We start from the raw sequence: 71,095 nt of genomic DNA on the forward strand, positions 1-71,095 counted from the left end.
CCATCACGGACCTGTCACACACTGAAGGTGTAATAGGTTTGCCACAGCGCAAACATGTCTATACTAGCTATAATTTCCCCCACTCTTCCCTACCAGCAAGTCAAGGAAATTTGGACAAAGTTTGAGGATATTTTTTAATGAAAGTAAAGAACAGTAATGTTACGAGTAAAGTAAGAATCCCAGGTTTCAATAGGCAATGTGATATTAATGGTTCAAGAAAGGAGTGTATATATTTGGCGAATCACTTTTATCTGACTGAATGGAAGCTGATAATTGCTGGTCTTGGCAAGAAATTTTGAGTCATCACCATCCATGACCTAGTCAAGACCGAGTAAAAATGCATCCAACACCGATACAAGACTGAGACACTCAATATGTGGTCTCGAGACCGGACTTGAGTACTATAACACTGTCGTAATGATAGCTCAAACCCTAACAGAACTTCATTGGTATGTATGCAAATGTTCTGGGAATGTTCCCAGTTTGGTGTGCTGTTTGTTATTATCAATACACATCATTGGTTGTTAGGCCTATACCGGATCCTAAACAGGCCCACCCTGATGCAGGAGAGATGTTCCTGTGCCGCAGAAATGGAAAACTTGTAGAATATTCATGGTTTAAAAATTGCTTCTGAAGTTTGTAATTTCCACTTAAAAATTTCAGACCTGATTTGGCCTAACGAAAAATGTGCAACTATGGGGCAAAACAGATGGGGTTGGCTTATATTGTTGATAACATATAAGTGCACAAGGAGCACTTGTCTCTCAAATACATCATTATAGTTGTTGGTTAGCTAGCTAGCTAACACATGTCTACCATATTAGCATACAGTAGATGTGACATCAGTCAAAATACGTCAAAACAAGACATGGTATCAAGAACAAGATCAAACGAGCTGAAACAAGCCACTTACAATTCTTCACCTGGCAGTTTCTTGTCATTGTTGCTAGCTATCTGGCCATCCAGAACCATAACAACACACAGCCCTTTGCCCCTTTGAAGCGTGCTCATCGTTTTTGTGACGTTGTCAGCTAACCCGTCTATATTGCTGTAGTAGGTTGAGGGAACGTTATTGGAGCAATCGTGTCATAACGTCACACTATATCTTTATGAGAACATTGTGGGAATATTGCCCGCTTGTTATGGGTGTTTTTAATAACATCTCCATCAACATTAGCAGAACATTCCCGTAATGTTTTCCCAGAACCATTTCTATTGTTCTCACATTTTTTTTTTGCAGCAGTATGTTCTAAAACCATAACTGATACAATATTACATTACCTGGAAACATAATGAGAACGTTTGGATGTTTGTTACAGAGGTCGGGCACAACATTTTGGTGAATGTTAGGAGAATATTCCGAGCGTATTTCCTTTAAAACATTTCTTTGAATGTTTTTGGGATGTTATCAACCTAATATGAGATACAACCCCTAACTAGAACTTAATGGGAATCTTACGTAATGTTCTGGGAATGTTCCCGATTTGCTGGGCTACCACTTGCTGGACTGTGTTTTGTTATTGTCTGGAGAATACATTGACAAACTCATGAAAACTCATAAATAAGACCTTGGGTTATTCTCTATGATATTGAAAAATAAAGACTTTGAGAGTGTGAATGACAATCTACATCCTGCCTAATGACTGATTGAATAAGCCATATAGTTTAATTGATCGAGAGTCATTTCGAGAGAGTTTACGGTCAAATGTATCACACATCCTTGTTTGCTAAATGTCCTTGATTAATTCGTTGGAACAATCATCCTATTGAGAAACTAATAATGATGTTATTGAACAGTGTAAATGACCCAAATGCAGATGAATGCAAACTAGTCAATGTGCTCATACTCAATCAGAGGCATGCCTTCACAATGAGCCTACATGACCGACTTGGTAACATGAAAGGCCAATAACATGATGGAGAGGCAATTTACTGCTGCTCTCCATCTCTCTCCACAACCTTTTCCAAGAGGTGTATAATGTATTTGTGTGCCTACCGCTGCAGTAAATAACACCGAGGCAGAATCACAGACCTGTCATCACACCTGTACTCTACACAAAATGCCGCCCAACCATCAAACAGAGGCCACCGGGTTGATGTATGAATTTAAAGAGGGCCGCCGACACCGGCGTTGCGGTGTCATTGTACAGTATTGAACCCATTATTTCCTCAAAAAGGAAATGCCTAAATGGTCTGAAAACATTAACGCAATAATGATGAATGAATGTCAAGATGATAGGCTAGAATAGTATCAGAATGCAGAATGACTTTTGCTGTAGGAATTAGGACATTTTTAAGATAGAACATCATGTGAACATAATGTGCACTGATTATTAGGGTTATGGTTGCTAAGTTAAGGGGGGGTCTCTATCAAATGTCTAGAGTAATTCCCTTACTTTTAGGAACATTGTCAGATTCCTTGTCAGAGAAGGAAGAGGATGGGCAATAATGAGTAATGACTTCAATTAGATTATTTTATTTTAAACACCAACACTTTTTTGAACAAGTCTGGAAACTCTATTGAGTGGGGACGATATACATTTTACTGACACTATTAAAGTTGAATTAACACAGGCGCTTTTTGCTGTGTAGAAACACATAGCAACACAATGTGTTCATTTCTCCGGTCCTGGTCCTGTCCCAAAGCCATCCCTTCAGCTTTTTAGTATCTAAGAATAGCTAGACACGGGAGATGAGCTGCAGCTGCTCCTCCTGAATCTCATTTACCTGCTACCGTAGCCCAGCTCTGAGACTACATCGGTAATTAATAGGTTTTTTCGTCTTCTGAAGAAACTCCCCTCAGCCATTTCCCCAGCAGGCGCTGGGACAGGCAAGACAGACAACAGATTTTCTCCGGAGACACCCCTGCTAAGCAGCCAACTTTGAGAGAGACTACTGAAAAATTGAGAAGCCGCAAAGAAAATTAAAAGCACCCATCCTCACCGAAGCCACCATGTTGTTTTATTCATTGATTGATGTGGGGTTTTGTTGGCTGCACCTTCCAGTCACAGGCCAACATAACACACAATAGGGCTGGGAATTGTAACAATGCAGTTAAAGAAATATGAATAAGAATAAGAAATGAAAGTAACACGGAATTAAAGAGCAGCAGTAAAATAACAATAGCGAGACTATATACAGGGGGGTACCGGAACAGAGTCAATGTGCAGGGGCACCGGTTAGTTGAGGTAATATGTACATGTAAGTAGAGTTATTAAAGTGACTATGCATAGATGATAACAACAGAGAGTAGCAGCGGTGTAAAGGGGGGCAATGCAAAAAGTCTGGGTAACCATTTGATTAGATGTTCAGGAGTCTTATGGCTTGGAGTTAGAAGCTGTTTAGAAGCCTCTTGGACCTAGATTTGGTTCTCCGGTACCGCTTGCCGTGCGGTAGCAAAGAGAACGGTCTATGACTGGGGTGGCTGGAGTCTTTGACAATTTTTAGGGCCTTCCTCTGACACCGCCTGGTATAGAGGTCCTGGATGGCAGGAAGCTTGGCCCCAGTGATATACTGGGCCGTACGCACTACACTCTGTAGTGCCTTGCGGTCGGAGGCCGAGCAGTTGCCATACCAGGCAGTGATGCAACCAGTCAGGATGCTCTCGATGGTACAGCTGTAGAACCTTTTGAGGATCTGAGGACCAATGCCAAATCTTTTCAGTCTCTTGAGGTGGAATAGGTTTTGTTGTGCCCTCTTCATGACTGTCTTGGTGTGCTTGGACCATGTTAGTTTGTTGGGGATGTGGACACCAAGGAACTTGAAGCTCTCAACCTGCTCCCCTACAGCCCTGTCGATGCAAATGCGGGCATGCTCGGGTCCTCTTTTTCCTGTAGTCCACATCATCTCCTTTGTCTTGATCACGTTGAGGGAGAAGTGGTTGTCCTGGCACCACACGGTTTCTGGGATAATGGTGTTAAATACTTATTTTCCACGATAATTTGCAAATAAATTCATTAAAAATCCTACAATGTGATTTTCTGGATTGTTTTCTTCTCATTTTGTCTGTCATAGTTGAAGTGTACCTATGATGAAAATTACAGGCCTCTCTCATCTTTTTAAGTGGGAGAACTTGCACAATTGGTGGCTGACTAAATACTTTTTTTGCCCCACTGTATATATCTTATACCATGTGTGGTTTGATCTAACATGAAAAATGAAGTCCCACCCCCTTCTCAGAAGTGTGAAAATGCTGTAAGCTATATTATGTTATTTACCTCATTTGTCCATGTCATCTCATAACATTCTGTATCTATATGTGTGGAAGCTGATCTTAAGCGGAGATGGTGAATTACTGGGAATTAAAGGAGGTCTATTCCAATTTCATATAATAAAGAGAAACAAAACAGACTATGCATGCACTGCTCCACATTCTGAATCTCCTCCACGCCGGCCTCTTCAGGGCTTCGAGAATGTCTCAGAGTGTTCAATTAAAAACCAAAAGTCATTAAAAATGTAGCCACCTTGAGACTGTTCAGTAGTGAACTGCTTTGGATTCGCTGGGCGTTTCAGGGTACACCCAGTGCCGCAGATAACACTTGAATTGTCTACATTTGAAATGAAGATTTAGAGGTGCCATGAAACAAAACAATCCTGTGTGAATATTACGCTGAGGAAAATTGAGGCGAGAGATCAAAATGCTGGAGACACTGCCAAAGAAACAACGACACAATTGACTTCAAACAGCTGCATATGGGTCAATGCTGACAACTGAAAGGACTGAAAGGGCAAATTGAATCTAATGAAAGTACATGATATAATTGTTGTGGTGAGTTGAGAAATATTAGATTCCCTTGGTAAAGGTTCCATTTTGATTAACATTTCCCCTAGAATAATCATCTATTTTGATAAAACTGTATTTATTTATTTCTTTTTACATTAAAACCACTTAAAAGGGGCAAGATTGGAAGAAATTATGTTGTGTTTTTAATATCGCTGGAGTCAAATGTACCTTGCAATAATGCATCCTGTGAAAAATGTGCATACTTAAAAACAGGTACTGGGACTGCTTTGTATGCAAAACAGTAGTGAAGCTGTCCATCTTTGTAAATCCTTTAAACAGGTTATTAATCAATCAATAATGAACTAGATAGAAGCTTTGCAGGTAACTGAATATCTGATATTAATTGCTGTGAATAGTCCATGATAATTCAATGTATCAACTAAACCATTAATAATGCCTTGGAGCAATTTACATTTAATGAGGTGCTGCATCATAAACCAGAAAGACACTCAACGGCACAAACTAATAAAGTTATTCAAATTAATCAGGTATTACAGATATCTCCAAGAGTTTAAACAATACCAAAGGGCATACTACTTTGGTGTAATTTACATACATATGTCAAGAGGTATTTGAAATACATTACAGTTAATGAACTCATCAACCAAACTATTTAGGTCCTGTCATAGTAGCTAATTAATTTCTCCTTACTGCGATGGAACTGACGTTGATGCCATCTCATGGTAACTGTGTTTTCATAATTGCACAGGCTCTCACCCTGCAAAGCAAATAGAGCCAGTAGTTAACCAAGATAAGAGGAAGCAGAGGCCTGTTACAATGATAAACTGGGAGACACACAAGGTTGCAAACCCAGCTCTAATGCACAACGTGAGCATTATGGAAATGTTCACAATATGTCCTGTAACAAGGAAATGGGCCTATGTGTACAATGGTCCATTGAATAAATAGTAGCCTTGAAATATAACTAGTGGCCCTGAAATATAAGCAAGTCAAAATAATGTGTGGAGCGAGGCTTGCTGTCACTTCACCCTGGCAGAGCTGTTCCACATTGGAAACAGGGTCTTGGTAATAGGGGTATTTCTCTTTGTCCAAATCAAGATGATGAGGGGTGTCATTACCAGCAGACAGTGCACTGAGGTGCACACACCTCAATAACTGGGCAACTAATGGGGCTAGACATCCGCATGGTGATCCACAGCAAATGGGGGCAAGACATTATTGCCAGGAATACCGTGTGCAAGTCAAATACAGAATGTTAACCATTCAAATACAGAATGTTAATCATTCTCATTTTCATGGTAACAGCATTGAAGAACATACTGCAAGTGCCTAGGGGATTGTAATTGCATAACAGCTCATCAGGCAACCTGGTGGGCTGCACCGAAATGGAAAATATTTTATTCTCCATCCAAGCTGCAACCCTTTACATACGGTATACCTGTACTTGTGAGAATGTACAGTCTACCGCATGTCAACATAAATTAATTTTGTTAAAGGAAAACACAATGACATCATGTTTTGCCACAACTTAGCTCCTAAAGGGAAATAGATTATATTCCGGTATTGTCAGTAGTTAACATGTTCATTTGCCGAATCCCCTGGAATTTAACATTCTCTCTCTTTGGCTCTGAAGATGTATGGTCTGCAGTGAAACAACCTTGTATGTGCAATTTTGTGGGAAGAAGCACTTTATTTAAAAAGAAAACGGGACAGGCTAACCATCAGAGAGGGAGGGAGAGACTCAGCCTTCTCTCCTCGCCATCCTCTCTCCTCCCCTCTCCTCCTTTCCTCTTTCGCTCTCCTCTCCTATTCTCCCTTTCTTAGTCAGCCCCTCCTCGGTGGGTCCACACAGCAACAGCAGAGAGAGACTGGCCAAACCCATGGCTGATTTACAAACCTCAGTTTAATTACTCGGTTAAAGATAGAGCTCTATACACCAGAGAGTTTAGGGCTGACACTGACATTGACACTCATTTTCCTTCATCACAAGTACAGTCCAACAAAGATTTCTGGTTTTGCAAATTGCACATCAATCGTGGTGAAGCAGATTCGTTTGTTTGATTCTGCCGAGAAATATTACTATCCCTGACACCAAAACACCAGCCACAATTAGAATAAAAGTACTCAGTACCATGGCTCAGAATAACCACAAAATAATAATAATGGGGAATTAAATTTGACCCAGTCTTAACCTACTGTATATTGATGAAGGTAATCCCAGTCCCTGCTCAGTAGTCCAGGTAATAGTGCTGTAAATAAGGCTAGTATATGTACTAACCTGTGCTGAGAGGCTTATACAAACCAATGTACATGACAGAGGGCAGCCAATTAAAAAGAAGCCCATGCATTCCACAGCAAAGTCCTCAAGAGTTTTGCTTTCAGCATTCATCCAGCCTGGTGTTACAAACACCATGCTTCAACCAACTGAGCTATTGGAATCACGTCTAAATGTGTTCTTGTGTGAATTATTTGGAAACCCAGAATACCAGGTTTCATAGAATTCAGACCATAGTCATTGAGTTTGGTCTATTGTTAAGATAGACAAGTAGCCTCAGTTCTATCAGCAATACAGCACAGCACTCTAGTGGTCACAAGGGGAATGTGTGTGTGTGTGTGTGTGTTTGTGTGTGTGTGTGTGTGAGTGTGAGAGAGAGAGAGAGAGAGAGAGAGAGAGAGAGAGAGAGAGAGAGAGAGAGAGAGAGAGAGAGAGAGAGGGAGAGAGAGAGAGAGAGGGGGTGAGAGAGAGAGAGAGGGTAAGAGAGAGAGAGAGAGAGGGTAAGAGAGAGAGAGAGAGAGAGAGGGTAAGAGAGAGAGAGAGAGAGAGAGAGAGAGAGAGAGAGAGAGAGAGAGAGAGAGAGAGAGAGATTCTATTGCTGTGTTTTTCAATAATGTGATGTGAAGGTATACTCCATTTCCACCCCATACATTTCCATGAATTAATCTTTGACGTTAGACTCCAGATGTTAGGACAGCAATTTCAATTAAACATATTGTTAAGCACCATATTACATTTTGAATCTGTGTTTTACAGATAATATTAAATCAATCACACATCACATAATATTCAGGCAGGTGTCATTCAAAGATATGCAAAGAAAGAACACATAATATCCATTCATACAGTATCGAAGAGACTTGATGAGGCTATACATAGAAGAAACACATTTGAATACATTTGAAATGCAGTGTAGTGATGGGAGGGAAGGAAGTGACTTCTGCAATTAGGAGATAATTACTCACAGTTAAGATGACATTTTGACACTGCAAGCTTTTATCTGCATATGTGTGTGTGTGTGTGTGTGTGTGTGTGTGTGTGTGTGTGTGTGTGTGTGTGTGTGTGTGTGTGTGTGTGTGTGTGTGTGTGTGTGTGTGTGTGTGTGTGTGTGTGTGTGTGTGTGTGTGTGTGTGTGTGTGTGTGTGTGTGTGTGTGTGTAAGAGAGAGCCCTGTGTGTCCCTGAGCTCTACTGTATGTGTGGGTAGAAGGGTGTTTGTAATCTCAATCTATATGTAATGTGTGAGGTCGGTGACCCATCAAGGCTCCTATTAACCCGAACAGAGCTCATTTTGCTCCATGCCAAAACAAGGATGCCATGACCCCTCCATAGCCTTTGCTTATTGAATGAAAGAGTTACATCAGAGGGCCAAGTCACTTCTCTTGGTTACTGGGACAACTATTAGGTGTAAGGCTGTGCTTATTTAGCCAGCAGCCTGCATATAAGTGAGAAAGATTATTATGCCGGCTAGGGCACTAGCCAAATGATGAGGTGACAACCAGGTTTTAGCAATAGGGTAATTTTCAGGTTCTCTATTAATATAATGGCAACAAACAACTTCCAGTTAATGTGAAAATTTGATATGTATTGTTTACCATCAATATTACAGTACTTCATTAAATTGACCGGGAGGAGAGAAAGGACCTCATGATGTACTTAGATTGCACCAACAAAAATGTCTGCCGGAAAAACTTCCAACGCTGGCTGACGGCTGAATAAATACTAGCAAAAAGTAACTTGCATTAGTGAGCAGTCCATGTTATGCAGTAGGCCTATCAAAACATGTCAGTTTAAAATAGGAAGTAGAACTCCGTTAAATATTTCATGACTTTTTATGAGTGCAGTAAAATGAATAGCCAACTCCTCTCTTCAATTAAATGATTCCTGACTCTGTCAGTAGGCCTAGTGCAGTACATTTTTGAATGTGAATAGCTGCTATAAAATGTCCAGCTATAGCAATTAAGAAAGACAATCACACTTTAATTACCCTGGTCTTAAATATCCTCACTATTAAAATGGAGTCATTCAATGGATGTAATACGTCAATCATGGTTATATAATCCCTGTCTCATTAGAAACCAGCTTTAAAATCAAATGAATATGAGAAAATGCAGTTGAGAATGGGAACAAAAGAGGGCTAGGTATGTGCTGAAATGTAGGAGTTAACACTGGGGATGAAATATATTTTTAATTAAATCCTGCCAGAGTCAGACAATCACCTTATCTCCCCTATGTGGGGGCGCATAAAGAGACTAAACGCCATACACAGTTTTACAAGAACATAAAACAGATATTAAAATGGTAGTGCTTTACGTCCAGAGTTATTCATGAACAATGCATGAGCTTGTTCTTTCTTTTTAATTTGCATGATCGGCTACTCCCATGCTTTTCTCTCGCTGTCTTTCTGGCACAAAACTAAAATCTATAATGTCCTAATTGGAATGGTTATGTACAGTATCTGTGCAGTGTGGAATGATGAATCGTTTTTTTACAGCAAGTCTACTGCATGAGTGCATGAATACAAATGGCTTTGCATTTTGTTAGAAGAAACATTTGAACGTAAAGGTAGACTCAGCGATATGACATAGCCGCAGAAAGTAAAGAGCAAAGTGGATTAATTTCCACAACAACTAAGAATGTTGATACGCGAGGCTCAACTTCTCCGCTGTTTTGATCCCGTGGCTACCACGCTGTGACAGCGTGAAGCAAACCCGTACACATTCAGATACTGCGCGTGACCGTACGAGAGAAAAGTCATACATCTCATCATCTGTGGCGCTGTTCATGGCAACCCCATTTTGCCGAGTCTACCTTTAAAAAGTCTGTAATCAGTTTCACTGCATCTGTTTCATTTGCCATTCAGTACCATTCATTCAGTGTTACATATGAATCAGCCTGGACTCATAGATTAGACGTAACATAGTAAATGTAGATCCAGACCCTCAAATTATTACAAAAGATTACTTAATACAAAAACCAAAGGAGGATGGTAGGTAGGTTAGTTGGTTGGTTGGTCTGGGTGGATGGGTGGACGTACAACACGAACGTCTAGCAACCCAAAGTTTGCGTATTCAAATCTCATCATGGACAATTTTAGCTACTTAGCAACTTTCCACTTTTTAGCTACTTTGCAACTACTTAGCATGTTAGCTAACCCTTCCCCTAACTCTAACCCTAACCTTAACCCTTTTAGCTAACCCTAACCTTAACCAAGCAACAATAAAAAAGAAATTCGCAACATATCAAACGTTTTGCCAATTCGTAACATATTGTATGAATTGCATTTTTTTCCCTCTCCGGCAATCGAGGTCTCCAGGCTGCTCATTATTGCGCACACCTGTCATCATTGTTGCGCGCATAAGTGCCTCATCAGACTCATCTGGACTCCATCACCTCCCTGATTACCTTCCCGATATATGTCACTATATATGCCTGATTACCTTCCCTATATATGTCACCTTCCCTATATACAGTGCCTTGCAGGTGCCAGGCTTCAAACATAAAGATATAAAACTGTATTTTTTTGTGAATAATCAACAACAAGTGGGACACAATCATGAAGTGGAACGACATTTATTGGATATTTCAAACTTTTTTAACAAATCAAAAACTGAAAAATTGGGCGTGCAAAATTAGTTTTGTATCTTTATGTTTGAAGCCTGAAATGTGGCAAAAGGTCGCAAAGTTCAAGGGGGCCGAATACTTTCGCAAGGCACTGTATGTCACTCTTTCCCTTGGTGTTATTGTTTCTGTTCCAGTGATCGTGTCTGTACTCTACCTGTGTGTTTTGGTCTATGTTCATTTAGTTATTAAATACACTCCTTGAACTTGCTTCCTGACTCCCAGCGTACACGTTACAGAATAACGCCTCACCAAAGGGAAGCATCAGGGAGTGTTTTTATTTTTTTTGTTAGTGTAAGTGACCGGCTCTTCAGGCTCCCGCGCCTCAGCCTGGCCAGTCAGACTCCCGCGCCTCAGCCTGGCTCGTCAGGCTCCCGCAGATCAGCCTGGCTCGTCAGGCTCCCGCGCCTCAGCTTGCTCGACAGGCTCCCGCACCTCAGCAGAAGTGACCGGCCCGCTCCTGGTCTCCTGGTCAACGTCCTGATTATGGAGCCATGCATCAGGGAGGGGGTACGGTCAGGTATCCTTCCTCTCCGGCAATCGAGGTCACCAGGCTGCTCATTATTACGCACACCTGTACCTTGTGGCAACAAACACTCACACGGAAACAAACACCCACAAACCAAAAGTGAAACCCAGGCTACCTAAGTATGATTCTCAATCAGAGACAACTAAAGACACCTGCCTCTTATTGAGAACCATACGAGACCGAAACAGAAACCAAACATAGAAAAACAAACATAGACTGTCCACCCCAACTCACGCCCTGACCATACTAAATACAGACAAAACAAAGGAAATAAAGGTCAGAGCGTGACAGAGAAGGGGTTGTGTGAATCTTCATCACACCTTGGAATGGAGATTGGAGATCTAAACACAGCAGGGCTAGACTCATTCTGTTCTTGAAAACCAGCCCAAATGTTGTAGGCTATAAAGTAGGCAAACATCTTAATTATGGAGAGGATTTGTTTTTAAATGGCATTGTCATGTAGCAACAGCTAATCATTAATATGCATCAACAGCAAGCAGAGCTACTACACACCCAATTTTTGCCACATCCATATGGTCTACAAGGAGACAGCTGTTCCTTCAGTCAGAAAGAGATGAGTGAAGAGAGGGGCCTGCCTATGTTAGTCAAATGAAAGGGAACGTAGCCCTGGTGACAAAAATGCAAGCTTTGCAAATTTTTTCAGCTGGATGCGATGCAGAGTCTGCCAGTGCAGCGCCAGAATGATGCACAAAGAGTCATCTCTATGAACATGACACAAAATGTCAAATAGACCAGGCTCAGCGGAATTGTTAAGCGCTCTCCTGAGGGATGCTCAGACTGAGGACGAAGATAACATGAAAGGAGAGTTCTTCGTGGAGGTTTCACCTTATCAAGCACCCCTCAGTCGGGTGTCCTTGAGTCCCACTACCTGGGGTTTCACTTTCAGATAGCAGGCCTTAGCAGAAAAAAAGCACCTTGTTGTTTGAAAGGGAAAGGGTCCGTCTCTGATGTAAATAAATAAAAACATAGGGTACAAAGGTGTATGGTGTGAGATTATCAGCATGGCTACCAAATTCTCCAAGTAGAAGTATTTCATCAAAGTTCCCTAAGAATAAGAAATCAGAAAGGTCACACACAAACAGGCTTGGTACAATTTCTACAATTTCCATTTCAGGTTTATATTTCTTTTTGTCTGTTTAAGACAGTCTTAGAAAGTTAGCTGGATAACTTTATATGCTATGTTGTCATATTTGATGACAGACCTTGACAAGAGGGATGGTTCCCTCCCTTGTGTTATGTAGTCTACACAACTGCATAAATGTGCAAGGTGCACAAGACCTAGATGAAACACTATATATGCAAACGTATGTAGACACCCCTTCAAATTACTGGATTCGACTATTTCATCCACACCCATTGATGACAGGTGTTTAATCTCCATAGACAAACATTGGCAGTAGAATGTCCTTACTGAAGTGCTCAGTGACTTTCAACGTGGCACCGTCATAGGATGCCACCTTTCCAACAAGTCAATTGATCAAATTTCTGCCCTGCTAGAGCTGCCCTTGTCAAGAACAAGCTCACAGAACTGGAGTGGGACCACCGAGTATGCGCTTAAAAATAATCTGTCCTCGGTTGCAACACTGACTACCGAGTTCCAAACTGCCTCTGGAAGCAAGATCAACACAAGAGCTGTTCATGAAATGGGTTTCCATGGCAGAGCATCCGCACACAAGCCTACGATCACAATGCGCAATGCCAAGTATCTGGAATAATGAATCATGATTCATCATCTGGCAGTCTGATGGACTAATCTTGTTTTGTCGGATGGCAGGAGAACGCTACCTGCCCCAATCCGTAGTGCCAAATGTAAAGTTGGATGGAGAAGGAATAATGGTCTTGGGCTGTTTTTCATGGTTCATGCTGTGCTGCTGGATACTCCTGATATCCATCCAAATCCGATGCATTCTGAAAACTGAGTGCAAGTAGGTCTATGTCCGGCTTATTTTATGAAACATTTATAACAATGGCCACATCCCAACAGTACAACAGATTTTGCTATCAACTCAATTAATCAAATCAGACTCACCTAAATTAAAAACTCAGTTTTAGTTTCTTCTCTTTTATTTTGCAGTGAGGTAGGCCTAGGATGCGGTCCAAAGACTTAAAAGACACACCCTCGTCCACTTAACCTCCCTCGCCTTATGCCCTTGGGGGAATCCCTGTCGCCATCGTGGAGGGCAGTCCAAATTATTAGCCAAACAAGGGAAGTTTGCAACGTAATAAGCCCATCAGCCCTCGTTTTTAAGTTGGCTTTGTGAGTGTATAATTATGTTCACTTCGAGTGTACAATTATGTTCACTCCGTGGCCTGAAACTCCCCATAATTCAATTTGCGACGATTGTACATCCGCTAAGAAAAGTCTGTGAAAACTTAAAAACAACCTCAATGGAGTAGTCAACATGCAAGTGTAAGTAAAAACAAATGCAAATAAGTTTGAAAATGTGCTACTAGTGCACATGACAGCACAAACACGTCTTGCAAATAGTAAATATGTTTTTGTTTGGTTATCTTTTGGAAATTGTAGAAATAAAACATTTTCCTTCTTCAGAAGATCCAGCTAGGCAGGCTAACATTAGTTAGCTAATTAATTTGCTAGCTATCAAATAGTAGGCGTATATATTAATAATTATATATTTAAGTGTCCACTTAATTTGAGAGCTGAGGGAATATGGTGTCTTTTAAGTGTTTGGACCGCACCCTAGGCTACTTTTCCTTTCCCCACCACAAGAGTAGCATTCGAGATTACCTTCTTAACATTGTGGCAGAGTGTAGTGTGGCCTAAACAGAAAACAATATGCTATGCTGGTTTAATATAAATATGCCTACTTTAACACACAAAATGAACTATTTTTCTAACTTTCAGTGGGAAAACAGGTAAACCCACAGTTGCACCTGGTTTTCTATAGTATTTCCCGCCCTTTGAATTCAGGTAATTATCATTGTTTCCACTCCTTGTACTCTGTCATATGCCAAAGAGTAATTTCAACTTTCAATATGCAGTCTGTGGAAACAGACTGATACCCAGACTATAGTTCATACTCCGAAGATGGAATATGCCATTGCCATACCTTTAGTTTAGACACATCCAAAATAAGTTTTTATCACAATCATGATTGTGTTCACAAATGTAAAAACCAATGCGCACAGGCTCAATGTGGCTGATCGCAGATCTGCCCATAGCGACAGGACCTGCCGCGTCATTTCATTCTTCAGTGGCAGTGCGCATGTGCGAAATTTAAAGAGAGACGTTTGAGGAACTTAAACTGCAGACGATATCTATGCTTATAATTAACAGCCTTCAATAAAGTTTACTATTGAGGTTCACGGCAAACGGATCCCAATAGGCACACGGTGTGAAATATTTTACCACTATTTAGAAAATCTATAGGTATCTGACTTTTTTTTACGAACAACAGCAGCAGCTGTAGCAGAATACTGTCGGATGTTTTAGTGCGGCCTCGGCATATCCTAGGTCTGCTTGCCGATATCAAATGCCACAGCAGCGGGGCGAAACTTTGGCTCTTCAGCCTGCATTAGCCCAATAGAAGGTTATCTAACCCAAAACATGTCTGAGATTCTGGTTGTTGTAAAAGAGAGCTTGGTCAAAATGTTCTTGCGCTTTTATTATGCTCTATTTTGACTTTATGCGAGCGATATATGCTTGAGAATACTCTTTGAAAATTATGTTTATTTTGCAATAGAATAATCATGTGGCGTAATGTTTACTTTTCTCAATGTGCTGCTTACATGTCTTTTTTGTTGTTTCAGGACAGAAAGAAAACCATGTCAACTCAGCCTCTCATCAGATCAAAGCAGACCGAGAAATCAATCAATGGAATATCCACACAGGTTGTTTGCACAGAATTCAGTAACTACATATTTATAGTTCTCACACAGTATGGAAAAATTGGCACTTTAGTATCAGTCACACCTGACTCCAGATCCGGTGATATCAGCACTTCCATGTTCACCACTAAAGTATTGCTGGGAAAAGAAGAGGTAAGCAGCTAGACACCACTGGAATTTTTCATAATATTAGTAGCATTGTATTACTGTAATTTGACGACTATGAGTATGTATGTGGCTGGCTACATTGTTCCTCACACACGGACTTGTTTTATTTCTCCCTGCAGGCTTTGACACACGTCTGTGCCAAAAACTTGGCAACATTTGTGTCACAAGAGGCAGGCAACAGGCCTGTTCTACTGGGGTTGGCACTGAAGGACAGTTCCATAGAAGCAATAAAGGCCATGAAAGATGTAATAAAAAGTTGTCAAGTCTGGTAACTACTGGTACAGGGAACAAGCAACAGAATAGCCTACCTGGAAAGACAATTTAAGAAAAGAAAAATACACTTAACACATTTTTTTCCTCAATGTTTTTCCATCCTTTAATTATGCATTTTGTTGTCTGTTGTTACTTCTAAGCATGATGTGGTAATAAATGCCATATAAATTGGAAGTTTATGCGTTATAAATGCCTATAGAATTTGCGGGATTGAGTGGGAGCCAATGGTCACAAACTGATTCTGTTTGAGATAACCATCTCGATTTTAAAGCCACACTCTGAATACTGTTAGTGCACAACTAACACAAATATAAATAAAGGAGCAAATGCATCTCATTCCCGTGAAATTCACATACAAAATAGCATTTGATTGATTGCTATGATATAAAAGTTTGGGGTCACTTAGAAATGTCCTTGTTTTAAGAAAATAATAATGTGTCCATTAAAATAACATAACATTGATCAGAAATACGGTATAGACATTGTTAATGTTGTAAATTACTATTGTAGCAGGAAACGTCAGATTCTTTTATGGTGTACAGAGGCCCATTATCAGCAACCATCACTCCTGTGTTCCAATGGCACGTTGTGTTAGCTAATCCAAGTTTATCATTTTAATAGGCTAATTGATCATTAGAAAACCTTTTTGCAACTATGTTAGTACAGCTGAAAACTGTTGTGCTTATCAAACACGCAATAAAACTCACCTTTAGAGCAAGAGGACAAGTACATTAGAGTGTCTAGTTTGAGAAACAGACACCTCACAAGTCTTCAACTGGCAAGCTTCATTAAATAGTACCCGCAAACACCAGTCCCGTTTCGGGAAGGCTACCCGAAACCTTTGACCCAAGTTAAACCATTTACATTTTTTATTTTATTTTTATTTCACCTTTATTTAACCAGGTAGGCTAGTTGAGAATAAGTTCTCATTTGCAACTGCGACCTGGCCAAGATAAAGCATAGCAGTGTGAACAGACAACACAGAGTTACACATGGAGTAAACAATTAACAAGTCAATAACACAGTAGGAAAAAAAGGGAGTCTATATACATTGTGTGCAAAAGGCATGAGGAGGTAGGCGAATAATTACAATTTTGCAGATTAACACTGGAGTGATAAATGATCAGATGGTCATGTACAGATAGAGATATTGGTGTGCAAAAGAGAAGAAAAGTAAATAAATAAAAACAGTATGGGGATGAGGTAGGTAAAAATGGGTGGGCTATTTACCGATAGACTATGTACAGTGGCAGCGATCGGTTAGCTGCTCAGATAGCAGATGTTTGAAGTTGGTGAGGGAGATAAAAGTCTCCAACTTCAGCGATTTTTGCAATTCGTTCCTGTCACAGGCAGCAGAGAACTGGAACGAAAGGCGGCCAAATGAGGTGTTGGCTTTAGGGATGATCAGTGAGATACACCTGCTAGAGCGCGTGCTACGGGTGAGTGTTGCCATCGTGACCAGTGAACTGAGATAAGGCGGAGCTTTACCTAGCATGGATTTGTAGATGACCTGGAGCCAGTGGGTCTGGCGACGAATATGTAGTGAGGGCCAGCCGACTAAATGCAATGCTACCAAATACTAATTGAGTGTATGTGAACTTCTGACCCACTGGGAATGTGATAAATGAAATAAAATCTGAAATTAATCATTCTCTCTACTATTATTCTGATATTTCACATTCTTAAAATTACGTGGTAATCCTAACTGACCTAAAACGGAATTGTTACTAGGATTAAATGTCAGGACTTGTGAAAAACTGAGTTTAAAGGTATTTGGCTAAGGTGTATGTAAACTTCCGACTTCAACTATATGTAAATAAGTCATTTATATTTATTTTTAATACATTTGCTAAAATTTCTAAACTGTTTTTGATTTGTCGTTGTGGGGTATTGTCTAGATTGCTGAGGATTTTAAAAAATGTAATCCAATTTAGAATAGGGCTGTAACCTAACAAAATGTGGAAAAAGTCAAGGGGTCTGAATACTTTCCAAAGGCACTGTAAAAAAAAAAAGAAGATGTTTTTAAATGTAATCTTTATTTAACTAGGCAACCTAGTTAAGAATATTTTTTTTCCCACAATGACAGCCAAACCCGGGCTACGCTGGGCCAATTGTGCACCACCCTATGGGACTCCCAATCACGGCTGGATGTGATACAACCTGGATTCAAACCAGAGACTGTAGTGTTGCCTTTTGCACTGAGATGTGGTGCCTTCGACCCCTGTGCCACGCGGGAGGCTCATTTACACTGATGTCCCCAATTCTGATCTTTTGCCCAATTATTGGCAAAATAAGCCAATAAAAAAATAGTTTTTCCCCACAAAAGGCTTTATTACAGACAGAAATAGTCCTCAGCAACTCCCTCACCCCTCAGACGATCATGCAGGTGAAGAAGCCGAATATGAAGGTCCTGGGCTGGCATGGTTACACGTAGTCTGCGGTTGTGAGCCCGGCTGGACATACTGCCAAATTCTCTAAAATGACGTTGTAGGCAGCTTATAGTCGAGAAATTAACATTCAATTCTCTGGCAACATCTCTGGTGGACATTCCTGCTGTCAACATGCCAATTGCACACTCCCTGAACTTGAGACATCTGTTGCATTGTGTTGAGTGCACATTTTAAAGTGGCCTTTTATTGTCCCCAGCACAAGGTGCACCTGTGTAATGACCATATTGTTTAATCAGCTTCTTGATTTGTCACACTTTGACAATGGAGAAATGCTCAATAACAGGGTTGTGCCCAAAATTGAAGAGAAATAAGCTTTTTGTTGGTATGGAGCATTTTTGGGATGTCTTTTTTCAGACCTTTAAACATGGTACCCAACACTACATGTTGCGTTTATATATGTTTTCAATGTAAAGTGTTGTTTCATGAGCTGAAATGTAAAAAAATCCCAGAGAATTTGGTATGTCCAACTGGCCTCAAAACCACAGACCACGTGTAACCACATAGTTCTCACTTATTAGATACACACACGACTAGATGGACATGCAAAGGGTGTATATGCCACTCGGCCTATGGTTATGTCACATGACGATGACCGCTTCTACGTCCATGTTCCACCTGAATGTTTACCTGGGGTGTATTCATTAGTCTGACAACGGAAACCGTTTACCGTTTAAGAACCAAACGGAAGCAAACAGAGCGAACGGAACGAAACTGGGAGGGACCTATCTGAATTTGTCCAATTGAAACTCGTTTTCGTTGCAAAACCTTTTCCTTTGGCTTAAAACGGTTTCTGTTGCGACGAAACGTTTTGGAACAGCGCAATGAATAAATCACTGATGTTGCAGTTTATTGAGAAGGGACAAAGATGATATATTTGATATGATCTGTGTCGCTTTTATTAGAAGATGAATTAAAACATAGGCCCATATCCTCCTTTATTCGAATAACCTACACTGACTGAGTCACCGCCTCTGTGGACTTCGAACTCGTATTACACCTGTCTTCACAACAAGGAAGTATTGAGTTCTTCGTTCTTACCTTTTGAAAGGAAGCCATTTCTCATAGCAAGCTCATTGGTAATGGTATTCGATAACATCAGCTAACTCGTCTTTATTTCTATTAATTATTCCAGTCCGAAAGTATTTTTGAGAAACGGCACGATTTTCACCCCCTCCGTTCCATTTGAAGTCTATTTCGCTCAATGTGGATGTACCAGTAACGTTAGGTCAAGGCCATCGAGTCTACAGACCGCTAAGGTAAAGTATTTTACCTATGTAGCCTACATATAACTAAATAATAACAAATATTTGTTTGGACAAAATGTGTGTAGGCTATGACTTTCCCATGCAACAGGTTTCCCAGACAGATTATTAAGGCCGTGGATGTTTTTCTTTTAAATAATTCACATAGGCCTATCACAGGGATCATCAACTACTGTAGATTCAGCCGCGGGACGATTTTTTTTCTTGAGCGGGTGGTCATGGGCGGGTGTTGTGCCGAAAATCTACCCTCTGCCAGAACACCGGAACATAATTACAAATAATTTGTAGATAGCAAATTGACCACAAGAAGACTAAAACATAATAATTTCAACCCTTGTCCACATTTGTATACGATCAAATATATATCTCTATTATGCGTGGGAACATTTTGGAACAGAGTTCCCAAATTAAAATCACTTGGATCTATCTGATCGACAAGTGTTTTATGGTATTTTATACTGTAGTTGTGATCTTATAGTTTTTGTTTTGTTATTAAGAAGTTCGCAGCTCATAGAACCTACGCTTTTTCATAAACCAGCAGCCATGATTCAGTCATGCAAATGTTTCGGAAATTTAAAATGTTTTCCAATATGTATGTAGCCTAGACAGTGGTGTAAAAATACTTTAAAGTGCAATTTAAGTAGTGTTTTGGGGGGGTACCTTCTGGTTTCCTTAATAGAAGGAATTTGAAATGATTTATACTTTTACTCAAGTAGTATTTGACTGGGTGACTTTTACTTGAGTCATTTTCTATTTAGGTATATTTACTTTGACTCAAGTATGATAATCGCATACTTTTTCCACAACTGAGCCTAGAGCAGGGTTCCCCAACTTGCGACCTGCTGGCCAAATTATTTATTCATTATTATTATTATTATTATTTATTTCTTTCTTTATTTCTATCTGCTTACACTGAACAAAAATATAAATGCAACATGCAGCAATTTCAGTTTATATAAGGAAATCAGTCAGTTGAAATAAATTAATTAGACCCTAATCTATTGGTCACAGATACCTTTAAAAAATGGGAGGGGCATGGATCAGAAAACCATGCAGTGTGACACATCTCCTTTGCATAGAGTTGATTGTCGCCTGTGGAATGTTGTCCCACTCCTCTTCAATGGCTGTGCAAAATTGCTGGATATTGGCAGGAACTGGAACACGCTGTCGTGCACATCCATCCAGAGCATCCAAACATGCTCAATGGGTGACATGTCTGATGAGTATGCAGGCCATAGAAGAACTGGGGATATTTTCAGCTTCCAGGAGTTGTGTACAGATCTTTGCGACATGGGGCCGTGAATTATCATGCTGAAACATGAGGTGATGGCGGTGGATGAATGGCACAACAATGGGCCTGAGGATCTTGTCACGGTATCTCTTTGCATTCAAATTGCCATCAATTAAAATGCAATTGTGTTTGTTGTCCGTACCAAAACCCCACCGCCACCATGGGGCACTCTGTTCACAACATTGACACCAGCAAACCACTCACCCAAACAACGCCATACACGCCGTTTGCCATATGCCCTGTACAGAAACCGGGATTCCTCAGTGAAAAGCACACTTCTCCGGCATGCCAGTGGCCATCAAAGGTGAGCATTTGCCAACTGCAATCAGGTCAAGACCCTGGTGAGGACGACGAGCATGCAGGTGATCTTCCCTGAGACGGTTTCTGACAGTTGGTGCAGAAATTCTTCAGTTATGTGAAACCCACAATTTCACCAGCTGTCCTGACAAATCCACAGGTGAAGAAGCAGGGTACGGAGGTCCTGGGCTGGTGTTGTTACACGTGTTCTGCGTTTTTGAGGCCAAATTCTCAAAGACAATGTTGGAGTTGGCTTATGGTAGAGAAATGAACATTACATTGTCTGGCAACAGCACTAGTGGACATTTCTGCAGTCAGCTGGCCAACTACCCGCTCCCTCAACTTGAGACATCTGGCATTGTTTTGTGTGACAACTACATTTTGTGGCTATTTATTGTCCCCAGCACAAGATGCACTTATGTAATGATCTTGCTGTTTAATCAGCTTCTTGATATGCCACACCTTTCAGGTGGATGGATTATTTTGGCAAAGGAGAAATGCTCACTAACATGGATGTAAACAAATGTGCACACAATTTTAGAGAAATAACCTTTTTGTGTGTATTGAACATTTTTGGGGATTGTTTATTTCAGCTCGTTAAACATGGGGCCAACACTTTACATGTTGCGTTTATATTTTTTGTTACTCATTCAAGGTTTTTATTTAATTTTTTACATTTTAGAATAATATTGACGACATTAAAACTATGAAATAACACATGGAATCATATAGTAACCAAAAAAGTGTTTAACAAATCAAAATATATTTCAGATTCTTCAAAGTAGCATTCTTTGCATTGATGATAGCTTTGCAAACTCTTGGCATTGTTTCAACCAGCTTCATTAGGTAGTCACTTGGAATGCATTTATTTTTCTTTACATTTTTTAAAAATTCATTTTTTTTTATTTCAATTTGACCCCCTTTTTCTCCCAATTTTGTGGTATCCAATTGTTAGTAGCTACTATCTTGTCTCTTCGCTACAAATCCCGTACGGGCTCGGGAGAGACGAAGGTCGAAAGTCATGCGTCCTCCGAAACACAACCCAACCAAGCCCCACTGCTTCTTAACACAGCGCGGATCCAACCCGAAAGCCAGCCGCACCAATGTGTCGGAGGAAACACCTTGCACCTGGCGACCATGGTTAGCGTGCACTGCGACCGGCCCGCCACAGGAGTCGCTGGTGCGCGATGAGACAAAGATATCCCTACCGGCCAAACCCTCCCTAACCCGGACAAAGCTAGGCCAATTGTGCGTCGCCCCACGGACCTCCCGGTCGCGGCCGGTTGCGACAGAGCACCCTTAACCACTACGCCACCCGGGAGGCCCACTTTGAATGCATTTCAATTAACAGGTGTGCCTGTGAATCAGGCCTCCGTGTATATATATATACAGACCCTGGTATACAGTACATTCGGAAAGTATTCAGACACCTTGACCTTTTCCAACAAAAATTTGTTACAGCCTTATTCTAAAATGAATGTGTTTTTTTTCATCAATCTACACACAATATCCCATAATGACAAAGCATTAGAAATCACATTTACATAAGTATTCAGACTGTTTTCTCAGTGCTTTGTTTAAGCAGTTTTGGCAGCAATTACAGCAAGTCTTCTTGGGTATGACACTACAAGCTTAGCACACCTGTATTTGGGGAGTTTCTCCCATTCTTCTCTGCAGATCCTCTCAAGCTCTGTCAGGTTGGATAGGGATGTCGCTGGACAGCTATTTTAAGGTATCTCCAGAGATGTTAGATGGGGTTCAAGTCTGGGCTCTGGCTGGGCCACTCAAGGATATTCGGAGACTTGTCCCGAAGCCACTCCTGCGTTGTCTTGGCTGTGTACTTAGGGCTGTTGTCCTGTAGGAAGGTAAAACCTTCACCTCAGTCTGAGGTCCTGAGTGCTCTGGAGCAGATTTTCATCAAGGGTCTCATTGCAATTTGCTCTGTTCATCTTTCCCTCGATCCTGGTGCCAGGTTTCCTCCAGACTTGATGCTTGGCATTCAGGCCAAAGAGTTCAATCTTGGTTTCATCAAATCAGAGAATCTTGTTTCTCATGGTCTGAGAGTCTTTTGTTGCCTTTTGGCAAACACCAAGCGGGCTGTCATGTACCTTTTACTGAGGAGTGGCTTCCGTCTGGCTACTCTACCATAAAGGCCTGGTTGGTGGAGTGCTGCAGAGATGGTTGTCCTTCTGGAAGGTTCTTGGTCACCTCCCTGACCAAGGCCTTTCTCCCCTGATTGCTCAGTTTGGCCGGCGGCCAGCTCTTCTTCAATTTAAGAATGATGGCCACTGTGTTCTTAGGGACCTTCAATGCTGCAGAAATATTTTGGTACCTTTCCCTAGATCTGTGCCTCAACACAATCCTGTCTCAGCACTCTACGGAACATTCTTTCGACCTCATGGCTTGGTTATTGCTCTGACATGCACTGTCAACTGTGGGACCTTATATAGACAGGTGTGCCTTTTTTTTCCAAATCATGTCCAATCAATTGAATTTACCACAGGTGGACTCCAATCAAGTTGTAGAAACATTTAATGGATGATTAATGGAATCGGGATGCACTTGAGTTCAATTTCTAGTCTCATAGGAAAGAATACTGAATACTCACTTAAAAAAGGTATTTCAGTTTTTAATTTAATACATTTGCAAACATTAAAAAAAAGTTTTTGCTTTGTCCTTATTGGGTTTTGTGTGTAGATTTATTTAATTTAATCCATTGTAGAATACGGCTATAATGTAACAAAATGTGGAAAAAGGAGAGGGTCTGAATACTTTGTGTGTGTGTATATATATATATATATTTAGTTAGTTAGTTAGTTATATATATGTTATTTATTTTTTGGGACATAAGACTGTAAAAACACCCCGCAAATCAGATCCAAGTGATGTACAGTTGAAGTCGGAAGTTTACATACACCTTAGCCAAGTACATTTAAATTGTTTTTCACAATTCCTGACAATTAATCCAAGTGAAAATTCCCTGTCGTAGGTTAGTTCGGATCACCACTTTATTTTAAGAAATGTGAAATGTCAGAATCATAGTAGAGAGAATGATTTTATTTTATTTAAGCTTTTATTTCTTTCATCACATTCCTAGTGGGTCAGACGTTTACATACACTCAGTTAGTGTTTGGTAGCATTGCCTTTAAATTGTTTAACTTGGGTCAAATGTTTTGGGTAGCCTTCCATAAGCTTCCCACAGTAAGTTGGGTGAATTTTGGCCCATTCCTCCTGACAGAGCTGGTGTAACTGAGTCAGGTTTGTAGGCCTCCTTGCTCGCACATGCTTTTTCAGTTTTGCCCACAAAGATTCTATAGGATTGAGGTCAGGGCTTTGTGATGGCCACTCCAATACCTTGATTTTGTTGTCCTTAAGCCATTTTGCCAGAACTTTGGAAGTATGTTTCGGGTCATTATCCATTTGGAAGACCCATTTGCAACCAAGCTTTAACTTCCTGACTGATGTTGAGAGATGTTGCTTCAATATATCCATATAATTTCCCCTTCCCCATGATGCCATCTATTTTGTGAAGTGCACCAGTCCCTCCTGCAGCAAAGCACCCCACATGATGCCGCCACCCCCGTGCTTCACGGTTGGGATGGTGTTCTTCAGATGGTGTTCTTGCAAGTCTCCCCCTTCTTCCTCCAAACATAACGATGGTCATTATGGCCAAACAGTTATATTTTTCTTTCATCAGACCAGAGGACAGTTCTCCAAAAAGTAATATCTTTGTCCCCATGTGTAGTTGCAAACCGTAGTCTGGATTTTTTTATGGTGGTTTTGGAGCAGTGGCTTCTTCCTTGCTGAGCGGCCTTTCAGGTTATGTCGATATAGGACTCCTTTTAATGTGGATATAGATACTTTTGTACCTGTTTCCTCCAGCATCTTCACAAGGTCCATTGCTGTTGTTCTGGGCTTGATTTGCACTTTTCGCATCAAAGTACGTTCATCTCTAGGAGACAGAACGCTTCTCCTTCCTGCGTGGTCCAATGGTGTTTATATTTGCGTACTAATGCTTGTAAGGATGAACATGGTTCTTTCAGGCGTTTGGAAAATGCTATCAAGGATGAACCAGACTTGTGGAGGTCTACGATTGTTTTTTCTGAGGTCTTGGCTGATTTCTTTTGATTTCCCATGATGTCATGCAAAGAGGCACCGAGTTTGAAAGTAGGCCTTGAAATAGATCCACAGGTACACCTCCAATTGACCTCCAATCCATAGGTACACCTCCAAATGATGTAAATTAGCCTGTCAGAAGCTTCTAAAGCCATGACATCATTTTCTGGAATTTTCCAAGGCACAGTCAACTTAGTGTATGTAAACTTGACCCACTGGAATTGTGATACTCTGAATTATAAGTGAAATAATCTGTCTGTAATCATTTGTTGGGAAAATTACTTGTGTCATGCACAAAGTAGATGTCCTAACCAACTTGCCAAAACTATCTTTTGTTAACAAGAAATTTGTGGAGTGGTTGAAACACTTAGGTTGGAGTCATTAAAACTAGTTTATGTAAACTTCCGACTTCAACTGTATGTGATCATTTTCAAATGTTAGCAAGGTTTGAAATGATTTATGTTTTAGTCAAATATTGTATCTGTTTGGGCTTCTTGTGGTCAATTTGAAGTCTAGAAATGATTTGTCATTATATTCCGGCCCGCTGACTATCCACTCAACAACAAAAAACGTCCCACTAGTTGTCCATCCCTGGCCTAAAAGCTTCCTCATTTACCCAAACAACATTTTTTATTGTTTCAGATGAACAGCTCAGCAAAGGAGATGGCGATGGACTCGGAGGTCCCCCAAAATGAGTCTCTGATACGTTTGGCATCTCCAGTTCTTAACAAGTCAGACATATCCAACATGACAATAATTCAAACAGGGAATGGGACTATTGTGGCACACGATATCTTCTTGAATACGACTGCTGCTCAAGCTCTGTCTGGGATCTTCGTCTGGTCAGCGCTGCTCCTCACTTGCCACCAGGTAGGTTACATTATATCAGTTGTCTGCCTCTGTACTTGTTTTGATGTGAATTTAGTGAACAAAAAGCATGGCTCCAGGCATTGTCAGTATCATTCAGCTTCTAGGCAAACAAATGCAAATATGTAATGGGAGCTAGGAAGGTGTTGTGGGTTGTCTACACCTTTACGAGAGGGCAAAGGCTCCAGCCAGACAATACATTTTGTTTTTCACTTCTACATTTGATCCAGTATCTGTTGTTGACCAGACCTACTTTCTCCATCATTGAGAGGCACGACTGAGTGTGAAAGTTAATTGGCTCCTATCTGTAAAGTGACGGTTTGGACATAGTGTGTCAGTGTTTCTTAATTGTTACTAGGTGATCCATTAGTGTTGCTGTTTGCGGGCGCTTCCGATAACCGTGACTACCACTGATAACGACACAATGCAAACAGAGCCGTCATCGATCAAATGGCTGGGCAGAGCAGTTGTATAACTTTAGCCAAGCATAATAAGGCCTAACCATGATTATATTCACATTCAGTATAGGCTTACTGAAGGGTGTTTTTTCTTCAGTTATTGCTATTTACTCTGTCCCTTGCTGTAATTCAGTAGAGACAATGGTGATCCTTATCATCAGACTGGGGTTTCATCAACTCTAGAGAGGGTGTACATTTTGAATGGCATGCATTATCAGCAGAGATGTGCAGGTGTTGTCGAGGTCACATTTCCAGCTCCGCAATAAAAGGAGAGGATCACGTTTTGCGAAGGGCAATCAGCAGAGGCCCCATGTGTTTTATGCTGCTCAGCATTGGGGAGCGAGCCGTCTCTTCTCATATTGTGCTGATGAACCGATAAACCTGAGTGCTGCTGAGAATGGGTCCATCCAACCTTTAGCGGCTGTATAGACAGGAAGCCCCCAGGGAGTCTCACTGTGTTGGCTCTGGTTGGAGATTTAGATGATCACGATATTTCTAGATAGGAATATGATGGTGTTATTGTCCCCAGGGTTCATGTGCTGACCTTTTCTATACGCTGGTTGCAACATTTCTGATACGTTTCACATTATCATCAGCTCATACTTTATTACTGAAAATACGTCAAGCAGAAGTAGGCATACCTCTGGTATAGCGAGGATACCCTTTTTTTTTTACTAGATTTAACATGTCTTTATAAAATTGAAATTGTTCATAAAAGGAGTTATACCATTTTTAAATTAGATTTGTTTTTTTCACGACGCGCAAAAATAAAGTGTCAATTTGGCATTCTATGGAGTCTCCCGTTCTGTCCATCTGTTTAGTTCTGGAGTACTTTGTTTTCCCATCCACTCCCCATCGAAGCAGGCCAGCCATTAACATATGTGGCCCGTGAGATAGTTGCAGGGTTGCATGAGGCAAGCATGGAGGGAGATTAAAAACAGCCTCCCCGACAGGATTGGTTTTATTTAGTATTCTGGTGTATCATCAGATTTTCCTCCATAAGACTGTCTCTGGAGAGTTCTCCTCCTCTCCCAATCTGCATACTAACACTGTATGCTGGTCGATGCTGACCTTAGATGTCCCAGTCTGCTCACTGTGGTCCAAAGCACCAGGTGTTACAGTGCTATGGAGTGTTACTGATGTTCTCTGACACACTACACTGTTCAGACCTCCCACTTCCCGGGGCAGCTTGTCAGGGAGAGAGGAGGGTCATAATATCACACTATAGTCAGTGTGATGTGTGGTCTTCTCATTCTGTCTGGGTGTTCTGTATAGAGCTGTCGTGCTCAGTGCGCGCCCCTCTCACTTTCTCACGGACACTGCTTGGTATGAACGCGAGACACTCCACACACTTTCTCATTCCAACATGGACGTTTGGTGTGTCACAGCTGTCAGTGCCAGGGGCGGGCTGGGGAGTGTTATGAGATAGAGTTATACGCCTTTCACAGACCAACTGAAATTAGCTGGGCGATGGACTTGGGCTACTGCTCAACTAAGACAGAAGGGTATTGAGTCTGAGTCAGGCTAGAGCAGAGTCATTACCCAGGGCACAGTCTGTCTGTCTGCCTGTCAGCTCAGCATTATGGAGCCTGGAGGACCGCGGTCTTTCCACCCACCATCCATTCAGGGGAAATGGAGGACATCAGTCTGCAGCCTGCTTCACGTCACTTCTCAGGAGAGCCACATGCATCACGCCCTGGCACTGGCCAGCCTCTAATGTGCCACCTCTAATGTCCATTTAATCATGTTGCATGAGTCTGTGTGAGTGGACCTGAAGTCAAGAAATGCCAGGCTGCACCACTTGCAAAGGATCAGACTGCAATGCTCAACTCTGACCATTGCGGGTGTCCTGTACACGATGGATCACTAGATTATGAGCTTTTAGTTTCCTTTGGCATTTGCCCCTGAAAATATGTAGTTGATTATGTGCTTCACAAACTGAATGATGTAATGGATGCTCTGAACTTTCCTTCACCCCATGGCCTTGGACTCCAATTCTGAAAAAAATGTTGGTTCCTAGAATTGGGAATCATGCCACGCCATTTAGCATTCACATTCTGCATTATGTTTGAAAATGATTCGGTGAAGTTGAGGAGTTCAATCAAATTCGACCGTCTGAGACACAAGTTTTGAAGCAGTGCACACCCCTCTACTTCTTTCTGTTCTCCCTCCCAAGTGTAAAAAAAAAAAAAAGTCTGTGTAACACATCTCTAGGAGAGTTGATCCTATAACTCAGACGTTCACTTTTCAGTCAAGCGTTTTGTCTTGATCAGCAGAAATTCATTCCGCTCACCTTGTTACCCCAATTATGCAGTGTTATCTTTCTGGGTTTTCATTTTTACCCTCCTTTATCTTCTTCTTACCTCTCGACCCCAAATCTACAGACACTGTCCTTTTTTATATATATATATATTTTAGTCAATGCTGTAATGCTGTCCTTCTAAAGCCTGTTGGGCCCTGTGTGATAGCCAAATCGTGCTTTGAGAGGGTTCCAAGGAAGTGCCGTTTATTCATAAGAACCCATCTCTTTGAAGCACTGGCCCCCTAAAACTGCTCGTCAGGTTTAGCTCAATTATTCATAACGGTTGGTCTAGGGGCTGAAACTGGGATTTCAATACCTCAATGCATTTTTGCCTAGTAAGTAATCTTGTTTATTTTACTAACTATTTTTGTTTTGATTCTGTGTTTTCAAGATCTACACACACCTGAGGTCCTACACAGTCCCTAACGAGCAGCGCTACATCATTCGCATTCTTTTCATCGTGCCAATCTATGCGTTCGACTCCTGGCTCAGCCTGCTCTTCATCAGCAACGACCAGTACTATGTCTACTTTGACTCCGTCCGAGACTGTTATGAAGGTACGGTAAACCAACCACCCCACCCTTCTCCTCCCCTTCGCTGTTTCCTCATATCTCAGCCAGCGCCCTGACAGCGGTTTACTCTATAAGCACCTGTACAGTCTGCAGTAGTCCGACACCGGGCGGGTTCTGTCTGGCCAGTAATGACATTTAGACTGACGGTAGACCTATTATGAGTTCTGAAAAAAACAACATTTTATGGCTAGAAGGATTGCAGCTAAAACGTACTGGTCCAACCTGTTTTTCCTCACCTGTCAATTCTTCCCTATGGGCAGAGAGGCTCTATTGTTCGTGGTGTTCTGTTTCCAGGGCGTGTCGACTTTCAGACCTGTCTTTTTTCATCCTTAGTCTTAGTGGTTTTTGTATTCTATTCTTTGCAAAAGGTGGAAAAGGGATGTACTTTAGTTGAGATCATTCTAAACTAGTTAAGAGTTGTTTAAAAAAAAAAATCAAACACAAAGGAAGTGTTCATTTTACTCATAGCTATTCTTCACATTTTAAATTATTGATGTCTCATAAATTGTACTCTGAAAATCCTTTCTTTTAATAGTCATTATGTACCGAAGCAATAAGAAAAGACTGTAGTACTTTAACAATGTCAGAGGTGAATCACATGCAGAATTGTTTAAGTGTAATTTGATATATGGACAAAACTATTAGTATTTCACATACATTATTGACCAGATGAATTTAGTGTTTGAGACAAGTTTATGATTGGTGGCGGAGATTGCTCTTTAACCTGGTTTCAGACGCTGTTTTTAACTGTTGCATTGCATCGAGTCAGCATGGCCAGGGCTAAAGCACTGTGTGAAACTCTGTGCCCCTGATACTTGAGAGTGTAACCTGCATTCACTTTTTTTTAAACCCCTCCTGAAATAGCATCCAAGGCTTAGGAAGGATTTGGAGGACAGAGAACCATCCTAAACCTCTTAGCGGTGGGGAGAAAACATTGATTGGTGAAAAATACGATTATGTTTCAAGCGAAACCCTCCTCACCAAAAAATCCACAGCTTCTAAATTAGGATGTGAGATCTCTACAGTGCTATCATCACAATCTGGCCCACAATATTACAAATATTACAAATTCTTCCAAATCCATGTTTATCATGAATGATTTATATAGACAGAACATGAATATTTACTGAGATTAGCTGGAATCGGTAGCCCTTTACACTCGTACCCGTATACGGGTCGAAATGGCAGATTTGGCCACTAATAAACGGCTAAATTGGAAGGCATTGGCTGTACAGTAACACGCTGTACATGCACTTCAGTGCTGTATGGGTCCTGACTGACATCCGCGCTCGAGCAGCGCACGTGACAAGCTGTCACTCCCATCCCTCCCCCTAATTGGATGACTTTAGCCGTTTTTTTTGCTGTTGTCTGAGTGAGGGAAGTGCTGTCAATGAAGAGAACTCTATGTATTTTGAAAGTTGGGAAGTTGAGGATTATAATAAATGGCGCTTTGGTGTCATACAAGCGAGCCAAACGCCTGCGAGTCCAAATGTGCACTTCGCATTTCCATGTCATAAAACTCATGTCACATACAGTGTCGACGTTTATGATCACCACGTTTAATGTACAGTTACGTGATGACACACCCAGGGTTATTGTGAACAGAATGAGCCTATGTTTGTCTACTGTGAAGACAACGCACCTGAATGCGCACGACTTCTTTCTATGTGCCCCAAAATGACCATCCGTTTCCCTGTAATTGCATTGTGACAGCCTGAAACTGTAAGATCGTATTTTAGGATTTAGCTAGTCATGTTGGCAATAGGACAAGCTTTCAAATGATGCCCACCTGACCCAGATTGCGATTTGCAATGGTCTATTTTTAGAATTGCGTAAACGACAACAGTAATTGAGTGATGACAGGGTTGTGTTCCAAACAAAACAACTAAAAGTATGCTTGCTCTAATTCCTCAACGGACCAGCTAGGAGACCAGCTAGGAGATCGGAAAGCACCTTTACAGTGGAAGACTCTTCTTTGAGTCATAAAAATGCATTGAAATGACTTGTGCACACGTTGGCGAGGTGTGTAGCCACTTGGACCTCTCACTCAAACCCTTGTCTTTTTTTCCCTTCCTTATGTTGCTCCTACCCGACATTTTCCAGGAATATTCTCATCGTGTTACTGAATGTAATCTAGAGTGTTTTCAGATTTCGGAATCAACAGATGCGGTGAAAAGTACAGTAAATGTCAAGTGCACATCAAATCAACAGTGTGATGTTTTGGATTCAGTGTTGTCAGGTGAACTGTTGTTTCCTCACCTTTTGGCGTAAATAATTTCCCCTTTTATCTCTAAACTGTTCCCTTTCAGTTGCTACCATGGTTATGCATTTCATATTTCTTCTGAAAGAAATGTAGCCCTATCCATGTAGCCCTATCCATGTAGCCCTATCCATGTAGCCCTATCCATGTAGCCCTATCCATGTGGCCCTATCCATGTGGCCCTATCCATGTGGCCCTATCCATGTGGCCCTATCCATGTGGCCCTATCCATGTGGCCCTATCCATGTGGCCCTATCCATGTAGCCCTATCCATGTAGCCCTATCCATGTGGCCCTATCCATGTGGCCCTATCCATGTGGCCCTATCCATGTGGCCCTATCCATGTGGCCCTATCCATGTGGCCCTATCCATGTGGCCCTATCCATGTGGCCCTATCCATGTAGCCCTATCCATGTAGCCCTATCCATGTAGCCCTATCCATGTAGCCCTATCCATGTAGCCCTATCCATGTGGCCCTATCCATGTGGCCCTATCCATGTGGCCCTATCCATGTGGCCCTATCCATGTGGCCCTATCCATGTAGGCTAATTCCCACCTGTGTAAAGAGTTGATGGTAAAACAGCCACACCCGTTTGTGATATTACAACATCATTGCACGCGCTGTAGAGCACAATATCTACTGCAAAAATGTTTTACCATGCTGCACGACGCTCCTCAGCTCAGTAACAATAACCATGGTGGTGGGGCGGCCAGTGGTGCTGTCCCCCCTACGGATTCCATCTTCAAACGGGCTGACCCGTGACGTCGAATTGTTGTTTTTGAAAATGACCCCCACTTGCACAACCTAGTGTCCGTGTTGTAAACAACATTCCATCATAATGTACAGGAATGTATGTGGGTGACTTTGTCCCTTCTCTCCATGACAGCATTTGTGATTTACAACTTCCTAAGCCTGTCCTTTGAGTACCTCGGGGGAGAGAGTGCCATCATGTCCGAGATCCGAGGGAAGTCCATTGAGTGAGTGCTCCTCCCAGTCCCATCCCCCATACCATGGTCTCATACTACACGTTATGCAGGTAGCTTTCTAAAAACCCACCCAGAATGTTGGGGATTTTCAGTTAGTATTGCAAGCATTGCAGTCACCCAGGGTCAGTCTGTCATTTCCTCGAATTAACTTCTTGATCTTGTTTTAAGGTAGTCTGACTTCAAGGATAATGCTGTCTTGTATTTTGGACACGAGAATAATGTCTTTAAATCTGGTACACATTCACAGCCAGCATACATTTGTGACCACACATTTTCTATCATTCCCAGGTCGAGCTGTATGTATGGTACCTGCTGCTTAGGTGGAATAAGCTACTCTATTGGCTTTTTAAGATTCTGTAAACAGGTGAGTTTCCATCTCCCTCCCTGCTTGGGTGATGAAAGCACTCTGAAAATATGGAAATAGGAAATTGTGATTTGTTATTTTAATGTCACCTCGTTTTTAACTTTTTTTTAAACCAAGATCGCTCCTCTATTGCGAAATGACAGCCATTATAATTGGCTGTCCACTTTTTAGAGGATAAGGTTGACTGGTTAAAAAGGAAAATGAAAGCACTCTGAGAACAGGTAAAAGCAGCTCTGTAATAAGCACAGAGAAATAACATGAGCTGTCAGCTTGAGACTGTCCCCATAGTGTCTTGGGGATGCAGTCTGTGCTCTGAGTCTTACCCTGATGGCAATTGGATCTGAAAGGTATGTCCTCTGAACAGCGAATAGACGTCGAGAAATGGGAGCTGATTAACACTCTGCATGTTCTGGCTGGACCCCTATGTTGGCTGGTTTCAAAGCACAACCTTGCTGTTCTCTTCCCTCTGGTAGCAGAGTTGAAAGGGATATAAATATATCTGCTCTGGCTCTGTGAGCTGACAAGTTGGAGGGAATGGGATCAATAACTGCATTTAGAGATTACTCTGGGTTTCAAGAGGAGGACCTCTAATCCAAAAGCACCAGCCTGTCCTAAAGTTGCTATATCATTTCCCATTTAAAGGTCTGCAGGTAGCCCCAGTAAGGAAAACTACTGACCCTTGAAACTCAATAACATGTCCCTTAGTGTACTTTAACATTACTTCAGACAGTACATTGTTTTGGCATAATGTCAATACATGTTTTTTTTATTTCACCTTTTATTTAACCAGGTAGGCAAGTTGAGAACAAGTCCTCATTTACAATTGCGACCTGGCCAAGATAAAGCAAAGCAGTTGGACACATACAACAACACAGAGTTACACATGGAGTAAAACAAACATACAGTAGAAAAATGGGTCGCTATACAATGTGAGCAAATGAGGTGAGATATACATGAGGTAAAGGCAAAAATAAAAAAAGGCCATTGTGGCGAAGTAAATCCAATATAGCAAGTAAAACAATGGAATGGTAAATTTGCAGTGGAAGAATGTGCAAGGTGGAGAGAAATAATGGGGTGCAAAATAAATAAATACAGTAGGGGGAGAGGTAGTTGATTGGGCTAAATTATAGATGGGCTATGTACAGGTGCAGTAATCTGTGAGCTGCTCTGACAGCTGGTGCTTAAAGCTACTGGGGGAGATACAGTGGGGCAAAAAAGTATTTAGTCAGCCACCAATTGTGCAAGTTCTCCTACTTAAAAAGATGAGAGGCCTGTAACTTTCATCATAGGTACACTTCAACTATGACAGACAAAATGAGGGGGAAAAATCCAGAAAATCACATTGTAGGATTTTTAATGAATTTATTTGCCAATTATGGTGGAAAATAAGTATTTTGTCAATAACAAAAGTTTCTCCTCTAGAACAGTGATGTTTTTGGGCTGATGCTGGGCAACACGGACTTTCAACTCCCTCCAAAGATTTTCTATGGGGTTGGGATCTGGAGACTGGCGAGGCCACTCCAGGACCTTGAAATGCTTCTTATGAAGCCACTCCTTCGCACACCCGGGCGGTGTGTTTGGGATCATTGTCATGCTGAAAGACCCAGCCACGTTTAATCTTCAATGCCCTTGCTGATGGAAGGGCATTGAAAATCTCACTCAAAATCTCACGATACATGGCCCCATTCATTCTTTCCTTTACACGGATCAGTCGTCGTAGAAAAACAGCCCCAAAACCTGATGTTTCCACCCCCATGCTTCATAGAAGGTATGGTGTTCTTTGGATGCAACTCAGCATTCTTCCAAACATGTCCTCCAAACACAACAAGTTGAGTTTTTACCAAAAAGTTATATTTTGGTTTCATCTGACCATACAGTGCCTTGCGAAACTATTCGGCCCCCTTGAACTTTGCGTCCTTTTGCCACATTTCAGGCTTCAAACATAAAGATATAAAACTGTATTTTTTTGTGAAGAATCAACAACAAGTGGGACACAACCATGAAGTGGAACGACATTTATTGGATATTTCAAACTTTTTTTAACAAATCAAAAACTGAAAAATTGGGCGTGCAAAATTATTCAGCCCCTTTACTTTCAGTGCAGCAAACTCTCTCCAGAAGTTCAGTGAGGATCTCTGAATGATCCAATGTTGACCTAAATGACTAATGATGATAAATACAATCCACCTGTGTGTAATCAAGTCTCCGTATAAATGCACCTGCACTGTGATAGTCTCAGAGGTCCGTTAAAAGCGCAGAGAGCATCATGAAGAACAAGGAACACACCAGGCAGGTCTGAGATACTGTTGTGAAGTAGTTTAAAGCCGGATTTGGATACAAAAAGATTTCCCAAGCTTTAAACATCCCAAGGAGCACTGTGCAAGCGATAATATTGAAATGGAAGGAGTATCAGACCACTGCAAATCTACCAAGACCTGGCCGTCCCTCTAAACTTTCAGCTCATACAAGGAGAAGACTGATCAGAGATGCAGCCAAGAGGCCCATGATCACTCTGGATGAACTGCAGAGATCTACAGCTGAGGTGGGAGACTCTGTCGATAGGACAACAATCTATTGCACAAATCTGGCCTTTATCGAAGAGTGGCAAGAAGAAAGCCATTTCTTAAAGATATCCATAAAAAGTGTCGTTAAATTTTGCCACAAGCCACCTGGGAGACACACCAAACATGTGGAAGAAGGTGCTCTGGTCAGATGAAACCAAAATTGAACTTTTTGGCAACAATGCAAAACGTTATGTTTGGCGTAAAAGCAACACAGCCCATCACCCTGAACACACCATCCCCACTGTCAAACATGGTGGTGGCAGCATCATGGTTTGGGCCTGCTTTTCTTCAGCAGGGACAGGGAAGATGGTTAAAATTGATGGGAAGATGGATGGAGCCAAATACAAGACCATTCTGGAAGAAAACCTGATGGGGTCTGCAAAAGACCTGAGACTGGGACGGAGATTTGTCTTCCAACAAGACAATGATCCAAAACATAAAGCAAAAATGGAATGGTTAAAAAATAAACATATCCAGGTGTTAGTATGGCCAAGTCAAAGTCCAGACCTGAATCCAATCGAGAATCTGTGGAAAGAACTGAAAACTGCTGTTCACAAATGCTCTCCATCCATCCTCACTGAGCTCGAGCTGTTTTGCAAGGAGGAATGGGAAAAAATTTCAGTCTCTCGATGTGCAAAACTGATAGAGACATACCCCAAGCGACTTACAACTGTAATCGCAGCAAAAGTTGGCGCTACAAAGTATTAACTTAAGGGGGCTGAATAATTTTGCACGCCCAATTCTTCAGTTTTTGATTTGTTAAAAAAGTTTGAAATATCCAATAAATGTCGTTCCACTTCATGATTGTGTCCCACTTGTTGTTGATTCTTCACAAAAAAATACAGTTTTATATCTTTATGTTTGGAGCCTGAAATGTGGCAAAAGGTCGCAAAGTTCAAGGGGGCCGAATACTTTCGCAAGGCACTGTATGACATTCTCCCAATCTTCTTCTGGATCATCCAAATGCTCTCTAGCAAACTTCAGACGGGCCTGGACATGTACTGACTTAAGCAGGGGGACACGTCTGGCACTGCAGGATTTGAGTCCCTGGCGGCGTAGTGTGTTACTGATGGTAGGCTTTGTTACTTTGGTCCCAGCTCTCTGCAGGTCATTCACTAGGTCCCCCTGTGTGGTTCTGGGATTTTTGCTCACCGTTCTTGTGATCATTTTGACCCCACGGGGTGAGATCTTGCGTGGAGCCCCAGATCGAGGGAGATTATCAGTGGTCTTGTATGTCTTCCATTTCCTAATAATTGCTCCCACAGTTGATTTCTTCAAACCAAGCTGCTTACCTATTGCAGATTCAGTCTTCCCAGCCTAGTGCAGGTCTACAATTTTATTTCTGGTGTCCTTTGACAGCTCTTTGGTCTTGGCCATAGAGGAGTTTGGAGTGTGACTGTTTGAGGTTGTGGAAAGGTGTCTTTTATACTGATAACAAGTTCAAACAGGTGCCATTAATACAGGTAACGAGTGGAGGACAGAGGAGCCTTTTAAATAAGTTTTTAGAGGTCTGTGAGAGCCAGAAATCTTGCTTGTTTGTAGGTGACCAAATACTTATTTTCCACCATAATTTGCAAATAAATTAATTAAAAATCCTACAATGTGATTTTCTGGAATATTGTTCCTCATTTTGTCTGTCATAGTTGAAGTGTACCTTTGATGAAAATTACAGGCCTCTCTCATCTTTTTAAGTGGGAGAACTTGCACAATTGGTGGCTGACTAAATACTTTTTTGCCCCACTAAGTGTTTCCAGTTTCAGAGATTGTTGTAGTTAGTTCCAGTCATTGGCAGCAGAGAACTGGAAGGAGAGGTGGCCAAAGGAAGAATTTGTTTTGGGGGTGACCAGAGAGATATACCTGCTGGAGCGTGTGCTACAGATGGGTGCTGCTATGGTGACCAGCGAGCTGAGATAAGGGGGACTTTACCTAGCAGGGTCTTGTAGCCAGTGGGTTTGGCGACGAGTATGAAGCGAGGGCCAGCCAACGAGAGCGTACAGGTCGCAGTGGTGGGTAGTATATGGGGCTTTGGTGACAAAACGGATGGCACTGCGATAGACTCCATCCAATTTATTGAGTAGGGTATTGGAGGCTATTTTGTAAATGACATCACAGAAGTCGAGGATCGGTAGGATGGTCAGTTTTACGATGGTATGTTTGGCAGCATGAGTGAAGGATGCTTTGTTGCGATATAGGAAGCCGATTCTAGATTAATTTTGGATTGGAGATGTTTAATGTGAGTCTGGAAGGAGAGTTTACAGTCTAACCAGACACCTAGGTATTTGTAGCTGTCCACATATTCTAAGTCAGAACCGTCCAGAGTAGTGATGTTGGACGGGCGGGCAGGTGCAGGCAGCGATCGGTTGAAGAGCATGCATTTAGTTTTACTTGTATTTAAGAGCAATTGGAGGCCATGGAAGGAGAGTTGTATGGCATTGAAGCTCGCCTGGAGGGTTGTTAACAGTGTCCAAAGAAGGGCCAGAAGTATACAGAATGGTGTCATCTGTGTAGAGGTGGATCAGAGACTCACCAGCAGCAAGACAACATCATTGATGTATACAGAGAAGAGAGTCTGTCCAAGAATTTAACCCTGTGGCACCCCCATAGAGACTGCCAGAGGTCCAGATAACAGGCCCTCCGATTTGACACACTGAGCTCTATCAGAGAAGTAGTTGGTAAACCAGGCGAGCAATAATTTGAGAAACCAAGGCTGTCGAGTCTGCCGATGAGGATGTAGTGATTGACAGTCGAAAGCCTTGGCCAGGTCAATGAATACGGCTAGGACCTTGAGCGTTGCTGAGGTGCACCAATGACCAGCTCTGAAACCAGATTGCATAGCGGAGAAGGTATGCTGGGATTCAAAATGGTCGGTGATCTGTTTGTTAACTTGGCTTTCGAAGACCTTAGAAAAGCAGGGTTGGATAGATATAGGTCTGTAGCAGTTTGAGTCAAGAGTGCTTCCCCCCTTTGAAGAGGGGGATGACCGCAGCTGCTTTCCAATCTTTGGGAATCTCAGACAACATGAGAGGTTGAACAGGCTAGTAATAGGGTTGCAACAATTTCGGCAGATCAATTTTAGAAAGAGAGGGTCCAGATTGTCTTGCCCGGCTGATTTGTAGGGGCCAGATTTTGCAGCTCTTTCAGAACATCAGCTGACTGGATTTGGGAGAAGGAAGGATAAATGGGGAAGGCTTGGGCGAGTTGCTGTGGGGGGGTACAGTGCTGTTGACCGGGGTAGGGGTAGCCAGGTGGAAAGCATGGCCAGCTGTAGAAAAATGCTTTTTGAAAATTTCAATTATAGTGGATTTATCGGTGGTGACAGTGTTTCCTATCCTCAGTGCAGTGGGCAGCTGGGAGGAGGTGTTCTTATTCTCCATGGACTTTACAGTGTCCCAGAACTTTTTTGAGTTTGTGTTGCAGGAAGCAAATTTCTGCTTGAAAAAGCTAGCCTTGGCTTTTCTAACTGCCTATGTATATTGGTTTCTAACTTCCCTGAAAAGTTGCATATCACGGGAGCTGTTCGATGCTAATGCAGAACGCCATAGGATGTTTTTGTTGGTTAAGGGCAGTCAGGTCTGGAGAGAACCAAGGGCTATATCTGTTCCTGGTTCTAAATTTCTTGAATGGGGCATGCTTATTTAAGATGGTGAGGAAGGCTTTTTTTTTAATAACCAGGCATCCTCTACTGACGGGATGAGGTCAATATCCTTCTAGGATACCCCGGCCAGGTCGATTAGAAAGGCCTGCTCGCTGAAGTGTTTCAGGGAGCGTTTGACAGTGATGAGTGGAGGTCTTTTGACCGCTGACCCATTACGGATGCAGGCAATGAGGCAGTGATCGCTGAGATCTTGGTTGAAAACAGCAGAGGTGTGTTTAGAGGGCATGTTGGTTCGGATGATATCTATGAGGGTGCCCGTGTTTACGGCTTTGGGGTGATACCCGGTAGGATCATTGATCATTTCTGTGAGATTGAGGGCATCAAGCTTAGATTGTAGGATGGCTGGGGTGTTAAGCATGTTCCAGTTTAGGTCACCTAGCAGCACGAGCATATATATATATTTTGCATATATATTTTGCACATGCATAAGCAGCACATGGATATTTGAGATATTTTTAACATGGTATATTAACAAAATACATAGCAAATTGATAGACACACAATTTCCACAAAATGTTAATTCATTTCATAGATTACTCCGTGTTTGAAGATGTACAGTTGGCTACCTTTCAAACCCTATAACCAGCATGAAGTAGCTGTCACCTGCATTGTTCCTGGTTTTGTGTCTGTGTTCAATGCATGTCCCATCCTGTATTGATGTCATGCAGGCAACTCTTCAGTTCTGTGTCGTCAAACCCATCATGGCCATCATCACCATCCTCCTGCAGGCCTTTGGCAAATATCATGATGGAGACTTTAAGTGAGCACAACCTTTTCATTCCATTTCACCCATTCAACTTCCCTTCGCATGCTCGCACTACTCATTGTGTGGTTTTGCTGTTTACATTTCACATCAAAGTATTAGACATTGATATTTACAATACGAGTATTGAGTAATACACACATTTGGATGGAAATTCAGAAAGTGAATGTACATAGATCCCCACTAACATGTCTGTATTGATCCTGTTCCCTTCTGCAGTGTGAATGGAGGATACCTCTACATCACCATCATCTACAACATCTCTGTCAGCCTGGCCCTGTACGCTCTCTTCCTCTTCTTCTTCGCTACCAGTGACCTGCTGAGGCCTTATGAACCTGTGCTCAAATTCCTGACCATCAAATCTGTCATCTTCTTGTCCTTCTGGCAGGGTGCGTTGGTCCCTTGACTTAATATCAACAGATTCAAACCCTGATGGGGTTGGAAAAGTCTACAAAATACATTGTAATTGATACATTAGACTGGAGTAGCACATGCAGGTGTTGTCTTTTGTCATTTAGGTATGGTGCTGGCCATCCTGGAGCGCTGTGGGGTCATCCCTAACGCCCTGTTTATCGACGGCCAGGAGGTGGGGGCCGGCACAGTGGCAGCAGGCTGGCAGAACTTCATCACCTGCATCGAGATGTTTTTCGCTGCTATCGCCCTGCGTTACGCTTTCACCTGCACCGTGTACCGGGAGAAGGAGAATGAACTGCCAGGGACACACGGTAACTGCACTTCTACACCATAGAGAGGGGAGGTACAGTTGAAGTCGGACGTTTACATGCACTTAGGTTGGAATCATTAAAACTCGTTTTTCAACCACCCCACAAATTTCTTGTTAACAAACTATAGTTTTGGCAAGTTGGTTAGGACATCTACTTTGTGCATGACACAAGTAATTTTTCCAACAATTGTTTAGACAGATTATTTCACTTCTAATATATTGTATCAATTCCAGTGGGTCAGAAGTTGTCGTGGTAATTTCCTGTATTACTAAGTGAAAGGAGAGTTTACAAACCACACACAAGTCAGAGTTATACTTTAAACTCCATCTTTTAATAATATGATAGTAGCCCTTTGACTCTCAGATAAATTCAGTGTCTATAAATGAATTCTGAGAGTGCTTACAAAATGGCAACTGAGATCTTTTACAGCAAAGATCCACCCCTCCCAACTTGCAATGATGAACCACATGTCTTAGGAAAACTGCACAAAGGAAGACTTTTACTTGAGAGAGAAGTATCCCATAGCCAGACAGCATTAGCTGTAAATTATCGTTCAGCTTGGTCTCCTAAACAAAGTTCTTATCTCGTTCTTGGTACAACATACTACCAGAACATTACCTCATCCAATGACATATATCAATTGTCAATTCTAGATACTCCCATCTCAAATACAACCCCTCCTGGACAAGCTCACGGAGAGGAGAGTGAGCCTCTAGGTCAAGATAAGGGCAACATCAGAGGGGACATACAATGGTTCCAGACACCGCCATACTCTTCCCCCAAATGGGAAAAGTAGGGAGTGACTAGCACACAGACATTGTGGAGCCAAGAGATAATTGTTTCCCCCTCGATCATCCCTTCACATGGTTTAAAAGATACGTTCACATATGAAGACAAGCCCGACCTCTCCCCTCTCTGGGCCCCAAGTGACTTTCCCACATAAGCATATTTATGACAGTAGATAAAAACATCTTATTTATCAATGTTACCGAACTAATTCTGATTCTGCTACGACAAAGTTTACATATACTAAGTTGACTGTGCCTTTAAACAGCTTGGAAAATTCCAGAAAATGATGGCTTTAGAAGCTTCTGATAGGCTAATTGGCATAATTTGAGTCAATTGGAGGTGTACCTGTGGATGTATTTTAAGGCCTTACCTTCAAACTCAGTGCCTCTTTGCATGATATCATGAGAAAATCAAAAGAAATCAGCCAAGACATCAGAAAATAAATTGTAGACCTCCACAAGTCTGGATCATCCTTGAGAGCAATTTCCAAACGCCTGACGGTACCACTTTCATATGTACAAGCAATAGTATTGAAGTTTAAACACCATGGGACCATGCAGCTGACCATGCAACTGAAAAATGTGTGCGAGCAAGGAGGCCTACAAACCTGACTCGGTTACACCAGCTCTGTCAGGAGGAATGGGCCAAAATTCACCCAACTTATTGTGGGAAGCTTGTGGAAGGCTACCCAGAACGTTAGACCCAAGTTAAACAATTTAAAGACAATGCTACCAAATACTAATTGAGTGTATGTAAACTTCTGACCCACTGGGAATGTGATGAAAGAAATAAAAGCTGAAATCAATCATTATCTCTACTATTATTCTGACATTTCACATTCTTAAAATGAAGTGGGATCCTATCTGACCTAAGACAGGGAGTTCTTACTAGGATTAAATATCAGGAATTGAGAAAAACAGAGTTTAAATGTGTTTGGCTAAGGCTTTTGTAGACTTCCGACTTCAACTGTATCTGTTGGAGCTGATGAGATGGTCATTAGGAGGGCTGGGAATTGCCAGATACGATATTATCAACCTACTTGGGGGCCGATACTGTATGCATTGCAATTCTCATGATTCTGTATGTATTGCGACGCTATACTGTGATTTCTTCGCAATTCGATGTTCCAAACATATGGCTCACACTGTCTGCTGCAGAATTTCCCGTAAGTATTCAATTGGGTTGTGATATAGTCACCCCACACACTTTTAAACCCTTTATGCTCCTTTGAGACCCCTTTTTCAAAGTCCGAGCCATGGTAGACAAAATAATGGGATGATAATTAATAAGTTATCTCAGGAACCACACCTGTGTGGAAGCAACTGCTTTCAATATACTTTGTATCCCCCATTTACTCAAGTGTTTCATGTATTTTAGAAGTTACCTGTAGGTGACAATGCAGTTTTCAGTCCCATTCCCTGGCTGTAAACAGGGAATGGGAAACGCATCAGAGAGAAGTGGCCAGAGTGAACAGTGTGAACCAGGCAGGCCTGAGGTCAGCAGAGGAATGGTCTTCAGGGTGTTCATCATTACTCACTGCTCATAGGAAAGTTGCTAGCCCAGCACACTATAGAAAGAGCATTTCATAGCCTCGATACGCTTAATCGCAGGAACTAGCGGTACCACTCTGACGTCAATACCTTTCACATGAGCAAAAGACAAATGGAGACCAAGGGAAAAGCCTTCTGCGGAGATATCAATCATCTCACCTTGTTCCCTCCTGCAACAGCAGTCCTGCTGAGGCCTTGGGATATAGGAGACAAACGTGCAGAAAGAAAAGGAATTGCTAAATGTTGTTTAAGTGTGAAATGTTTCCATGTCCATTACATTTGACCGGTAAAAGTATTCTTTCTCCATCTTGCCAAGTGATCAAAATGAATTGAGGATTTCTCCCATGTTCGGCATCCATGCTCGTGCACAAAATGTATTATTCATTTTCTATAGTTGATATTAATTTAAAACTAATGATAACATAGCTTCAGAAAGTTAAGCAGCAAATTAGTTTTTTATTGTGGTCTAAACTTGTAAATGTAATGCAGCTGAAGCCAGATTATTCTCTGAGGAGTTTCCAAAAGTATGGGTTTGAAAGTAAATTGTCCCTCTCAAAGGGATGCATGGTGTTGGGGCTACATTTTGTATATGCCCCACGGAGTTGTTCTTTCTTACCAAAGCACCAATTCAAAGGTCATAATTCAGTGCTATAGTATGTGACTGGACTGCATAAACATTACCTGAACCAGAAGGATTCCCATTAAGACTAGTTTTGCCTTTTGATATAGCTGCTGAGAGTTGTAGAGTCACAGCCCCGTCCAACCCTCACTGGGCAGGGAAGTGTCAGAAGGTCATCCATGTGTGAAGGTGTTTTCAGTGTCTGTGGAGGTTTGGGAGGCTTATATAACTCCAGGCTGTCCTCCAACCTTGACTGAGGCCAGCCACAGCCCTTGTTGCAAAACAGGCCAGCTGTGAGGAGAAGCTCAGGAGAGCATGCCTAACCACGACTCTGACCCTGAAGCACAGCGGAACCCTCCGCCGTGCCGGCTTCCCTCCAGAGACCTGGCCTAGACTGCACTGTCCCTGACCCTGAAACAGAAGGCTGCGTTGGTTCTGTCTGCACCGGACTGCTCCCAGGACGTTGGATGAGACACTGGTATTATAGGGTCAAGTATCAGCCTGGCCCACAGCTGGAGGAGCTCAGCCGGGGAAGTGACTGGGAAGGTAGACGGAGGAGAGGAAGCATCTTCCTCACTCCCACTGAATTGCTGCAGACTCCCTGTCATCTCTCTAGGCTCTCATCCATCAACACTGAGAATAGAGGAACACGAACAAGAGGTCCTCATGTGGTGGGACACTGGGCACAAGGACTGAGCACAGACTAAAAACCAATGAATTTGCGTTAGTGAGATTCGTATCGACTGTAATTCTGGACTAGGGAGTTTTTTCTAATGAGTCTGTTAGCACCTTGTCTTCAAAAACGGATTAATTTAGTTTTCATAAGCGTAACTACTCTATTTCTCATGTTGTATCTTGTATTTTCTGTGGTTTGATATTCAGATCAAAGTTATGTCCTATAAACAACATGTCAAAATGTGTCTTGTGTTCTTCTAGACAACATCGCCCCCATGCAGAGCATCTCCAGTGGTCTGAAGGAGACGATGAACCCTGGGGACATGGTCCAGGATGCCATCCACAACTTCTCTCCAGCCTACCAGCAGTACACCCAGCAGTCCACCCAGGAGGTGGTACAGCCCAGCCAGAACAACGGCAAGGCAGGCACAGGCGGCAGCAGCAAGAGCTCCAAGAAATCTGACAAAGTCCTGCTGATTATCTCTGATGACGAATTCTAAGGAGTCGCCCACCACCACGAGTATCCATGTCTTTGTTTCCTCACCACACCCAGGACAATACTGGCACCGCATATCCCACTGTCAGACCTGGCATCTGTCCATGTGGTTCATTTTCATCTTCTTTCATTTCCTTTTTAAGATGAACTCTTTACTTTAGTCCTGGTTTTAAAGTAACTGTCCAGTGTTTCCAGATTTCTATGAAATATGATCTATATATATAATTAATTACAACATTTGTGAAAGTTTTCCTTCCAAAAATGTTTAATTATGCAGTTTTTGTGTGTTGGAATGGTGTCAGCGTACACCAACAATAGAATGGTGAGGTAAAAATACTAATGCGAGTAGATAGTCGATTGGCCAGCTAAGGAGGATGACATCATCATCTATGAGGAAATGGCAAGCATGTTTTAAGCAGTCTGTTTGAAATACAAGTTTGAAGTGTTTTTCTCCAATTGATGTGTTCATCAGAACATTATCTGGGTACAAGTTAACAGATTATGAACTTTTAAAAGTTAGATTTTCACTGGACAGTTCATTTAATGAGTAATTCCTGCAGGTAAGATCAAGAAGGGGACAGAATGAAGATTTGAATAACCTTATGTGATGAGATTATTTTTGTTTCTGCCTTGCTAATCATGATACGATGGGGAAAAAGCCTGTCTGCTGAACCATTTCAGACAAGGCAGGTAGTGATGCAATTTTTATTTTGGTAATTTTCCAGATCCTGATTCGGCCTCTATCGTAGCAGTGACTGAGCTCTTCTCTGGCCGCTGAAGTATGTTCTCCGCTCTCTCTGATTCATGTGAGTTTCAAATAGGAGCTGATTAATGTACGACTTCAGGAGGGAACCCAGGAATCGTGCCCGTTGTCATGGCTGGCTCTGACACTTCAAGGACCATCTCTTGCATTTGCGTGTTTGAAGTATTTGCTCAGCAGTCCTCTGTTGGGTCTCCCGACGAACTGAATTATTTTTTCAAAGACACAACTGACTTTGGAGCAGGAACTTCAAACTCTAGACTTTGGCGCTTTGAAATCCTTTGTATCTAACATGCCACAGACAAATTGGAGGATAAGGTTGACTCCCACCAATTTGGAGGGTTGTGGTATTCTCATTAATTTTCTCAGCATGGATTAGAGTGTATAATTCAGCAGAGCTCTACAATGTTAACCCCCACAAAAAAACATTTGCAGTATTGTAAATGGTTTGAGTAGAAACTTTCATAGTTTCTGAGGTTCGTATTATTGTTCCTTTCAACTCACTGAAGACAACATTTGTACAGCAATTGTTTGATTGGTTTAAATGTTGAATTATGTAGTGTAATTTGGTCTCAATGTTCTAAATTTTAAGACATGTCTGCTGTTATGTTTAGCTTAATGACAAAGTTTGATAAGTTGAAATATTGTAAATAAGCTATGTAGTATTAACAATGTGTTTTCAGTGATTTCTGCAGATCAATTTGATATTTAAGTTGGTTACATGTCATTAGAAAATATATAATATATTTTGTTTCTGTTTGTGACAAATTGTGATAGAGGGACACCATCTACCCTATCATTTTGAACTGCATTTAAGACAGGGAAATTAAGTGCTGTGTAATCACTTTTTTCATACCATGTGCCAATTATTGCTGACTTTACTAGGAAAACAGAAACAGATGTAGAGCTGGGTATAATGTGATCACTGAGATGTAGTGTAACTATAGTGTCTATTACTGAATTCTGGTTTATTTGGTTGCTTGTCACATTTTGCACTCATGTAAAATAAACAATGAAAGAGATGTTTCGGGACTTTAGCCACTACGTAAGTATTTTATAAACCTTCCGTTTTGGGCTGGATGTGTCAATGTGTAGTTCATATATGCAAGAAAAAGGGAATGTCCGCAACTCGGGTCAATCTGACGAAGATCCAACTCTGATTGAAACTTTGTCTTTATTGTGCATCTGATTAAATCACCATGGGAGCATACCAGAGTTGCACACATTCCTTTTGTCTTCGATATGTTCTTCTGTCCTGTACCTGGTAAGTTGGATGTGCATATATACACTGCTCAAAAAAATAAAGGGAACACTTAAACAACACAATGTAACTCCAAGTCAATCACACTTCTGTGAAATCAAACTGTCCACTTAGGAAGCAACACTGATTGACAAATTGCACATGCTGTTGTGCAAATGGACTAGACAACAGGTGGAAATTATAGGCAATTAGCAAGACACCCCCCAATAAAGAAGTGGTTCTGCAGGTGATAACCACAGACCACTTCTCAGTTCCTATGCTTCCTGGCTGATGTTTTGGTCACTTTTGAATGCTGGTGGTGTTTTCTCTCTAGTGGTAGCATGAGACAAAGTCTACAACCCACACAAGTGGCTCAGGTAGTGCAGCTCATCCAGGATGGAACATCAATGCGAGCTGTGGCAAGAAGGTTTGCTGTGTCTGTCAGCGTAGTGTCCAGAGCATGGAGGCGCTCCCAGGAGACAGGCCAATACATCAGGAGACGTGGAGGAGGCCATAGGAGGGCAACAACCCAGCAGCAGGACCGCTACCTCTGCCTTTGTGCAAGGAGGAGCACTGCCAGAGCCCTGCAAAATGACCTCCAGCAGGCCACAGATGTGCATGTGTCTGCTCAAACGGTCAGAAACAGACTCCATGAGGTGGTATGAGGGCCCGACGTCCACAGGTGGGGGTTGTGCTTACAGCACAAGATTGGCAAATTCGCCCCTGGCGCCCTGTGCTCTTCACAGATGAAAGCAGGTTCGCACTGAGCACATGTGACAGACGTGACAGAGTCTGGAGACGCCGTGGAGAACATTCTGCTGCCTGCAACATCCTCCAGCATGACCGGTTTGGTGGTGGGTCAGTCATGGTGTGGGGTGGCATTTCTTTGGGGGGCCGCACAGCCCTCCATGTGCTCGCCAGAGGTAGCCTGACTGCCATTAGGTACCGAGATGAGATCCTCAGACCCCTTGTGAGACCATATGCTGGTGTGGTTGGCCCTGAGTTCCTCCTAATGCAAGACAATGCTAGACTTCATATGGCTGGAGTGTGTCAGCAGTTCCTGCAAGAGGAAGGCATTGATGCTATGGACTGGCCCGCCCGTTCCCCAGATCTGAATCCAATTGAGCACATCTGGGACATCATTTCTCGTTCCATTCACCAACGCCACGTTGCACCACAGACTGTCCAGGAGTTGGCGGATGCTTTAGTCCAGGTCTGGGAGGAGATCCCTCAGGAGACCATATGCCACCTCATCAGGAGCATGCCCAGGCGTTGTAGGGAGGTCATACAGGCCCGTGGAGGCCACACACACTACTGAGCCTCATTTTGACTTGTTTTAAGGACATTACATCAAAGTTGGATCAGCCTGTAGTGTGGTTTTCCACTTTAATTTTGAGTGTGACTCCAAATCCAGACCACCATGGGTTGATAAATTTGATTTCCATTGATCATTTGTGTGTGATTTTGTTGTCAGCACATAAAACTATGTGAAGAAAAAAGTATTTAATAAGAAGATTTCATTCATTCAGATCTAGGATGTGTTATTTTAGTGTTCCCTTTATTTCTTTGAGCAGTGTATATTTGTTTCTATAGTTTATATACAGTTGAAGTTGGAAGTCTACATACACTTAGGTTGGAGTCATTAAAACATTTTTTCAACCACTCCACAAATTTCTTGTTAACAAACTATAGTTTTGGCAAGTCGGTTAGGACATCTACTTTGTCCATGACACAAGTCATTTTTCCAACAATTGTTTACAGACTGATTATTTCACTTATAATTCCCTGTATCATAATTCCAGTGGGTCAGAAATGTACATACACTAAGTTGACTGCCTTTAAACAGCTTGGAAAATTCCATAAAATGATGTCATGGCTTTAGAAGATTCTGATAGGCTAATTGACATCATTTGAGTCTATTAGAGGTGTACCTGTGGCTGTATTTCAAGGCCTACCTTCAAACTCAGTGCCTCTTTGCTTGACATCATGGGAAAATCAAAAGAAATCAGCCAAGACCTCAGAAAAAAAATTGTAGACCTCCACAAGTCTGGTTCATCCTCGGTAGCAATTTCCAAACACCTGAAAGAACCACGTTCATCTGTACAAGCAATAGTACGCAAGTATAAACACCATGGGACCATGGCCCAGCATTCTGTCTCCTAGAGATGAACGTACTTTGGTGCGAATTGTGCAAATCAATCCGAGAACAACAGTAATGGACCTTGTGAAGATGCTAGAGGAAACAGGTACAAAAGTATCTATATCCACAGTAAAACGAGTCCTATACCTACATAACCTGAAAGGCCGCTCAACAAGGAAGAAGCCACTGCTCCAAAACCACCATAAAAAAAGACAGACTACGGTTTGCAACTGCACATGGGGACAAAGATAGTACTTTTTGGAGAAATGTCCTCTGGTCTGATGAAACAAAAATGGCCATAAATGGCCATTGCCATAAAGACCAGCGTTATGTTTTGGAGGAAAAGGGGGGTGGCTTGCAAGCTGAAGAACACCATCCCAACCATGAAGCACAGGGGTGGCAGCATCATGTTGTGGGGTGCTTTGCTGCAGGAGGGACTGGTGCACTTCACAAATAGATGACATCATGAGGTAGTAAAATTATGTGGATATATTGAAGCAACATCTGAAGATATCAGTCAGGAAACTAAAGCTTGGTCGCAAATGGGTCTTCCAAATGGGCAATGACCCCAAGTATACTTCCAAAGATGTGGAAAAATGGCTTAAGGACAACAAAGTCAGGGTATTGGAGTGGCCTTCACAAAGCCCTGACCTCAATTCTATAGAAATTTTGTGGGCAGAACTGAAAAAGCATGTGCAAGCAAGGAGGCCTACAAACCTGACTCAGTTACACCAGATCTGTTAGAAGGATTGGGCCAAAATTCACCCAATTTATTGTGGGAAGCTTGTGGAAGGCTACCCGAAATGTGTGACCCAAGTTAAACAATTTAAAGGTTATGCTACCATATACTAATTGAGTGTATGTACATTTCTGACCCACTGTGAATGTGAAAAAAGTTTAAATAAAACATTCTCTCTACTATTATTCTGACATTTCACATTCTTAAAACAAAGTGGTTATCCTAACTAACCTAAAACAGGGAGTTTTTACTCGGGTAAATGTCAGGAATTGTGAAAAAACTGAGTTTAAATGTATTTGGCTAAGGTGTATGTAAACTTCCGACTTCAACTGTATGCACAATGTAACAAAAGTATAAACACAACATGTAACAATTTCAAAGATTTTACTCCGTTACAGTTCATATAAGGAAATCTGTCAATTTAAATAAACAAAATTAGGCCCTAATCCATGGATTTCACATGACTGGGCAGGGCTGCAAGCCATGGGGAGCCAGGCCAAGCCAATCAAAATGACTTTTTCCCCCACGAAAGGGCTTAATTACAGACAGAAATACTCCTCAGCACCCCCACCCCCGGATGTGAAGGTCCTGGGCTGGCGTGGTTACACGTGGATGTGAGGCCAGTTGGGCACACTGCCAAATTCTATAAAACGACAAGGGGGCAGCTTATGGTGAATACATAAACATTCAATTCTCAGTCAGCATGCCAATTGCACACTCAAAACTTGAGACATCTGTGGCATTGTGTTGTTTGCAAAACTGCAGATTTTAAAGTGCTATTTTATTGTCCCTAGCACAAGGTGCACCTGTGTAATGATAATGCTGTTTAATCAGCTTCTTGATATTATCCACAGCTGTCAGGTGGATGGATTATCTTTTTTTATACCAAAAAAATATAATGTTTACATAAGTATTCAGACCCTTTATTCAGTGCTTTGTTGAAGCAACTTTTGATGCGGTTACAGCCTCGAGTCCTCTTAGGTATGATGCTACAAGCTTGGGATACCTGTATTTGGAGTGTTTCACACATTCTTCTCTGCAGAAATTTTAAAAAATACATTTTTCTCTGCAGATCCTCTCAAGCTCTGGTTGGATGGAGAGAATCGCTGCACAGCTATTTTCAGGTCTCTCCAGAGATGTTCAATCGGGTTCAAGTCCGGGCTCTGGCTGGGCCACTCAAGGACATTCAGAGACTTGTCCCAAAGCCACTCTTGCGTTGTCTTGGCTGTGTACTTAGGGTTGTTGTCCTGTTGGAAGGTAAACCTTCACCCCAGTCTGAGGTCCTGAGCACTCTGGAGCAGGTTTTCATCAAGGATCTCATTGTAATTTGCTCTGTTCATCTTTCCCTCGATCCTGGTGCCAGGTTTCCTCCAGACGTGACGCTTAGCATTCAGGGCAAAGAGTTCAATCTTGGTTTCATCAAACCAGAGAATCTCGGTTTTCATGGTCTGAGAGTCCTTTAGGTGGCTTTTGGCAAACACCAAGCGGGCTGTCATGTGCCTTTTACTGAGGAGTGGCTTCCATCTGGCCACTCTACCATAATTGGTGGTGATTGGTGGAGTGCTGCAGAGATGGTTGTCCTTCTGGATTAACTCTCGGGTTCTTGATCACCTCCCAGACTAAGGTCCTTCTCCCCCAATTGCTCAGTTTGGCCGGGTGGCCAGCTCGAGGAAGAGTCTTGGTGGTTCCAAATTTCTTCCATTTAAGAATGATGGAGGCCACTGTGTTCTTGGGGACCTTCCATGCTGTAGACACTTTTTGGTACCCTTCCCCAGATCTTTGCCTCAACACAATCCTGTTCCAACAATTCCTTCGGCCTCATGGCTTGGTTTTTGCTCTGACATGTTGGGACCTTGAATAGACAGGTGTGTGCCTTTCCAAATCATATCTAATCAATTGAATGGTGGACTCCATTCAAGTTGTAGAAACATCTCAAGGATGATCAATGGAAACAGGATGCACCTGAGCTCAATTTCAAGTCTCCATAGCAAAGAGTCTGAATACTCACGTAATGTATTTCAGTTGTTTTTTTATATACATTTGCAAACATTTCAAAATAACTTTTTTGCTTTGTCATTTGACGGGGTATTTTGTGTAGGTTTATGTTTTTATTTTTTAATCCATTTTAGAATAAGGCTGTAACGTAACAAAATGTGGAAAAGTGAAGAGGTCTGAATACTTTCCAAATGCACTGTTTTTGTTGAGTGTATGAGCAGAATTACTGGCTTACCCTTAATTAGGTAACACCTCCAAAACAAAGGTCATGTGGTTTGGTAAGAAGAATGACCCACTCCCCACAGGTGTGATTACAACCTCTGAGGGTTTAAAGCTTGAGGTAGTCACCTCATACACGTACTTGGGAGAATGGCTAGACGGTATACTGTCCTTCTCTCAGCACCTCACTGTAGACTAAAGGGTGATTTCTAATTTAACCAGTCAATTGTTTTTTTATTATTAAAAATCAGGAAATCTAATCTATAGTATGGCCCTTTGGGGGAAGGATTATTGACATTTATATCTAAAAGCGTAATTGAGAAATAATACCAACTCCATAAAGCAAATATTTGTGTCAGATGAAGCTTTACTGCTTACTCTGAAGTATGGGTAGTATTTTGATTTTTCTTACATTATTTTATTAATATTGAAAAATATAAAGATGAATATAGAAAACATGCAAATATTTATATATATCGTTGAGCATAATATACTTTATGGGCATATCAATTTTCCAGAGTGGGATCTCTGCTAGTTTTAAAGTCATGGCCCTTTTTCTACCGAGAAATTGGTACAGTAGGCAATGTAACCAATCACAGCCCTCCTTTTACTTGTATCATCGCACATCCTGAAAATCACCAACAGAAGGTGACCATTTTTTGTCCATTTTCACATTCACTCATTTGGTAAACGCTTACAACACTTACTGAATTTGAGCGAAACGTGTTGAATATTTGTAACCAGGATTTGACAGTGACTTCTACATTGGATACTTACAGTATTGACATTTTCTGAAATTACAATGAAAAATTTATAAAAAAAATGAAAATCCTATGTGGAGTACCTTTAAAGGAGGCCTGGGTAAGGCCAAACTGCTATTAATATGCCGACATTGATTCATTATTTCTCTATTACGCTTTGATACAAAAATCAATATTTGTCAACAATCCTCCCACACAGAACCTTTCTATGTATTAAAGTTTGTGAAAATCCCCCAAAATCTGGGCCTTTTTTTGTCCTGGTTTCATGAGGAATCACCCTACAGTGTTTGAAATCATTCAAGGAGTTAAACAGACCAAAGAAAATGAGAAAAAAAAAGCTTTATTTAAAAGTACAAAAACAGACATCTATTTACAGGAATAATTTACCTCCTTGTTGTCAATCGAAACAGAAACAAAATTTATTGTATTTGTACAGGAGGGTAATTTCATTAAATGCAACAAGTAAATAAATGAATGTAAATCAAATAATTTAGATGTTGAAAATACAATTTACAGAAAATCAATCAAATAAATATTGAAGTTCAAATAAAATACATACTAGTTAGCAGAGTATTGAAAGGTCACAATTGGTACGGTTTCTCTTCAAAGTGCTGCCTCATTATTTTATTTACACTCATCATCAGCTAGAAAGCAGTATAATAGAACTATCATCATGCCTCATTAACTACCACAAACTAGACAAATGACCATATAATTTAGTGTCGTTGTGGCTGTGCATTAAAACTTGAGATCCCATTCACTGTGAAAGTCCACACGATAACTTTTTTGTTTATAGTTAACATACAATTGTGTGATACAAAGTGGAACATGGTGAGTTTATTTTATTTATTTTACCTTTATTTAACTAGGCAAGTCAGTTAAGAACAAATTCTTATTTTCAATGATGGCCTAGGAACAGTGGGTTAACTGCCTGTTCAGGGGCAGAACGACAGATTTGTACCTTGTCAGCTTGGGGGGTTTGAACTTGCAACCTTCCGGTTACTAGTCCTACGCTTTAACCACTAGGCTACCCTGCCGTGAAAGCATAAGATCCATTGTATTACAACTGTTATTCTTTCACCCACCACCACCTTGTTTACTCATTTGAATGTTGACGTACACAAAGTACTACTTGGGAGCAGCATACTTTATATGTCATGGAACTGTTTTACCAATTTATAAGTACATCTGCTTGAACATAGGACATTTAACATGTATGTTCTGTGTCCGTTTATGGCAAATAGCTTGTAGGACTGACAGAGCAAATATAGGAAAGATGTGTAGGCTTACATAAAACATAATGTAGATATAAATCAGGTGAAGAATATACAATCATTTAACCGCGGCAGCCTAAAAGGCAACATATAGCAAAACGTACAAGATAAACATTTTAAAAAGTGCCCACTTGCTTTCTGAACTATCTATCCAATTTCCTTACCGTTGCATTATAATGGCTCATATCAGAAAAGATGCAATCAACCATGGCAGAAATACATCTTATCTACATTGCCCTCTAGTTGCTAGCGGTTCCATTAGTGCCCTGTGCATATGAATTTGCCGTAGTCAATGTTCAATCCAACTCTAGGAGCAAGGTTCTTTATTTCTAGATCGAGGGTACTGAGGGATAACACAGCCACCTGCTGTGCAGGAAGAGCATAACTACTCGTGCTTCCATACTCCATCTTGTAGATATGTATGAATCTTTAGTGAGTTTCAATACAACTAGGGAGGGAAATGCAGCTTGGGGCACATAGAAATGCATCTACTTTGTTAGATGTTTATTTTGACACAAAAGTATATGTTTGCACTCAAATTTGAGTCAGACAGTATTGTGGCTTTGTTTAGAACAGAATTGAATTACATTTAAAGCAATAACTAACGGATAAAAGTTGTAGAAATTGATATGCAATTGGACTGCAAAAGTCTCCAAAACAATTTGATTAATAACAATGTGCTTATTCACAGCATTTATAAAAGACTACCAGCAGAGGTCACTGTAAAGCTCAGAAAAGGGTGCTAAATAATTCAAGTGTTTTCACCTCAACTGTAATTTCATAACTTGCATTCGGCTGTATATTCTCCTCCAAATTGTAATACTTGTATCTGTTTCATACTTGTACATGTTTCAAAGTCTTTGAGTTTAGCAATGTGATACAAACGTAACTTCCTCATAATAGCATGTGGGCATATGGCAATTAGCTACCAAAGTAAGTCTTTCCTATCAAAATATACCCAATCCACCTACTCTAAAACAGGCATGACTGTAAACACAGACAGCCTACTTTGCAGACTAGCCGAGGATAGTTTGCAGGTAATATTTATGAACTGACCTTAAAAAGACACAAATACAACTATAAATAAAGCCAGCAGAATAGATTCCTTATGATGTAATCGATGCTATAGATAATAATTGAACTATCCTGCTGAGATCAAGGCCAGAAAATAAGAATCATTTTACGTCAGGGGACAGATTACAAGATCACACCACTCCCACGTATTTAATATCCCTATAATAAAGCAACAATTATAGAAAAATACACACATATACAAAAAGACATGGGAATTAAAGTGTAATAACAAATATACCAAATGAAAACACAAGATGAGAATGATAAGAGCACAGCAATGGCCCTGCCTGAAATAGCAGAGAGCCATGCAGCAGCTAAGTCCCCCTTCGTGATCTTTACAGCTAAGAAACAGGGGAGGAGGAGAAGTCATGTCCACTGGGCGTAAGAGAAAACCTTGACAAGAGCCAACTCTATAGACTTCACTCATGACTAACCTCGATAAGGGCTGAAATGCAAAAACTATAGATTCTAGATAATTATCGAGAACTGAAACTTAGACCCTTCAAAAAGCATACTCTACCTGTGCTTGTTTATGGGTAACACTTGAAGCTAACGTGCCATTGGATTTGGTCGTGACACCATTCCTAGAGGTTTTTTTTCTCTTGAGTTTTATGCCGGGATTCCTCTTACCCAAGAGTCTGTGTCGAAAGCATTTGTGTTCAATGTCTACCGTTTCAGAGAGTTACCAACACCGGCAGCAGCACTTCCAGACAACCCAACTGTAGGAATGATTTCTAAGAGGACAGAGTTCTCAATGTAAAGTGACAGTAGGCAGTTGAGCTTCCATTTTCCTTATCTTGCATTGAAACTAAAATAGAGGGTCTAGCTTAAGTCTGTAATATACAGGAATTCATTGAATTGCATTTCATTTGTCAAGGCAGCTCCCATTATCACTACATCCAATATGGATTACCTAACATGAAATATGGCATAGCATGGGGAGGAAAGTTCAGAGGCAAAAGAACATAGGTAAGTGCTTGTCTTATTAGCATAAAATAAATATGCCACCCTTGGCAATATTTATAAACTAGCTGCAACTTTAGCAATTCTGAGATAGACCACAAACTATGATCAGCATCATACAATCTCCCATTGCTAAAGTAATACACGAATGGACTGCGGTATTTCCCAAAAAGATGCTTCAGGTGTCCAATGATTTTAGATGTAAATTTGCAGCTATATGATTTAACATTTGCAAACCAAGTGATTTTGGTACTTTTACACCGTGATCTATCAGTTTAATAGTAAGTGCCGTTCAATGATCTGTCATTTGTCTGATGTAGCCTAATTTGTATTTGACTTGTACTGTAGTTTTAGTTCCTCACAGCTGTAAGGAGGATAACCCATGAGTATGTTTGTATTATTTTGTGTAGGCTATGCTATAACGCTATATACCTACAAGTCTAATCTACAGTCTAAACCAGGTAAAAGTTTTCCAATGTCAAAAGGGCCTGGTTCATCCAGCTAAACATGCTTGGTCAGTTCTCAAATATAAATATAAATATATATATTTTTTACGGTTTTCAAACTGTCCTTGAAATTGTGAATATTAAAGCTTAAAATATTGAACATACTGTATGAGAGTGACAAAAAAAAATGAATATTTGAATATTACTGAGAGATCATTCCGAGATCAGATAAAGGGAAAAGCTTCAATGCCTCAATTTTCATTGAGACATTAGTATATGCTTTCATATACAGAAGAAAGAAGGCTTTTAGGCTTAGATCAGCATTTTTTGTTTGTTATTTTAAATGTTTATAATGTATTAATATGGTAATTATTACAATAATATATTACTTTATACTCTGTAAATGCAAGATACCACAGGCATCAGAGCTGTCTCAGACCAGTGCTGCCATCGCGGGGTATAATATCAAGTATCCACTCACACTGTAGTATGAGCTAATCTCTGCCATCAGTCAAGAAGAGAGGGTCAGAGAGGCCCAATGCCCGGCCGGTGCTGGGGCGGTTGTAGCACAGTGCACAGACAATGTAGATTATGTACAGTATGTGAGAGAAAGAGAGTAGAGAATGAATGCAGCATCATATGTTGTTATCATCACACAGAGCTAGTGGCCACCCCACCCCCTTCCCTCAGTCTAATTACTGAGCTTCCTCTCAGCATGGGTCAGGTGCAATTGGTTTCAAGCTCGATCGGGTCGGAACCAGTAAGGACCAGGCAGGACGGGGAGACGAGAGCTCAGTTCTGTCACAACTAGGAGGGAGCTGAGAAGGAGGTTGGGCTGGAGTTGTGGTTGTTTGTAGACTTGATGATGGTGATGACGCTGGTGGTGGCCACCTTGCCTGGTGAGAGAGGCCCGCAGGTGACAGTCCGGGCGAAGCACTGCAGGGCCTCATACTTGGCGCGCAGGGCGTCCAGCTCCAGCCTCATGCTGGCGTTCTCCCGGGCCAGCTTGTCTACCTCGTGTTGCAGATCCTGCTTCTGCCTCTCCAGCTCCTCCTTCTGGGTGACCCGCTTGATGCGGCAGCTGGCGGCGTAGCCCCGGTTCTTCAGGGTCCTCCGCCGCTGCTTCAGCCGCACCACGTCCTCCTTGGTCAGCCCACGCAGGTGTGTGTTGAGCTCGCGCACCGACATGGCCACCAGCTCGTCATCACAGAGGGCCGGAGCATTCTCACCCACCTCCTTCTTAACCTGCAACAGAGACCGCCATTGATGAGATTCTGGACCTTTCCTGAACTCATCATTCACATTAAAAGATACAGTGTACGAATACAAAATTACCTTTAAAGTCTTGTTTCCTTTAAACTGAGTCGTCATACCCTGCATGCATAAACTGGCCAAAATCCCACAGACGTCACACTGCAAAACAAAGGGGAAATTGTGATTGGAATAAAGAAAATGTATTCAAATATATTTGTATGCATAATGTAGTGTATTCGTTGTGAAATTAAAGTGTTATGCGTGAAGCCAAGTTCAGATACAGCCATACTAAGAAGCCACTCCCCTTTCCCAAGAACTCTATCGATGAGATCCCACAACAACATTCATGAGTTAGTTACGTCATCTGCAACCAGCTCAGTAGATTTTCTAGTAACAGAGACTGCCAGCAGAGGTCAGCATCACACTGAAAGATGATAATGGATAAACACACTGTTGGGCAAAACTGTTTACCTGCTGCTGTAGGGAGGGCCCTCACAATGTAGTTCACTAGACCATAGCAAGACCGCAAAAATAGAAACAGGTCAGCTCTCACCACACAGCTTGTCTGAGCCCTCTGCTTAGAAACTGGGCATGGCCTATTTTGGTCAAAATTGGTTTTGGAAAAAGGCCTATCTGAACACTACAGTGAAACACATGCCTTTGAGACTGCTGCCATGGCCAAAAAGAGAGAGACTGCTGTGTGCCTGACTGTGAATAAAGGCCTACATTCTCCCAAGGCTCCATTTCAGCACCCTGACTTGCTCCCTAGGCGATGGCTGCCATGGAAACGCCCTGAAAATGGGTTTGAGAGTATAGTCACATGGTCAGCCAAAGGGTAAACAAGTCTCATTCATAACCCTGTCATACACATGGTAGACATTACACGGGCAGGTCAGCTTGAAGAACTAAGTGAGGATCACCAATAGTTTAGGGAGTGTGTACAATAGCAGTCTCATAAACTCTGAACATTGGCTCCCTATTTTCCACTTCCCTCAGACCTAATGCATAGTCTCTTTTAAGATACAGTACTATTTAACCTGACATGGCCTACATTGACCCGTATGAGTTTCCTCTTTATAACACAGAACAAATGCCTATGTTAACAGTAAAACTACCCAACAAACACAAGCTTACATTTATGGTCATACTGAACTTTATAGTCCTGTAGATATGTGGGAAATTCCAGAAGATCGCGTGTCACAAAGGAATAGTTTCCCTTACAGTCATGGGTGTATTTTTGTAGTGAGACAATGTACTCTATTTGGTTTCGGACTTGTGTCTGCTTGTCTGGCTCATATTACACTGGGCTTTCCTGAGCTGCTACATGCCCTTATTTAACGCTGCTGGGTATATTTAGCTCACTGTGCTGCTGATGCAAAATTCTGCCAGCTAAACAATTTAGGTGAACATGTGATACCTCATTAAAAAGGCCAAATATTCCATCCAGCGCTTTGAGCTGCACTTTCTCGAACAAGATACAACAACCGAAAGGGTGAGGTTTTAATGACTATTCCTTTAGGGAAGTTCATCTCATGCCCCTGGAAATAAATATAGATCGCTGATCACAGCAGTTTCTGACAGCTGTTGCTGGGTTGACCTTGTGTTGAAGAGCTGAAGTGGTTGCACTGTATCTACAATAGAAATACTGTTCTGCATCGAAAGTCTTAGTCAGAGCTCCTAAGTGGAAAGGGGCAGAATGCCAAATGATTGGTCTGATGATAATGGAAAGTTCACTGGCTTTGGCACTGGAGCAGAACAGATCACTAATAAGTTCTTAGTCAGCCATCTGTTTTGTCTTTTGTAAAACCACACCGGAGGTACAGCCTATGCCTGGCCGCATGTTTCTGTAATGAAGGGATACATGAATGTGGAGAGGACACACACACTCCTAACTTGGAAAATGAACCAATAGATTCTTCTGTTTTGTGTGGATTTAAGAACCACATGAAAACATGTTTGGTGAACCATCACGTCTGGTACTTGTTTTGGCCATCCCCTTTGAACCTTATTTGAAATTCACTTGGGTTTTCAACTTAACTATAGGAAAAAAGAGTAGAGAATAGCATACAGCTTTGCCTTATTTTGGCACATGTATGCAACTTTGAATCAAGCACTGCACGGCCAGCCAAAACTGTAAGACAACGTTCCAGCAAGTTGGCTGAAGGATCCTGTTTTGAACTGTTGCATCAGGGGGGAGACCCTAGGTAATATTCCGTGAGACTTGAATATCATGAAATGGGATGGGAAAAAAGCCTCCCTCTCCATACACGGGGTGCTCAAGCTTTACAGCTCAGAGGCCACGTTGTTTCCTTCAAATTCCTTCTGCATGTGCTCCTCTCTGTTGTTGCAAATGGCACTAGGTCGAGCTCTTAAGGTCCCACTTTGCTGCTTTCCTTCTTCCAGAGAGGAAAAGAGCAGTGATGTCCAAAGACCAAATCTCTGTTTTGATCACCTTTCAGGGTGAGCAACAGGCACATTTTACAATTCAGTACCGCTTTTGACTGTGCACATTTGACGATCCACCAGAAAACGATTTCCCTTTTCACCTTTTTGAGTGCTTCTACTCGTGTCGGAGAAGACCTCAAAGTAAAGCCATAGAAGATGGCTGAAGTGTGGATAACATAACTGAGTGAGCACACACACAAACACAAAGGAAAGAGGCCCCAAGTTTAAATTGGGAGGATAAATGTATTCAGAATACATCCTGTGTAATGCACCCATCTCTGAGAGGAGGGCTTAGTCTACTCAGATGTAAAGACGTCGCTGTAAAATCTTATAACATTCTGGAATTCAGATGCGTCTCATATCTAAGTCTAACAATAGCCAGAAAGAATCAAGTGTTGATGACTAACAGGGATACAGAGTAGGACTATCCCTAATTTGCATCCTGTAGCACAAACTCCAAAAAGTTCTGGGACACTAAAGTCAATGGAGAATAAGAACACCTCCTCACAGTTGCCCACTACACCGAGGCTAGGAAACACCGTCACCATCGATAAATCCACGATTATTGAGAATTTCAATAAGCATTTTTCTACGGCTGGCCATGCCCAAACCTCCCCCATTTCTCCTTCACCCAAATCCAGATAGCTGATGTTCTGAAAGAGTTGCAAAACCTGGACCTATACAAATCAACTGGGCTAGACAATCTGGACCCTCTCTTTCTAAAATTATCCACCGCAATTGTTGCAACCCCTATTATTAGCCTGTTCAACCTCTCCTTCGTATCGTCTGAGATCCACAAAGATTGGAAAGCTGCCGCGGTCATCCACCTCTTCAAAAGGGGGAGACACTCTAGACCCAAACTGTTACAGACCTATATCTATCCCACCCTGCCTTTCTAAGGTCTTTGAAAGCCAAGTTAACAAACAAATCACCGACCATTTCGAATCCCAATCTGGGAATCCCGAATCTCCGCTATGCAATCTGGTTTCCGAGCTGGTCATGGGTGCACCTCGGCCACGCTCAAGGTCCTAAACGATATCATAACCGCCATCGATAAAAGACAATACTGTGCAGCCGTATTCATCGACCTGGCCAAGGCTTTCGACTCAATCACCACATTCTTATCGGCAGACTCAATAGCCTTGGTTTCTCAAATGACTGCCTCGCCTGGTTCACCAACTACTTCTCAGACAGAGTTCAGTGTGTCAAAATCACAGGGCCTGTTGTCCGGACCTCTGGCAGTCTATGGGGATGCCACAGGGTTCAATTCCCGGGCCAAATCTTTTCCCTGTATACATTAATGATGTCGCTCTTGCTGCTGGTGATTCTCTGATCCACCTCTACGCAGACTACACCATTCTGTATACTTCTGGCCCTTCTGTGGACACCAGACATGCTTCAATGCCATACAACTCTCCTTCCGTTTCCCCCGACTGCTCTTAACCTAAATGCATGCTCTTCAACCGATCGCTGCCCGCACCTGCCCGCCCATCCAGCATCACTATTCTGGACGGTTCGGACTTAGAATATGTGGACAATTACAAATACCTAGGTGTCTGGTTAGACTATAAACTCTCCTTCCAGACTCATATTAAGCATCTCCAATCCAAAATTAAAATCTAGAAATCGGCTTCCTATTTTGCAACAAAGCATCCTTCACTCATGCTGCCAAACATACCCTCGTAAACTGACCATCCTACCGATCCTTGACTTCGGCAATGTAATTTACAAAATAGCCTCCAACACTCTATTCAGCAAATTGGATGCAGTCTATCACAGTGCTATCCGTTTTGTCACCAAAGCCCCATATACTACCCACCACTGAGACCTGTATGCTCTCGTTGGCTGGCCCTCGCATCATATTCGTCACCAAACCCACTGGCTCCAGGTCATCTATAAGTCTTTGCTAGGTAAAGCCCTGCCATATCTCAGCTCACTGGTCACCGTAGCAGCACGCGCTCCAGCAGGTATATTTCACTGGTCACCCCCAAAGCCTATTCCTCCTTTGGCCACCTTTCCTTCCAGTTCTCTGCTGCCAATGACTGGAAAAAAATGCAAACATCCCCGAAGCTGGAGACTCATATCTCCCTCACTAACTTTAAACATCAGCTGTCAGAGCAGCTCACGGAGCATTGTACATCCAACTACCTCATCCTCATATTGTTATTGATTTTTTTGCTCCTTTGCACCCCAGTTTCTCTACTTGCACATTCATCTTCTGCACATCTATCACTCCCAGTGTTTAATTGCTAAATTGTAATTACTTCGCCACTACGGCCTATTTATTGCCTTACCTCCCTAATCGTATCTCATTTGCACACACTGTATATAGACGTACAGTCAATAACACAATTGAAACGTTTGTTTATTCCATGTGTAACTCTGTGTTGTTGTTTGTGTCACACTGCTTTGCTTTATCTTGGACAGGTCGCAATTGTAAATGAGAACTTGTTCTCAACTGGCCTACCTGGTTAAATAAAGGTGAAATAAAAAATAAAATAAAAATAAAATAACTTAGTTTGACAACACTTAAGTTTCCATGGTGAGAGAGGGAGCATTTACACACAAGGTGGTGGCTAAACAGATGGAAAAAATGAAGTATTTTCTGGCCACGGGAAAGGCCTGATGATTTCAGCACCATATTTCATCAGCTCACGTAGTCCAGATCATGAGGAAATTACTCATCGTATCAAAGCACACAAGTCCAACTGACAACATTACTGTAGGCTCCGGATGCAGCCCACTGGTAATAATCACTGTTCTCTGCCCAATTGAACTCTGTTGGAAAAAGTGAACATAACCTTTGTCATAGTTTGTTGTTTTGTCATTCAGTGTAATTGACATTAATTACTTTCTCAAAGCTTGAGCCAAGAACTAGGGCTATAGCTTTGCTAAAATACTCTAGAATGAGTTTTACTGCATATTAAAATCAGCACCACAGTATCAGCCCAGAGAGTAACCATTAATAATGGACAAATAACTGCCATTTAAGCACTGATCATGACCTGGCCAGAAAAACAAACCAATAAGCTGCAGGCATGTTATGGTATTAGTCCAGAGACAATGTGTGAAATGTGACTCCATTTAGTTTTTGTCATTCAGACATACGCTCAAATTCAAGTCTGTGTGCTTGGTTTATGACAGGTACTGCTCTGGGGCCTGACTTTTCGCTAAAATCAACAGCACATCAAAGAGCTGAGTGCTCAGGTCCTAGTGATAGATGAAGTGTTGGCTTGTCTTGGCTGCTTGTTTGGCTTGTCTTGGCTGCTTGTTTTCCTTCTCTTTTCTATTAGTTTTGGAGTTTGGGTTCCTCAGAGAGAGGAGAGAGAGCTTGATGGAGCTCCCTTCTGTTCAGAATGTCTCCTCTGTTTTCTCAGAGAGTTGGGGAGGAGAGAGCCTTCCTCCAGACTATGCTGTGGTGGTGCACTCTGCTCTGCACTCCAGCGCAGCACATTTGGAGAGATGTTATGTAAAGGAAATGGAGAGCATAGCCGAGCCATGAGTCATGCTGTTTACTGGTAAGAACTAGGACGACCGGCAGGGAATCACACCCTCCCTAACTGAAGTTTCCTGGAAAATCACGTTGTTTCGCGGGGCAGAAGGAAAAGTACAGGAAACGGCTGGCATAACCGCCGGAACTTTTTTTGCGGAAAAGGGAGGAGAGGTAGATATCTGAGTGAAGCGACACTCCAGCTGGGGACATAGGGATCCAAAAGAAAGTAAAGTACACACACAGCAAGGACAAATCTGTCCAGTTATTACCTAACTAAAGCCATTCCATAGTACACATTGAATAACAATGAAGATCAATGAGAAAACAAATCACTATTACATTTTCCAACTTCAAATAACAAAGGGCTTCAGTACTTGTTAACACAAGAGACTTGAGATTACATCAGCAGGAGAAAAACGACAGTCATTAATCCAATCCATTAAGTTGTTAATATTCTTATTCAGTCTGAGTACCCAAGTTCTCAGATGTAAAAGTGAGAAAGTTCCAGACCTCTCTCATTGTTTACTGTATACCACCTAATACCAATGTTACAAAAACAAGGCACTTTACTCGAGACGATACCTCCACGCCCCCAGACCACCGTGTGGCGAGAGCATTGGTCTGAGATCCAGGAAGTCATCCAGAAAAGCGGGAATACACTGGGTGCAGATCCTGGTGGTTGGTACAACACAGGCACCTAAGGGGCACTTGTGGAGAGATGCCAATGTATATCTCTCCATGCTTCAGTGTAAACTTGTTAATGTGACTGTTAATCTGTACATGTAATACAGTACTGTAAATATTTGTCATCTGTCATGTCTGTGTAATTCTTATGACACGGTCTTTGTCTCTAGAAATAAATGATCAGAACACATCGTAAGGAAATGAAGTTCCACAGTTAAAAAAAAGGAAGTTTACACATAAAAATATCTGACTCGGGTTTCCTTTTGAGTCATACCGGTTCACTAACCACAGTCATTTCACTTTCACAACACACTGCAAAACCCACAATGAGTACAGGGGGTGGAAGAGAACCCACAGAACACTCAATACTATTGAAACTGTGGGCATCATTAACCATTATGAGCATGTATACATCATATTGGGTAGGGAAGTGAGAGAGCAGAAGATGATAAAACCTCTCTCTCCTCCAGACATCACATTGGGAACCAAGCCACATGTTAACCTCATGACAGAGCATGGATATGATGCACTTGGTGTGGGAGGTCATCCCCACCACATCAACAGTGACTCAGTACATAGGCAGCCTCTTAATCTCCTAGAAGAGATTTCAAGGCCCTCATACACTGTGGAAAGTTTTGGATGAGAAAGGACTCCTCTCATATTTTCCATATAAATCACAATGACAGTAAAGGTCAAATGTCCAAGAGTATGATCCTGGTCTGGAGACATACAGTCAGCACCAAAATATGAAATTGATAAGGATTTATCTTTGTTTATTCTAGAAAGCTGGGCAACGGGACAGAGGCAGAGACAAAGGTCGGCATAGCAAGCTTTTTGTGTGTGTATGTCATCTAAAAATTATTGCTTTGACAGCAGGCCCGTAGATTCAATTTCATATTGGCCTGCGACACTGCGGCTTCCAAATGAGATTCTGCTGAACCAGGGCCGACTATGGCACTCTCTCCTCTCTCTACTGTCAAACCAGGGTATAGGATAAAGAACGAAATCACTGATACAGCACTAACAATGTCTTTGGGAATGTCTACAGTAGTATTCAATAGGACACAGCACCACACTAGACACTAGCCTTCAGAAAGTATTCATACCCCTTGACTTATTCCACAAATATTGTTGTCTTACAGCCGGAGTTCAAAATGGATTCGATTTTTCTCAACCATTTACATACAGTAGCCCACAATGGTATAGTGAAAACATGTTTTTAGACATTTTTGCTAATGAATTGAAAATGAAATCTCTCATATACATACAGTACCAGTCAAAAGATGGGACACACCTACTCATTCAAGGGTTTTTCTTCCTTGAATGAGTAGGTGTGTCCCAACTTTTGACTGGCACTGTAAGTATTCACACTCCTGAGTAAATACTGTGTCATATCACCTTAGGCAGCTATTACAGCTGTGTCTTTCAGGGTAAGTCTCGAAAGCCTTGTTCACCCTGCAGGCTTTAATGCTCAAATCAGTTGTGTTCAGACAACAGTCATTTGCTGACATGGCTACGCTTGTTGTCATACTCCCGATGGGTGTGTGCATGGTGGTGTAGGCTGATTGATGGTGGCGCTCGTGCTTCCCATCACTCTGAAGTTATGTAGTAAGCTACGGTGATAATGCCTGCCATGGATGTTTCCCAGTTGCTTGAATGTTAAAAATCAGTGTAAGAACACAAATCCTCAAAAGGATAGGATGGCCCAACTTTCAAAATAAGTCCTTTTTTGGCTAGCCAAGGCAGTCAACTAGCTAGCTAGGTAGTTGTTTAGCACATTCACTAATTTGTTTGTAAACAATTAACAAGATAATTAGCTACCACATGTTCTTGTCAAACTGTCAACAGAGTAGCTAGCAAGCAACATGATATGACCATTCAGACAAGTCACATGTCCACAAATCAGATTTGTATCGGACTTCAAACCAGCTACGAAGGTGGCTTGAAACATCCGACTCCATGTGGAGTTCAGACTGCAGGAAGAATAGCAGGTTTGAATTAGATATGCAAATAAATAGGATTTGAGACTTCAAACTGCCAATGTGAACACAGCTTAAGAGCTTTACACACTTGAATTGTGCAACATTTTCCTATTAATCTTCTCAAAATGCTTCAAGCTCTGGCAAATTGCTAGATAACCATTTTCAGGTCTTGCCATAGGCTTTCAAGTAGATTCAAGTCAAACTGTAACTCTGCTACTCAGGAACATTCACGGTCTTCTTGGTAAGCAACTCCAGTGTAGATTTGGCCCTGTATTTTAGCAGCGTTAGGAAGGACATCTGTATCTTTGTAGTGACTGGGTGTATTGATACACCATCAAAAGTGTATTTAATAACTTCACTATGCTCAAACTTATTTTCAACATCTATTTTTTTTAATTTTTTACCCATCTACAAATAGGTGTCCTACAAATTGGAAAACCTCCCTGGTCTTGTATGTGTGGGGTGCAGCGACTAAGTAGTCATTCAAAAATCATGTTAAACACTATAGAGTACCACAGCATGAGTCATAATTCCCATAAAGGCCAGCGGTCAAACAAGGAAATGGTTCCAATCCTTTTTTCACCATACATTTTTCCCATAGGGGATTTTAGAAACACTTAAAATAAGGGCTGTGTTACATTTAGGCTTATGCTGGTGTGACAAAAATGAAATGCTAATTCCAGTCTCAGCATGACAATGCCCCTGTGCACAAAGCAAGGGCCATACAGAAATGGTTTGTTGAGATCGGTGTGGAAGAACTTGACTGGCCTGCACAGAGCCCTGACCTCAACCCCTTCGAACACCTTTGGGATTAATTGAAACGGTGTCTGCGAGTCAGGCCTAATTGCCCAACATCAGTGCCCCACCTCACTAATGCTCTTGTGGCTGTATTTGAGCAAGCCTTCCCAGAAGAGTGGAGACGGTTATAGCAGCAAAAGGGGGACCATCTCCATATTAATGCCCATGATTGTGGAATGAGATGTTCGAAAGAGCAAATGTCCACATACTTCTGGTCATATTTAGGCATGCCATAACAAGACATTTCAGCTTCTAATAGTTAGTTAACTTGTAAACATAAAACTAATTCCAATGTACCCCTTTGACCAAAGAGTAGCATCTGTCTACCAAAATATACTATTGTTTACCTTAGCAGCGCAAACATATTCCACGTTGACATGAAGGGGAATTATGTGTAGTAGACCAGTGAAATCTCAATTTAATTAATTTTAAATTCAGGCTGTAACAACAAAATGTGGAAAAAGTCAAGGGTGTGAATACTTTCTGGAGGCACTGTACATTGCAGATTCCTTCAAATAAACTGAACATAAATCTAACTTCGCCTGCAAATACTACATTTAAGGAAAATAAACATTGCCATACTTGCTGATAATTACAGTAGCCCACACACTTAAGGGCCTTGATATAGTAAAACAAGCTAAACGTATTATTACGCATGTCTGAATCAGGGACAACGTTTTATAACTCGGCTCCGTCTTCATTATTTTTATCCGCTTTACTATCCTCCTGGTCGTCTATCCCCGCACCGTGCACTTTGACTCAGAATTCTAAAACACAAACCACGTGTTGTTCCCTTCAATCGTAAACATAAAAGTAGGCTACCGGACAACCATATGGATACAGTAATAGAAGTCTGAAAATATTACACATTTTCAAGTTATTAAGAGTCAGAAGTAAAACATTATCATTCAAAATGTTACGATGGGTAAATAGATGGAATAAAAAATATATTTTTTAAAAATCAGAAAAAGACGATTTGTTAAATTGTTACATTTTAACAACTTCAAGAGTGAAAAAAGTTCATTTCTGGCGTTGTAAACTGTTTCAAATTGTTAAGATGGGCCTAAATAACAGGTACCAAGTACGTTGATAACATGTAAATTAAATGTTTGGTTAAACCTGATCTTACTTGTTGATAGATTCGATTTTACGCATGTGTCACCGTGATAGCATCAGCAATTTTAGAGAGGAATGTCAAAACATCTCCCAGAAAAGCGCTCGTACGCTCACCTTATGAAAGCGGATATTCTCGGTCGGTAAAGCTTGTGAAGTTTCCGTCCTATACGGGTTGAAGTTACTTGTCGCAATTCTGAAAGTAGTCCAGCAGTCGAACCGAAATGTGTCCCCGTACTAAATTAACTACAAAACAACAACAACAATGTATCAACATTCCACTTCGTGCTTCCGCAACTATTTACGTCACCAACTCCTCGTGACCGCCCCCTCCATTCATGAAAATAACTTTCTGCTGACGTGACGAGGCGGGAAACTAGGGGAAGCTGGAAATAGACTGTTGACGCAGTTTGAGAATACTTTAGGGAAAATTAGCGAGATAATGTGTAGATTAAATCATTGTTATACTAATGATGGCTATCCAACTATAAATAGTCTGTTAATACTTCACAAACAATGTCAGCACATGTTTGAGCTTTTTATAGGCCGATTCATGCGCACCTGATTGCACAATGTTCGTTTTTCTGGTGACAAAATAACTATTAGAGAATCCCCATCCCATATACTTTCTCATAATTTGACATTAGAGAATTATCCTTTTTTGAGGTAATCTGACCCTAAAGTTACTGCCTCGCTGGTTAATAGAAGAACATGCGCCATCTGTCTTTACCAATGTCCTGTCCTTCCAACATTTATTTTGATTTTTGCATTTATTAAAGGCTGCATAATGTTGGAAGGCTCTGAGCCCAACTGTAAACGAGCTTATTCAGCCTTCTTACTAACCTCTTACATTATTGCCCCAATTGACCATTCTCATGCAAGACAATATATAGTCTGAGAAGGGTGACAGACATTCTCTTAAATGCCTTAGAAAAAAACATGACACATCTCCAAAAATAAACTAGTAGTATCCCTCCAACTAAGGACTCCCACAGCGTGCTTCTCAGTTCTTGTTGTAAGTCTACAAGAACAAGTCTGGTCATACACTGCCTTTTTTTTTTTTTTTTAAACAGACAGATCAAATATTCTTCCAAAAATGATTTACTCATTTTAATACTGCATGTTTAAAATGTGTATGTACATGATACACATGAACAGCCTAACTCTAGGGCTCATCTCAATGAACATCCTCAAACTGAGCACAGAGTTGATAAGCAATGCTTATACACCTCAAGGCTGTCAAAAGACCATTTAGTGGCAAAATATCAGAATTGGGCTGCCTGTGTAAATGCAACCATAGACTGTGCTGCAGAGGTTTGAGAATGGAAAAGGTCAAATTTATACAGAAGGGTTGTAAAATTACTAAATTATATTCATATAATAATCAACTTGCTCCTTACAGAATGCATTAATAATATATGCCATTTAGCAGACGCTTTTATCCAAAGCGACTTACAGTCATGTGTGCATACATTCTATGTATGGGTGGTCCCGGGAATCGAACCCACTACCCTGGCGTTACAAGCACCATGCTCTACCAACTGAGCTACAGAAGGTCCTTCCAAATTGGTTCAAATCAGGATGTCTTTAGTGAGGACCTATCCATTACACTGTAAACTATAAGAAAAAAGATTCCCAATAATTTCCTAGCAAAGGAACTGACTAACTCCCATATAGTTCACCCACTGTAGATGGGCCTAGAGCCAGGAAGTTGGTATATGGTTGTATTTCTGTGGATGACCATTGCCATCGGTGATTCAACACATGAGCGTTTTCCTCAGTAGAGGCATATGGACTAAATTGTACATTGATGTGCTGGGATCTCTCATGCAGAGTACATTTAAAGTTGTTAGCAAATGCAGCTTATGAGATGAGTAATTACCCAAGTTTGTGTCATGGGTGGTTCTCATTCTAAAGCAATGCCCAAGCCTGCTTTATTAGAGCACATCTTGTCAACAGAATTAACATCAGGTTATGTTCGCAATAGTTTATATGCGTCTGTAACCCCCCTGAGCATTCTTGTCATTAAAAATATAATTGAATGTGCACTGTGGCATGGGATTGTTTGGCTTGGTGTATAGTTGGGCTGTCGGCAATTCATTATTTTATTGATCATGTGGTCGATTTATTAGAAAAATGTGTCCCCCATGTTCCACTCCAGCAGTGTCGAAGCCTTTACCTGAGGCAGGACTTGTCTGTTCATGTCTTTGTTTTGACTAAATCAATATTACACAGTAGTGTACTGGGATATGAAACAATAAAGATCAGAGGAGGTGTTATCTTTTATGCCCACGATATCCCACCGATGATGTACGATGCTGAGCTCGGATAAAATTACCTGAGACAAAGAGCCCCCCGACTGTTCACAGAAGGTTGGAAAATGAACCTCCACTACCCCAACAGACTGTTGATGATTAACATATAAATGATGACTTCACTAACTTCTTCAGTCTAGTTATTAGCAGGGTTGTGGGGTAACTGTTTACATGTAGACTGATTACAAAAAAATAATTCATCAGTTACTTTACCAGCAAAACATTATTTTTTTTTTAACTAGATGATTACTTCTTGAATTACTTTTAAATTCAGAAAGGATGTTTTCTCAATGACATTCAATTCCTCTGTGTGGTCTTCTAATGCCTTTTAAAGAGAAAGTAGTCCAAACATAACTGAAAGTCATCAGATTAGGTTACTGAGTTTGGGTAATACAAAAGTTAAGTTACTGATTACAATTTTGGACAGATAACTCATAACTAACAGTTTACATTTAGAAAGTAACCTACTCAACTCTGGGTACTAAGTAAAACAAATTAAAAGGTTTGCGATTGTCACAGCAATATGACTACAACATTGACTTTTGCTTCCTGAGGTGCATACAAAATGGGAGATTCTGTTTTGGGTGGATTTCTCCTTAAAAACATTGACTCATAGTTGCCCATGAGTTGTTTCTGAAGAAAGAATACTCACAAACTGTTTTTTTTTTCAGGTTTGTGGACTTCCCATGTGACACAGGATTTATATTTGGGACATGACTAACCACTCCACTGATTTATCCAAAATATGTTTAATAGAAGAACACTTTATGTAACACACTGTCAGGTTACAGGGCTATGGAAACATGTGGTGAAGCAGTTTCATTTTGTGTTATTAGTCTGCTATGAAAGACTGGTATTCA

General features: G+C 41.4%; 3 protein-coding genes across 5 annotated transcripts; 2 read left to right on the top strand and 1 right to left on the bottom strand.

Annotated features, from left to right (window-relative positions):
- Positions 1 to 14,402: 14,402 nt before the first annotated feature.
- Positions 14,403 to 17,124, top strand: LOC118364742 (proteasome assembly chaperone 3-like). Of its 3 annotated transcripts, none has more exons than XM_035746438.2 (3): positions 14,403 to 14,542; positions 14,960 to 15,190; positions 15,325 to 17,124. In XM_035746438.2, exons 2-3 carry the CDS (start codon positions 14,975 to 14,977, stop codon positions 15,475 to 15,477), a joined length of 369 nt encoding a protein of 122 aa, XP_035602331.1. In that variant the 5' UTR covers positions 14,403 to 14,542; positions 14,960 to 14,974; the 3' UTR covers positions 15,478 to 17,124. The 3 variants fall into 3 exon arrangements, with proteins under 3 accessions (XP_035602331.1, XP_035602332.1, XP_052374704.1); XM_035746439.2 differs by having other exon boundaries at positions 14,410 to 14,542; positions 14,965 to 15,190; XM_052518744.1 differs by lacking the exon at positions 14,403 to 14,542 and adding an exon at positions 14,595 to 14,800.
- Positions 17,125 to 18,714: 1,590 nt separating this feature from the next.
- On the top strand, positions 18,715 to 46,322 carry LOC118365297 (transmembrane protein 184B-like). The gene is made up of 9 exons (XM_035747397.2): positions 18,715 to 19,184; positions 25,537 to 25,764; positions 28,913 to 29,078; positions 32,241 to 32,331; positions 32,629 to 32,704; positions 39,592 to 39,683; positions 39,906 to 40,075; positions 40,205 to 40,411; positions 44,306 to 46,322. The coding sequence occupies exons 2-9, from the start codon at positions 25,537 to 25,539 to the stop codon at positions 44,542 to 44,544; spliced, it is 1,269 nt and encodes a 422-aa protein (XP_035603290.1). The 5' UTR covers positions 18,715 to 19,184; the 3' UTR covers positions 44,545 to 46,322.
- A 9,934-nt stretch (positions 46,323 to 56,256) lies between these two features.
- LOC118365298 (transcription factor MafK-like) lies at positions 56,257 to 68,226 on the bottom strand. Its single transcript, XM_035747398.2, has 3 exons — positions 68,038 to 68,226; positions 57,487 to 57,564; positions 56,257 to 57,396 (listed from the first exon to the last, which is right to left on the bottom strand). The coding sequence occupies exons 2-3, from the start codon at positions 57,529 to 57,531 to the stop codon at positions 56,959 to 56,961; spliced, it is 483 nt and encodes a 160-aa protein (XP_035603291.1). The 5' UTR covers positions 57,532 to 57,564; positions 68,038 to 68,226; the 3' UTR covers positions 56,257 to 56,958.
- Positions 68,227 to 71,095: the final 2,869 nt, after the last annotated feature.

The sequence above is a fragment of the Oncorhynchus keta genome, chromosome 5, assembly GCF_023373465.1.
Source record: "Oncorhynchus keta strain PuntledgeMale-10-30-2019 chromosome 5, Oket_V2, whole genome shotgun sequence".
Taxonomy (NCBI): Eukaryota; Metazoa; Chordata; class Actinopteri; order Salmoniformes; family Salmonidae; genus Oncorhynchus; species Oncorhynchus keta.

Excerpts from the sequence above, each read along its gene's own strand:
- LOC118364742 (XM_035746438.2), top strand. The coding sequence starts at position 14,975 with ATGTCAACTCAGCCTCTCATCAGATCAAAGCAGACCGAGAAATCAATC. Across the intron at positions 15,191-15,324 it reads TATTGCTGGGAAAAGAAGAG|GCTTTGACACACGTCTGTGC; the intron begins GTAAGCAGCTAG and ends TTCTCCCTGCAG.
- LOC118365297 (XM_035747397.2), top strand. The coding sequence starts at position 25,537 with ATGAACAGCTCAGCAAAGGAGATGGCGATGGACTCGGAGGTCCCCCAA. Across the intron at positions 39,684-39,905 it reads TATCATGATGGAGACTTTAA|TGTGAATGGAGGATACCTCT; the intron begins GTGAGCACAACC and ends TCCCTTCTGCAG. Across the intron at positions 40,412-44,305 it reads TGAACTGCCAGGGACACACG|ACAACATCGCCCCCATGCAG; the intron begins GTAACTGCACTT and ends GTGTTCTTCTAG.
- LOC118365298 (XM_035747398.2), bottom strand. The coding sequence starts at position 57,531 with ATGCAGGGTATGACGACTCAGTTTAAAGGAAACAAGACTTTAAAG. Across the intron at positions 57,397-57,486 it reads AAGGAAACAAGACTTTAAAG|GTTAAGAAGGAGGTGGGTGA; the intron begins GTAATTTTGTAT and ends TCTCTGTTGCAG.